The following is a 72,089-nucleotide window of genomic DNA, read 5'->3' as shown; positions in this document are numbered from 1 at the left end:
TCCTCCTCCTGGTGTTTCCATGTTGGCGTTTCTGCTTCACACGACAGTGGCCTTCCCAGGTAACTGCATATCCTGCAGACTCACAGGTCGATTCATGGAATGAATGTGCGCCGAAAATTCCGGCGTAGAGGTGCCAAAACGTGCGAATCACAGTGCAAGTGCGAAAATCGCAGGGAAACCAGCACACATCGATTAATGGAAGTCCGTGCGCGAGAAAAATATTGAATGTGCGCTGAAAAAGTGCGCTGCGCACGCCGGCACACAGGTCATCCAACGGCATGAGCCACGGCCACAGCGAAATCGCACATAGCGCGGCGCACATAACAAAAGTAGGCGGAACACGAGCGTAACACTCGGAATGGGGAACAACGCGTGAAAATATGGGCGTCACGGGGGAAGTACAGGAGGCAAGTGCGCGGAACGCCCACATGCTCGCCTACAACACGTATTCATGGAATCGAATAGGGCAAACCAGCGTACGGGCAAAGACACGCACAGGGTCAAACAAGTCCGCCACAAGAAAGCATGCGGTAGCGTCCCTGCGTCTGAATTAAATGTGCTCCAAAATGTGCACTAACAAAAAGCACCTATACACAGCTATGATGAATGATCCATACTGTGGCCCTCTAGGACAAATGAGGTGCAAAGGGGTACGTGACAAAGACGGACACCCGCTGTGTGAAAAATAGCGTGTGCGTGTATTTCGGTGTGCGCGGGAAGTTCCACACGTGATTGTCCTTGGTACGTGTTTTCCGGGGTGCCCGTGAAGTTTCACACGCGATTTCAGCACGGTACGTGTATTCCGGGGTCCACGTGAACTTCCACATGCGACATCAGCAGGGTACGTGTATTACGGGGTTCGCGTGAACTTCCACACGGGATATCAGCAGGGTATGTGTATTTCGGGGTGCGCGTGAAGTTCCACATGCGATTTCAGCAGGGTATGTGCCCTTCGGCTGCGCGGGAAGTTCCACACGCGAATCCAGCAGCCTACGTGTATTTCAGAGGTGCCGGGGAGTACTACATGTGAATTGGCCGTGTGGGTCCTCCCAGGTGTTCCCTCTACACCCTCCACGGCCCCTGCAGGCAGCCCACACCACAGGGACTACGTTGCACCCCTGCAGATTTCCCGCAGGCAGCCCATCCACCATGGCCATGCCCCCCAGCCAACCCACATGTCACCTTGCACTACTGCCCACCAACGCATGTCTCTCAGCACCCCCACCACCCAGCAGTCCGGGGCACCCTCCACCAGGCCCGCACACATGTCCAACTCATGTCTCCCTGCACCCCCACCCCCCAGCAGTCAGGGGCACCCTCCACCAGGCCCCCACTCATGTCTCCCAGCACCCCCACCCCCCAGCATCCAGGGGCACCCTCCACCAGGCCCCCACTCATGTCTCCCAGCACCCCCACCCCCCAGCATCCAGGGGCACCCTCCACCAGGCCCCCACTCATGTCTCCCAGCACCCCCACCCCCCCAGCATCCAGGGGCACCCTCCACCAGGCCCCCACTCATGTCTCCCAGCACCCCCACCCCTCAGCATCCAGGGGCACCCTCCACCAGGCCCCCACTCATGTCCCCCTGCACCCCCACCCCCCAGCATCCAGGGGCACCTGCCAGCAGGCCCCCACTCATGTCCAACTCATGTCCCCCTGCACCCCCACCCCCCAGCAGTCAGGGGCACCCTCCACCAGGCCCCCACTCATGTCCAACTCAAGTCTCCCTGCACCCCCACCCCCCAGCAGTCAGGGTCACCCTCCACCAGGCCCCCACTCATGTCTCCCAGCACCCCCACCCCCCAGCATCAAGGGGCACCCTCCACCAGGCCCCCACTCATGTCCAACTCATGTCCCCCTGCACCCCCACCCCCAGCATCCAGGGGCACCCTCCACCAGGCCCCCACTCATGTCCCCCTGCACCCCCACACCCAGCATCCAGGGGCACCCTCCACCAGGCCCCCACTCATGTCCCCCTGCACCCCCACCCCCCAGCATCCAGGGGCACCCTCCACCAGGCCCCCACTCATGTCCAACTCATGTATCCCTGCACCCGCACCCCCCAGCAGTCAGGGGCAACCTCCACCAGGCCCCCACTCATGTCCCCCTGCACCCCCACCCCCCAGCATCCAGGGGCACCTGCCAGCAGGCCCCCACTCATGTCCAACTCATGTCCCCCTGCACCCCCACCCCCAGCAGTCAGGGGCACCCTCCACCAGGCCCCCACTCATGTCTCCTGGCACCCCCAGCCCCCAGCAGTGCGATTGGCCTGGGTACATGTATTTCAGGGGTGCACGGGTAGTTTTACACGCGATTACAACAGGGTACGTGTATTACGGGTTCACGTGAACTTCCACACGCGATATCAGCAGGGTACGTATATTCCGGGGTTCGCGTGAACTTCCACACGTGACATCAGCAGGGTACGTGTATTACGGGGTTCACGTGAACTTCCACACGCGATATCAGCAGGGTACATGTATTTCGGGGTGTGCGTGAAGTTCCACACGCTTTTTCAGCAGGGTACGTGCACTTCGGGTGCGTGGGAAGTTCCACACGCGAATCTAGCAGCCTACGTGTATTTCGGGGGTGCCGGGGAGTACTACACGTGAATTGGCCATGTGGGTCCTCCCAGGTGTTCCCTCTACACCCTCCACAGCCCCTGGAGGCAGCCCACACCACAGGGGACTACCCTGCACCCCTGCACATGTCTCGCAGGCAGCCCATCCACCATGGCCATGCCCCCCAGCCAACCCACATGTCACCTTGCACTGCTGCCCACCAACGCATGTCTCCCAGCACCCCCACCCCCAGCATCCAGGGGCACCCTCCACCAGGCCCCCACTCATGTCCAACTCATGTCTCCCTGCACCCCCACCCCCCAGCAGTCAGGGGCACCCTCCACCAGGCCCCCACTCATGTCTCCCAGCACCCCCAACCCCCAGCATCCAGGGGCACCCTCCACCAGGCCCACACTCAGGTCTACCAGCACCCACACTCCCCAGCATCCAGGGGCACCTTTCACCAGGCCCCCACTCATGTCCCCCTGCACCCCCACCCCCCAGCATCCAGGGGCACCTGCCAGCAGGCCCCCACTCATGTCCACCTCATGTCTCCCTGCACCCCCACCCCCCAGCAGTCAGGGTAACCCTCCACCAGGCCCCCACTCATGTCCAACTCATGTCTCCCTGCACCCCCACCCCCCAGCAGTCAGGGTCACCCTCCACCAGGCCCCCACTCATGTCTCCCAGCACCCCCACACCCCAGCATCCAGGGGCACCCTCAACCAGGCCCCCACTCATGTTTCCCAGCACCCCCACCCCCCAGCATCCAGGGGCACCCTCCACCAGGCCCCCACTCATGTCCAACTCATGTCTCCCAGCACCCCCACCCCCCAGCAGTCAGGGGCACCCTCCACCAGGCCCCCACCATGTCTCCCAGGACCCCCACCCCCAGCATCCAGGCAGGGGCACCCTCCTCCAGGCCCCCACTCATGTCTCCCAGCACCACCACCCCCCAGCATCCAGGGGCACCCTCCACCAGGCCCCCACTCATGTCCCCCTTCACTCCCACCCCCCAGCATCCAAGGGCACCTGCCAGCAGGCCCCCACTCATTTCCAACTCATGTCCCCCTGCACCCCCACCGCCCAGCAGTCAGGGGCACCCTACACCAGGCCCCCACTCATGTCCCCCTGCACCCCCACCCCCCAGCAGTCAGGTGCACCCTCCACCAGGCCCCCACTCATGTCTCCCAGCACCCCCACCCCCCAGCAGTGCGATTGGCCTGGGTACTTGTATTTCAGGGGTGCGCGGGTAGTTTTACATGCGATTACAGCAGGGTACGTGTATTACGGGTTTGTGTGAACTTCCACACGCGATATCAGCAGGGTACGTGTATTCCTGGGGTGGGCGGGAAGATTTACATGCGACTGGGCCTGGGAGAGCGTGTTACGTGTATTCTTGGGGTGGGCCGGAAGATTTACACAGTCGCCTACAAGGCGCCAAAAAAGACGGTCCAATCCAGAAACACGTACGCCAGCATGAAGCAGGCTCACGTCGACTCACAGGAAGCAGGCGTACGTCGACCCGCGCAGCATAAAAGTGTGTGCAAACAACAAACAAGCTCAGACGCCAGGATGAATATACCGTTCCTAGCAGCAGTGGCCATGGGATACCGCAGGAGGAGGAGGAGGATAGTCAGGGCCAGAATCTTTACACCCAGAACCAGCCTTTTTGGTATGCCTGATGACCAGGTGTATGGGAGGTACAGGTTTCCACCTCACATAATACTCAACCTGGTCAGTGAGTGGGAGGATGACCTCACATCACCCACCCTGTGCTCCCAAGCACTCAGCCCCCTGGAGAAGGTCCTCAATGTACTGCACTTCTTGGCTACCGGATCATTTGAGCGGACAAGTGCCATAGTGGGGGGGGTGTCACAGGCCACGCAGTCACGGTGCCTACACCAGGTGTTGGCCATCATCAATGCACGCCCATCAGTCCGCAGGCACATATACCTGCCCAGAACACCTGCATAAAGGCAGGCTGTCATCCAGGATTCCTACGGGGTGAAGTGCTAGGTGCCATTGATTGCACCCATGTGGCTCTACGTCCCCCAGGGCATCTGAGCACATCTATTGAAACCGCAAGCACTGGCATTCCATCAATGTCCAGGTAGTATGTGATGCCAAGGGAATCATCACCTCAGTATATGCCAACTATCCAGGGTCCACCCACGACAGCTTCATTTACAGGATGTCAACCCTAAACCGGGACATGCAAGCTGGGCGGCATGGCAATGCATAGCTGCTTGGTGAGTATAAATGCCACAGCATGCATGTCAGATACAGAGTAATGTCACTACCCCACTAATGATACCCATCACCACCTCCCCAGGGGACAGTGCCTACCCTCTGAGCACCCACATGATGACGCCAATTCGGAACCCCATCACGCCTCCCGACGTAAGATACAACACAGCCCATATTGCAACCCGGGGCATAGTGGAGCGCACATTCGGAGTGCTCAGGTCACGCTTTCGCTCCCTTGACCGTTCTGGCGGGCAGCTGTTATACGCTCCCCCAGTAGTGTGCAGGATCACAGTGGCAGCATGTGTCCTGCACAATGTTGCAACACGCCGGGGCCTGGCTGTGGACATGGTGGTGCCCCCACATCCCCAACTACATGCATGCCCGCTGCGCATGGGGAGGGGAAAGGGCACTGGGTGAGGCAGCCCGTACGCAGCTGGTGGCTAATTACTTCACATAGAAATCACACCCCTGTGGAGTGCACACAGCCCTGGCACATACCATCTGATAATCAATGATGACTCAATCCGACAATTATGATGAATGAAGGGACAGTCAACTGTCAGAACCATAGCAGCCTGAGATTGTTCACCTGGAAGTGTCACAATGTGTGCATCCCTACCTACACAAACACCACCAATGCAGTGTCATCAAAAGACACACTTATATGCAGCAAAAATGAATACCCACTTGCAAAATACAACATGAGAACAGTGCCATGTCACCCAACCCCTCCCCGGCACCGCCACACAACACACCATGGCATGTCATGCTATGTGAGAGCAAACAAAGTAATCCCCACAACATGACACAAGTCTCACAAAGTACAGTGTCCCTAATGGAAACTGGCCACACATGAAATGCTCACAGTAATGCAGGACCAACAACAGACATTACCAAATATTTTGCAATAATACAAATCACCTACACAACCTCAAACCTACCATAAACATGACAGTACGGATTTAAAAAATTGATAGTCTCACTATCTGATAATGCCAGCACTTCGACCACTTCCAACTGTACAGTGTTAGCGCCACGCAAAAGTGTAGGTGCACTGCTTACAACATGGACTCCATTTCCAAAGTAGACCGCCTTGTGAAGACATGAGGAATGGACCTGCAAAATAGGAGGATGAGATGGATGCAGAGGCACATATCAATACACCATGCAGTGTACAATACAACAACAATATGCACTAGGAATGTATACACAGTATTGACTACAGACTGCCCACACATCAAATGGGAGTCCAACGTCACTGTGTAAGTCACTGTCACTTGGGCACACCCTTTGCAAGCCCATGGAAACGGGAAGCAGGAGGGGTGTGTGTCACACAAACCCAAGCATTTAAGCCAAATTCAGGACAAGCCTGCATGTGCCCACAATACAGCGTATGCCCACGGGAGCCACACAAGGCAACACACTGTAATAAAAATCAAAAATCAAAAATCAAAATTCAAAATTCAAAATTAAAAAATCAAAAATCAAAAATGGCCATGTAAGGGCCAGGGGGGGTGGGGGAGGCCACCCAGGAGGTCTGAGGACAGGGTGCACACCAAAACCCACCTATGTGGATTCTGAGGGAAAAAAACACCTCCATGGGCTCATGGCCTGTACGGCTACCCTATTGTGAGAGAATTGCTGCTGTCGCTCTCCTCACCCTCTGCAGCTGCATCAGGAGGTGGTGGTACTATGGGAGGCAGCCCATGCAAAGCCCTAGTCTGGTCCTCCATGGCAGCAAGCATGCGGGTGTGGAAGGTCTGGTTCTGGAGGATAATCGTGCGGAGGTCCCCATGCAACAACTCACAGGATGCCGGGACCTCCTCGCGAGTTGCCTGCATCTCAGCTGAGAGCGTACGTGTGAGCCGCTCCAGCTGCTGTTCTGTCCTCGTGTCAGTTGAAGCCTCAAGCTCAACAAGAGTCACCCTGAGCTGACAGAGTTCCACCCTCAGGGCTTTCCTGTGGCCCTGGGACTCAATAGAAATGGCTTCCTGCAAAGTCTCCAGTGCCGCCCGTCTGTCCCTGTTGGACGCCAACATGTCCTCCCTGTGTGACTGGCAAATGGAGTCTGTTGCCTGCTGTAGTTGTTCCATCAGCCTTTCATGGGGGACAATGGAAGTGGCCACCCTATCCATGGCCTGAGCCATCATCTCAGATGATGCTGCCTGTTGGTTTGCCATACCGTATATGGATTGCTCCCATGCGGTATTGCCAGGTGGCGTACGGCCACCGCGTTGGCAGGCACCACACCTGTCTGGGGCAAGGCGAACTGCGCCTTGCTGTGCCGGCACTGCCTGAGGCTGCAGGATTGCATTCCCCCTCTGATCTGGTGGCCCAGGAACAGGATCAGATGTTGCGGAGTGTGACCCTACATCCGTAACGACCAAAGGCGGACCTACCAACACGGACATCCACATTGAGGGTTCTACCCCCGGTGCAGGTGGGTTGGACAGTACAGAATCCCTCCCAGAAACACTTACCTGCGACGGCACATAGGTCTCATCATCCGAATCGACACCTGAATAGAGCTCGGGGGAGGTGCACCCAGAGACACCCCTTGAGAGAATGGTCTGCAGCAAGTGTGGGTTCTCACCCACCACCACACCACGCCCCTCACTGGTGCCCGGTCGGGCCTGAGACCCCTCTTGGGTCTGCACCATCTCCACAACCCCAGCAGTATCAAGTGCGTCATCCCCTTCAAAGACATGAAAGAAAAGAAATGGGAACAGGCATTAGCACCATGGCACACAATTAGGGCTGAGAAGCAACAGAACCAATACTTTATTGACACATGTCCCACATGACTATAACCTTCCCATGCATGCACCGTCACTGCGTATGAAGGGGAGGCAAATGGCACACATTGATGACTCCAAGATGGAAGACCAACACATTTGCTGCATGCTGGCTAGCAGTGCCATCACACATTGGCCTGTGATTGGCATGTCCAATACACATACATGACACATGCCATCACACAGATGGCATGTACCATAGCCATGTCACACATGTAACAATAGGACTGAGAAATGCCTAGTGAAAGTGGTGGAATGCAAACAATCAGCCTGAATGAACACAGAATAATATGCAACAATGTTGTGCCAAGATGACACTTCAAGGGCAACTGGCGTGAGGTTGGGCTAAATGTCTACTGTTGCCAGAAGGGATACTGCAATACCCAAATCCTGGTGCGCAGAATGTATTGGATGAAGCACATGGGTGACCCAAACCACTCAGGCACACACACCCTCACCTGGCATTCAATCAGAAGCCCTCACACACACACCATGCACATGGATGACACACACATGCATGTGCACTCACCGGACAATGCCTCGTAATATGGCAGGTCTCCCACACCTTGGATCTGTCCCTCCATGACGTAGGTCCCAGCAACATACTCATGTGGAGTGGGTTCAATGTCCTCTGCTGGAGACCCACCTCCAGTCACTAGAGTAGCGGCATGACTTGAGGCCAGCTTTTTCTTTGCCCTGCGCTTCAGGTCAATCCAGCGCTTGTAGCAATCATTAGCTGTGCGCCTCACAAATCCAAGGGCACTTATGATGTCCGCGATGGTCTGCCAGTGTGCCAGACGTTGTGCAGGTGTGGTCTTGCATCCTGCAGTAATCAGCATTTCGCTGTCATGTGCGGACACATACTCCACAAGTGCATCAAGTACGGCCTGATTGAAGCTCGGCTTCCTTGGCGGGCCGGACTGTGTAGCCGTGTCTGGGGCATCAGCCTGTACTGGACGAGCACTCTTCCTCTTCCGCTTGGAAGGTGGTGGGGATCCTGAGTGTCCTACGTCGCTCTGGACACTAGGGGCAGGAGCCCCGGTGGACTGTGGACTAGGAGTGTGGGAATGAACACTCACCATGGGACTTGGTGCAGGCATTAGCTTAAGTGTGATGTAGTCAGGGGGAACGTCAGCAGAATGGACTGGGACCGACACTGTCCTGGCTGGGAGACTCAGAGGTGGGGTGCATGGAGCCGCAGCTGCCCCTGCAGCCTCCCCACCCTGCCTACTCGGGGCAGCAGATGACATAGCTGCCCCTGATCCACGTGGCCTGGTGACACCAACGTGCACCGCCACACGTGGCCTAGACCTGCTGACCTGGAAGTCAGCCATGGAGTCACCTGTGCCAGGTCTGGTGCCACAATGGGCTGGTCCAACAAGGGCTGAGCAGGGATGGTGTCAGCCACGTTACCCTCAACCAGGGGGTGGGATGGGTGTCCCTGACTGGTCACCCACACATGGGGGGCTAGGGGCACCCTGCAAGTCCCGGCCACGTCCCTTACCGTATCCACCACGCCCACCTCTTGAGGCTCGGCCACCTTTGCCACCCTTACCACATGCTCGACTCCCAACCATGGCACTGATGTTGTTGTGCGTATGGGAGTTGCAGTAAACTATTGTCCTGGGCAATTGGGGGTCAAAGGGGTAGGGTACTAGATGGAATTCATACCCTAGTGCTCTAGCAAGGCTGTATGTGACCCCTGGGGGAAGATGATGGGTCATGCAACACACATGCACCCCAAAAAAGGGAGATAATGTGCATGCAACCCCTCCTAGACCATGTGCGTGGAAAAATAAACCTGCACTACGCTGTGGCACCCAGTAACACAAAAATAAACGTATGCGTGTCACACGCAGCCTAGAATGACCTCTGAAGGGGTACACAACACACGTGGCAAGCACAGATGTTAAATACGTGCGCGACTCACCGTCTGCCTGGAAAAATAGTGTGAAAAAGACGCGTGTGTGCGCGTTGGCAACACCCCCGCCAAAAGAAGAATTGTACGCTGTCTGAGGAGACAGGACAACAGAAGAAGTGAACACTGTTTGAGGAAACAGGCCCAGGAAAAAGACAAAAAGAGAAAAAGCTGTCAGAGGTAACAGGGAGTACGAACTTGGAACGCCGAGAAGTAAATCGCGTGTGAACCGACAAGAAGTACATATTTCACCCACTCGCTTTCCACGAAAAGCACGTACAAGAAAATGGCGTTCTAAACGTACCTTTTAAACATGGCCACACGTCCAGCGTCACTTCCGCGTGTACGCGCTAAGGCCCTATCCTCCAATTACACGAGCTGACACTCTGACATGCAGTCATTGGGCGTGTAACATGCTCCCGTGTACAGGGAAACACCCGCGCACGCACTTCATAGACGCGCATACTCGCTGAGGCCCTTTCCACCAATTACACGCTATGACACTCTGACGTGCTTATTTTTTCTACGCGCCATGGAAAACGCATGTGCGCGTAACGTCATAGACGCGCCTACAGGCTGGGGGCCTTTGGGCCAATGAATTTGTGTACGTGTGCTGACGCGCTTACGCGCTAAGGCCCTTTCCTCGAATTACATGCAGACGTGCTGGATTTTCACGTGCCAAATCACTCCGTATCAAGCTGGCCACACGTAAGCACACGGAAGACCACGCTCCTGCCCAGAAGGCCGAATTACTGCCCCCCAGAGCCCTGAGCACGCTCCCACCTGCTATCTGCTGCTGCCTGCCTGCCTGCATGCCTGCTGCCACCGTGCCCTGCAATTTGGTGCCTGCAGATCAGCCATCTGCAGGGGTCCAGTTGCTGTGTCCACCCCTGCTGGAACAGAAGACTCCCGACTGGGATACCATCGCTCCACAGCCCAGACCCAGGACCCAGTTGCCCACCCACGCCTGCCTCGGGGGTCGCCATGTCAGGGAAAACACCATCCGAGACCACTGGCGACCCCCAGCCAGATGGGCAGAGGGCCACCAGCTTCAGTCAGAAGGAAGTTGGTGTCCTGGTGGAGCTTGTCTGCTCTCTTCGGATCATCACGCACCGACAAGGAAGGACGGGACAGGATCTGGGACGACTTTGTGGTTGCCATCAACGCGGAGGGGGTGGCAACCCGCAACATCAAGCAAGTCAAGAAGCGCTGGGAAGACTTGAGGTCCAGGACCCTCATAAAGGCCCAGCGCCTCGTGGAGGGGGGCCGGGGCAGCATGAGTACCATCCAGCTGAGGGTCCTGGAACGCGTACGCCCAGCGCTCCATGCACAGATCCTTGAGAGGCAGAACCGTCTGGAGTCGAGCGGTAAGTGGCCAAGCATTGCTGTGTGAGACAGGGCATGTTGCAGTGTGCTGGTTGTCTGATACTTGCCTGTATGTGTGACGTAGGCCATGTACGCGTGTGTGTGTGCAGGGACATCATGGTCATGCATGTGAGACCAGTAATGTGTGAAGCACACGGTTGGTGTATGTGTTTAAATGCAACATGGGGAGCCGTATGCGGAATGGACTCATGAGAGCATGCCAGTCTCTGTTCCTGGACATGGGTGGGGGTGAGGGATGGGTACTGATGCCATGTACATGTATGGTGTCCATGTCTGTGTGTCTGACCTGCGTGTCTGTGACTTGTGAATGCCATGGATGCATGACACATGTCTGTGACAATGTTTAGAATCACTGATGCAGCCTAGTTATCCTTGCATCCACTGTGTCTGGGGTGTACGAGTCCAGATGGATGAAAGTACGGTGAAGTGTGTGCATGTGATAGGCATGACCCATGATGCATGTTCAAAAACAACATTGTATGTTTCAAGAGTCCCTTGGACATGTTTGCTAATGTACATAGCATGCGCCATGCCTGTTACTGCATGTGTTTTGCCTGCACTGACCCATGTGTTGTGGAGGGACATGATGGAAGTGATCTTTGACAGTGCCACTCATCTGCTATTGCTTCCTGTCTAGGGGACCATTGTACAGTACACTGATGCTTGTGTTCTATGTCTCCCTCTACACAGCGCAAAGTGAAGAAGAGGGCGGAGACGGCATTGTGGAGCAAAGCGGCGGGGATGCCCCCACGGCTGCAGCGGTAGGGGTGGATGAGCCCCCACAGGGGCTTGCAACGGCGGAAGACGGGGTGGAGCCATCCAGGTTGGTGGTTTCCACAGAGGAGGAGGAGGCCGCTACTGAGCCGCACATGGGGCCTGGTGGGGGCATCCCTGCTGGTACAAGTGGTGCAGTCCAGGGGCAGCACAGGTCGCTGTGGAGGTGCCTGTGCATGTCACTGTCCCTGACACTGTGACTGCACCACCATGCACCAGCAGGGATACTCCATCCCAGTCCCGTCCGCAGGTAGGGGGGATGTCCCATGTCATCTAACTCCCCTCCACCAGCGGACGAGGGGACCCCTGGCCGTATGGAGAAGGTCCTGATTGGTGTCGTGTTGCGCACGGGTGTCATTCGTGATGAGGTGCGTGCTTCCCAGGGGGAGCACGCACGTGATCACGAAGAGCACCGTGCCAACGTGGCCCAGTTGGGAGCGGCCGTGGTCGGGGGTTTCGTACATGTGTCGGGCACTCTGGCGACCCTCTCCTCCTCTGTGGAGGTTATGCGCCAGTTGTTTTCCATGCCGTCGTCCGGCCCAGATGCCACCAGTGCCCCCTGTGGACCTGCCCCGACCAACGCAGCCAACTCGGTGGGGATCCCATCCCTGCCACAGTCGGGAGTCGGAGGTCCTGCAGGGGTGGACACACCAGCAACTGGACCCCAGCAGATGGAGGATGTGACGGCATCATCGGGCAGGGCACGTGCACGACGGCGTTGGTGGATTCCATCAGCCTGGATGCCGTCATGCTGGCACAGGCAGTTGCGTCGGAGGCAGCGGCAGGCTCGACGTGGGAGGCATCATGGCTCAGGGCCATCAACATCAGGGGGGCAGGCATCGGCCGGAGGGCAGGAGAACCCTGGAATGGGAGTGTCTTCCGTGTGGGAGCAGTTGGGCCAGCAGATAGGTGTGGAACGGCAGCGGGCAGAGGAGGAACGGCTCACAATGGTCAGGGCGGAGAACTCCATGCGGAGGGCGCTGAGGCGGGCTGAGTGCCTCGAGGGTATTCGCAGGGAGTTGGAGCTGGACACTGCATTTTCCCTGCGAGACCTCGGTGCCAGGGAACATGCCCGCCTCCAAGCCATTGAACAGGAGTTCGATGATGCCCTGGCCCATGACAGCAACCAGTGAGCCGTCGGACTAGCCCGCTGCCCTTGTAAATAGTTATGTAGTTAGTGTTAGGTTTCCTTTGCTTTTTTATTTATTTTGGACCTTTTGGACAATGGACCACATTTTTTAATACAGTTTTTTTATTAGGTAGTATTATTAGATAGGTTTCATTTCTTCCGTTGGGATCATGGACCCTGGATTGTTTATCTGTATATAGTTGACTATTGGATTTTAGTTTTTTTGGGGGATTTACCCATGGAGCAATGGTTTTCGGTTTTGTTTTTCCCTTGGATTTACTTTTTTGAACTGTGACTTTGGACACCTTTCCTTTGGATTATGATTTGTGGTTTTTCATTATTTTACGGACATGCTGCTTTTGGTTTTTAATTCCCATTGTCATTTGTTTATTTTTAATTCCATTTATGTTGCTTTTAATACATTGTTTTCATCAAACTTCAATGTGTAGTATCATCTCATTGGTTTCATGCATATCATGATATGGGTTTTGACATTCACTTACACCCATTGTGTGTATGTGAGGGACATGTGTTCATTTACATACTTGCCATTGGTGTTGTATCATGTAATTGGCATTTCTAAGTGGGTGGATGCAATACTTGGGTGGGTGTTTGGCATGTGGAGGCTACCCATAAGGGCCAGGGATCTAGATCGTGATGACGTGTTGGCTGGGGGACATGAGTGGGGGCCTGCTGGCAGGTGCCTCATAATGCTGGGGGGTGGGGGTGCAGGGGGACATGAGTGGGACATGAGTGGGGGCCTGCTGGCAGGTGCCTCATAATGCTGGGGGGTGGGGGTGCAGGGGGACATGAGTGGGACATGAGTGGGGGCCTGCTGGCAGGTGCCCCGCAATGCTGGGGGGTGGGGGTGCAGGGGGACATGAGTGGGACATGAGTGGGGGCCTGCTGGCAGGTGCCCCGCAATGCTGGGGGGTGGGGGTGCAGGGGGACATGAGTGGGACATGAGTGGGGGCCTGCTGGCAGGTGCCCCGCAATGCTGGGGGGTGGGGGCGCAAGGGGACATGAGTTGGTGATCAGTAGTGCAAGGAGACATGTGCCTTTGCTGGGGGGCATGCCCATGTTGGGTGGGCTGCCTGCGGGACATGACCAGGGATGCAGGGTAGTCCCCTGTGGTGTGGGCTGCCTGCAGGGGCTGTGGAGGGTGTACAGGGAACACCTGGGAGGACCCACACTGCCAAACCACATGTAGGACTCCCCGGCACCCCCGAAATACATGTACCCTGCTGAAATCGCGTATGAAACTTCCCACGCACCCCTGAAATACACGTACCCAAACCAATCGCGTGTGAAACTTCACGCGAACCCCAGTAATACATGTACCCTGCTGAAATTGCGTGTGAAACTTCCCGCGCACCCCAGTAATACACGTACCTTGCTGAAATCGCGTGTGAAACTTCCCGCGCAACCCTGAAATACATGTACCCAGGCCAGTCGCGTGTGAAAACACACGCGCACCCCTGAAATACACGTACCCAGGCCAATCGCGTGTAGAACTTCCCACTACCCCTGGAATACACGTACACCACTCCCCCAGGCCCGATCGCGTGTAAAACTTCCCGCGCACCCCTGAAATACACGTACCCAGCCCAATCACGTGTAAAACTTCCCGCGCACCCCTGAAATACACGTACCCAGGCCAATCGCGTGTGAAACTTCACGCAAACCCCAGTTATACACGTACCCGCTCGCACAGGCCCTTTTGCGTGTGTATGTTACCGCGAAACCCGTAATACACGTTCCCCGCTTGGCGTTTGTTGTTTGGCAGTCCGGTAAACTGGTTTTGGGTTGTCGCAGATTGGCGCTGGATTGGGGATTTTGATGCCTTTTCCTTGCGCGAGGGCATTCTTGGGGGCGTAACTGGCGCTGCTGCAGGGTCACTGCGCCACTCTGCGCCACGGCTGGTTTTGGAGGCTAAAATCCATGAATACGCTGTGCGCTGACATGGATTTTATCGCACGCAGCTGTCTATCGCACGGGAACACTGTGCACCAGCCGCCTGCGCCACTTTTGTGCGAATTTCCATAAATTACCCTGTTTATGTTTCTAAGAAGATATTCACTGCCTAGCGTCGTTGGAAGAAGGGGGGCGGGGGGCGTGGCGGCAACCCATAGATACTGGGGGTAGTTCACTGCTGGCGTTGCAGAGCCCTCTAATTCATTTCGTGTATAAACAACTGCAGACAAAGGCTGTGGCGAGCGGAAGGAAGGAAGGGGCCATGACCTGCTCCTTCTAAACCGTCTCCTCACAAGTGGAGAGATCATTTTACAGAACTATTTGATCATTTGAAGGTTGGCGGATTCTTTGTTGGGCTGAATGTGTGTTCATCTTCCTTGATGTTCTTATACCTTTCTTGTTTCCAGTGTATTTGCAGCACATAAACTACCGCGGCACGGTTGTGTTTTATTGCAGTTTGGGGACTAGTGTACAGCATGACTGCTCTTCATTCTGAGATGTATGGCTTGGCTGCGTTTAGGCTGCGCCTGCATTTCTGTTTCCTTTGCTGTATTCATTCTCGTTGCCTTTGATGGAGGCATAGAGACAGCATTGAAATGGTTCGCCTTAGTTTGGGATGTGAACTTGTTTCAGGCTCTGTATTTGCCATGCTGCGAATTCTTGTTTTAAAAGCACATCACATCATTTTATGGCCCGATGCTTTTAGATGTGAGGAATTTTAAGGAGAGATTCTCGGTATGAGGCTTATGGGATTTTAATAGTAAGCGTGTGTTTATCCTTAAATCCGAAGCTGCGTCGTGTATTCTTTTAAAAGATTGTGTACATGAAAATGACAGTACTTGTTGGTTGTCTAAGCAGCAAGGACCAGCATTCTGTGAGAACCAATCAGCACTTCCTAGCGCAGCTGCGATGATTTTAATCATTTGGTATCATAGAGATTGTTATATCTGCAGTCACGCTAAACAAGTAATTCTCGGGAAAGGCTGGTATGGAGGTTATCTTGCAGCAGCCACTTTAATGTCTGCATTGCAAATGGAAACTGCACTGGTCACCTGGCTACCCTCTGACCCCGGGCCCAGGTCCCCTCCCCTGCCAATTGCACACCTGCACTACCTCCATGGCAACCCCCGCACTTGGGGACTCATTTCTGTATCTCTACAGTCCCCTAGCAGCACTTGACACCTGATGTCTGCACTTACCCTTGCACTTGCCACCAGCTTGCCACACTTTTACTTATTGCTTTTATTTATTCTATTTATTTTTACTGTCGATCCCATGTACAGCGCTGACCCCTCCCCTTACCCCCAGCCCTTTTCCCCTTCCCCCTTCTCCTGCACTTGAGCAATCTCAAAGTCACCTGGCCTGGTAAGATTGTTGTCTCTATCTTCCCTCTGTTCCCTCTCCCTTGCCTCATCGCGCATTGAAACATTTGTGTATAGGCGCGTTATGGATGCCATATCATATATCATTTCATATCATATCATTGCTTCTGTTCTCCCAAATTGTGACAGTCCTTATAGATTGAAGGCACTTCTGCTTTCTAGACAGTCCCTAGATTTTTCTATATTAGAACTTCCCCTCAATCTCTAACAGGGGATATAAAGGCCCTCTCTTGGCCATACTCCAGGTGTGTTTTCCAAACTCTTAGGGCAGACACCATGCAGGACCTAGAGGGGGTGGCATGTAAGGACTATGATGAGTTGGGAGGACATGAGTAATGAAGACTGCCATTCGTAGAACTGAATGACAAGTAAGTTAAATCCAGAAATATCCCATATTCAGATCATAGAACCCACGAATGTTAAAGTTGCAAAACATTAGAACCAAAGCCAACAGACCACAAACAAGCGTTAATCTCTGATAATGGTGTGCAGAGAGGCCCAGAAGGCTGCATTGCAGAGGTCCCTAAGGGAAACAGCCTGGGACTCGGCCCATGATGTTGCAATTCCTCTGGAAAGGAACGTCTGCTTCTGAATGCGCTGATATTATGGCTGATTGCACCCATTTGCTAAGGGTGGAGGGTGCTGGCTTTTGCCCCAAAGATCCACCTCGAAAGTGATGAACAGGGATTCGGACCACCTAAAGGTTGCTGCGCAGGCCACTTAATCTGGAGCACTCTGACGAGTTTCAGAGTATGCGGATCTTCCTCTGGAGACTGGGGTGAAAGAAAAAAGGCTGGTAGAGTATTTGTCCTGTTTCATATGGAAGACAAAGTGATCTTAGGACATAGGGCAGATGTAGGTGCTCTATTTAATCAGCAGTACCATTGTTAAGCAAACAAAGGGGATCAATGTGAAAGTCTGCTTTCAACTTCTGCCCCTGAGATGACTCAAAATAAGACAAACTATTAAGAACCTCATTGGGTGCCTTTGCTCTAAACCATAGTCGGATTGGTGGGGTTTGGAGCTCGTGCCGTGCATGGTATGATGGAGGTTATATGGCCAAAGAGGAGAAGGCATGGTGGTGAGTACCCCTACAGCCTTCCCCCCTTCTTACATAAAACCAAGCTTGTGGGAGAAGGGCAACACTCCTGAGCCAGGTCTAATGGGCCTTGGCATAACATTTGTCGTAGATTAACCCTATTATCTTTATCATGTTGCTACCCAGAAAGAGAGCATATGTGTGGCAATGCCTGTGAGCTGCGCCTGGGACACCTCAAGAGGCTGCGCCCTTATAAGGGTACCGCTGGTGCCCGGGCCCAACTGACATTATTAGCAGAGCTTCTCTACACTACATCTAATCATACATTACTAACATATTTCTAAAGGGGTGGAGTGTCTTGAATGGTTGAGGACCATCATTTTCAGCAGGATTGCATCAATGTATATCAGAAATGTATGGACAATTCTCAGCTGGGTGTCTATGCTGTAAATGAGGCATGCCACTATGTCAGAAGAGATGATGTGTTTTTAATGGCAGAGTGCTTGCATGTGTCAGTCTCAGCAGAGAAGCAAAGGACTGAATGGAATCAGCATCTGACAGACTTCCACTCCCTTGCTGAGCAGTGTGATGCATTATGGGGGAAACGTTTGGGTGTTTGTATGGCTGTGGGAAAGATCAAGCCATAGCCTTCTGAATCTCCATCTTTCATGAATGTTGAGGCCCTTATTACTAATAAGTGACTGAAACCTCCCCAGACCCAATAGCATTCATCCTCATTTCACGGATGTTTCCGTCAATTAGATTGGGCAAAAACCTAGACGTTGCAGTCCACTGAGTGCATGTTTTGGGCGAATGTATCCGATACTGTCAGGGCCTCTGTTTTCCCTGAACACTAGTTCTAAAGTAGTGACCTTGAAATTGACCTCTGATGCTTGTTGCTGGGAGTACATCAGGGCGATATGATTGGGCCAGTCCTGTGTAGAAATTGTATCAATTTGAAACGTGTTTCACTGTGCTTTAATAGTTGCCAGAAATCCTTGCTCGCTTTTATGTAAAACATCCATTGCCATCTGTTTGAGTGTAACTTTCACTTCTAAAATTTCAGCCAATTAATTTGTTTACATTTCTTGATAATCGCTATGTTTTGCAAAATTAGATTGGGATATAATAAAAAAAAAAATATTCTTCTTAACTCGGCTTAAAAATCTTTGTAATAAATCCGATTTCCAGTAGTAGTCTGATATTTCTTCTCAAGCTTTTTGCATTCCCTCAAGATAACTACTAGACTAGCTTTCCCCTTCTCCTCGGCCATCCTCTTCAATAAAGAGCAAAATAAAATAGTTGTTTAGTTTTACTGGCAATTGTAGTGTGATTGCTATCACACCAAGTTATTCTTTCACACTTGCTATCCCAGCTTCGATGATGAAAGTGGCTTTATTGAGAAAGTAAGATTCAATCCTAATCTAAGCAGGACATTATCACTACCGTCGCGATGTATAGTTTTAAAAGATCTAATATACGAGAAATCTTAGCCCAGTGTGAAAATGTAATTGATCATAGTAAGTGATACTTCAGTTACACAAGTACAGCATACGTGGCTATCATCTCTCGCTCTACCATTAATCATTCAACAATTGTTCATTTCAAACTGACTATCTAAAAGTGCTAAGAGACTTAGATTATTTGAAGTAATCCAAGGTCTCATTGATTGTTTAAATTATGTTTTTCTGTGTATTTTCCTGATTTAGCATCAGAGTCCCAAATTACAATAATTAGGTCCTTTGGGTGTAGCACGTCTCACGTGGCTATCATCTTGATTTTTCAACTGCCATATGTATGTGGTATGTTCAATACCTGGAAAGGTCATTAACTTGTTTTGTCCTCCCTCTATCTTCCCTACCCTGTCTTTCACGCGTATAAATACTTGTGTACAGGCGCGTTATGAATGACTCATCATATCATACATATAGATTAATCAATAAAAGATGGAAATTAGCAGATAATTGCTTATAGTTAGTGGATATTTATAAGGCCTTATACAAAAAGACAGTGTTTCAAAGCCCCACAAGGCAAAAGGAATGGGAACAAGGGAGCAAATAAACAATGAAAATTACAAAGAAGAAATAGAAGAAAACAGCAGTCCTACTAGGCCTTGTGACATTCAGAACGTGCAAGGGCAGTGTAAAGAAAAAGACAAAAAGAGGAGGGGAGTGAGGGTAAGTGCAATAAGGGTCCCCTAGGGGAGGAAGTGCCACGGGTGCCCGTTGGGGAAGAAACAGTGAAGTGCATGGGCGGTGACGTCCCAGGCGAAGAGGAGGTCTGCTGTCCAACAGGTAAGTGCAGGGCAGAGGCAAACCACACGACAGGCAGATGTGTGCCCAGAGGGCAGTGCAAGGGGTGCAGTGTGGAGGCAAACCACCCGACAGGCAGATGTGGGCCCAGAGGGCAGTGCAAGGGGTGGTGTTGGTGGCAATTGGGCAGAAAGCCAGGACCCTCTTGGTCTCTTCAGGGACCAGGCTACCAATAACAGCAATAGAGGGGATGGTTAGCACAGGAGGGGGAGAGGAAAGTAGGATGAACATGGAAAAGTCATAAGTTGTTTACAGAACTTGAGGTGGTTGGGTACAAGATGGATAGAGAGAGGGAGACTGTTCCATAGGAGGGACCCAGATGAGGAGAGAGATCTGCCCCCAGCCCTCTGCTTGGAGAAACGTTTGATAAGCAGAGTCTCTCTGCCGCCGGCCTATCCGACCAAGTTCTTGACTGGTTCTCTGCCTTTGTTGCAGACTGCTCGCAATCTGTCTCTCTCCCTCCCTTCCGCTCTGCTCCTATCTCAATTCTTTGTGGGGTTCCTCAAGGATCGGCGTTATCTCCCATCCTGTTTAATGTTTATATCAGACTCCTTCTGCTTCTTCTTCAGTCACATGGGTTCCGCTATTATTCCTATGCGGATGACACTCAGATTTTGGTCCGTTCGGACCTGACTCACCCTGAGACAGCCGCTCGACTGAGGAAATGTCTTGAGGAACTAGGGAAGTGGATGACATCTAATTAGTTAAAGGTTAACGTTAACTGAGGTTTTGGTTGTAGGTACCACTTTTCCCCATTAGTTTTGGACTGCCAACTTCTGGTATTCCTCTCATGGCCCCCTTCCCACGCCCGTTTTGTCGGTCAGAAACTTGGGAGTTAAACTCACTGCCTCCCTGGCCATGGAGAAGCAGGTGGCGGCGGTATTTAAGACTGGCCATTTTAAACTCCGGGTCTTGCGGAAGGTTCTCCCTTTTATACCTACAGTCTGTCAAGCCCCGGTGGTTGCCGCCTAGTATTGAGTGTATTGGACTAATGTAACTCACTTTACTTGCGGCAGCCTCTTTACCTGATTAAGTGGTCACAACTTCTCCAAAATGCAGTGGCTAGATCCATCTGCGGCCCTCTGTTTGGAACACACATGTCTGCTCTGTTGAGGCAATTGCATTGGCTCCCCGTTGTGGCTCGGATTATGTTCAAGTACATGTCTATTGTCCATCTGGCTTTTTTTACGATATTGGAGCAGTGTATTTGCAAGCCAAATTTGTGCACTACTCTCCTACCCGCTCTCTCCGCTCCCAGTCAGCCCTCCTGATAGCCGTTCCTCGGTTTAGGCTGGCCTGTTCAGGGGGACGTGCCTTCTCTGTTGTGGCTGCAAAGGCCTGGAACGACCTACCCTTTGTTCTGCGGAGTACCGCTGATCACTTTGTCTTTTGCGGAAACTGAAAACTATATTATTCTAACTGTGCATTTAGATTGAAAGCTCCTTTATGCCTCCGGCGCCATGATGCCTTCTGGTGTATGTGCACTTTAACAAGTACCGATAACTTAACATAACATAACACAACATGTCTTTCCATGTCAAAATGCTGCTGAAGCCCCGTGTTCCAAGATTACAAGATCATGGTACAAGGGTCTTAGCAGGCCTATTACATAGGTTCTAGAAATGTAATGGGTTGCTGCTCCTGCTCCACGTGGGACCAACCTTTCTCAGTTTCCCGGGGTGATCTTTTTTGTGTTACTCTTTGAGCCTCAGCAGAACACATTTACACACACACACACACATAGATGTTAGAGTAGCCAGTCGGGCTACTTCTGTCAGGCTTTCAGTTGTCCATGAGGATAGTCCTTTGATCCCCCCCCTCCCATCCCCCACCAATCTGAGAAGATGGTTACTGTGGTGACCATAGACTGGGTGGAAACGTGTGAAGGAAGTCACTGCAGACACTCCTAGGCTGTAGGGATAAAATAAAAACCTGTTAATCACAAAGGAGCATGTAAAGTGAAGTTGAATCTCAAGAGTTGTTCGCTTACCACATAATTTAAAGGATAAGGAAAGAAGCAGGAAAACTAAATGAACCCAGGTCCTAGCTGAGGCCCGAGTGCAAAGACCAAAATAACCAACACAAAGACATGCAAATGAATGAAAAAGAAAAATAGTCCACCAATAGACCCACACAACAGCAAGAGGGTGGAATCTAAGGGAGCAAGGATAGTCCATTGTAGGATGAACAATTCCAATGCAACAGGCCAAAGGGTAATCCAAGGGCTACAGGAGTTGAATTGTGGTATGAAATCCAGCAGGGCTTCATTTTTCTCAAAGGAAAACTATAGGAGGGTGAAGAAGCAGTGCCAACGGGTTGAGCAGTAGTCACTGTAGAGAGAAGGTGAGAGACAAAACAATACCAAGGAAATGTTTCCACTAAAGGGTGATCAGTAGGAAGTGCAGGAATACAAGGCAGTTAGGAACAGGTATGCCAACTAGCATAAAAGTCATTAGAGGATCAAGCACAAGGACCAGGGCATGAAAAACACAAATGTTACTCAGTTATGGTCCATCAATCAGGCAGAATGGTGTGGATCAGATGGTGGCTACAAAGAAGATTCAGAATCAGCAGGCACAGAAGTCAAAACAGTGGGCTGGGTTACATAACAGCAGGGAAGCGCCAGCTAAATTAGAAGCAGAAGAAATGTGTAACAAAACACAAGCAAAGGAATGGGAAAATATACTGAGTGTTTCTGATCATCCATGTAGTCTATATCAAATTTAGTACCTTCAGAAATGTTTTGTATAATCTAGGTATTAAAATATAGACAATGGGCTCGAATCATGGAATATTTTCCTGGTTCAAAGTGAATTTGCACTGCTGAAAAGTGACTTTGCACAAACCCTCATTCATGGAACTGCGCAAAGTCATTTTGTACTGCAAACATTTTGGGAACAATTCAAAAAATGAAAAATGTTATTACAAAAACTTTGGAACACAGTTTTCGGCCTACTCCCTTTCTTTTTCCCATAGAGACAAGGCAGTACAACTCTGGGTAGTGCCAAGACACTAACTGCTTATCCTCTTTCAAGTACACTGGTAATATTCTCAGGAATTTTGACACCTGTTCATCAAGAGAGGTGAAAACAATGTACTCAGTGCTTTACTCAAACATGATATTGATAACATGTCTGCAGAAAATCAATCCGGTAAATACTAATACCATATGTGTTAATGAGAGTTGTACTGGATGATTATACCTTTGCTGCCACACATGCAGTAATACACATTACTGCATGTAAAACACAACAAAATTGCATTAAAAAAAATCAGTAATGTATCATTGCTTCCAGTAATGCTCATACCAGAAGTAAAAACACCACATATGCTCAAGTAGACTCCTCAGAGGGCAGCCACCATAGCAGTTCAACCCATCAATAATAACAGTCAAGTAAAGGCATCCATTTTTCAGGATAGTCTGTTTGGGTGCCTGTAATTAGCAAGTGTACGTTAAACAACAACAATTTAGAATAACATTTATGGTGAAAACCTCTATGCCCATCGTACACACTCATGTTCCACATTAACAAATACAGTATAAAGAAGTATTTGTACAAGATATTAGGCCCTACCCCACTCTTGCTTCTCCCTGCCCCCATTTAATGACTGCTCCTTAGCCATCCTCAACAAAAAAGCATACATAATTAACTACCTCACCTGATTCCACCCATCTCAGCATAATAACACAGTAGCCCAATGCACTATCATGCCTTTCCCCTACAAACTAATAACTACTACTGCTAATCAACAAAAAGATATCAGTATATATATATCCTCCCTTTACTGTCCATCCCCATTGTTCTAAAGTTTCAATGGCCATATACCCTAACAAGCCTCCGAACACGATCTTATCCTCATGAATAATACGGTTTCCCCCGACATCTCATACACCACATTACCCATTTCTTACATACCGTAACAATTCAACATTCACACCACATCCAGAAAAAAGGGTGTGATATATCAAAACCCAGTATATGCCATAACAAAGAAACCAGGATTTACAAAGACTAGGATGTAGATAAACTGACACAGATGCTCGAAAATCAACCATTTGGTCTACCTGCAACACCAATTATAAAACATTGAACCAGCAACATAACCTTCACCACTAAAGAGGTAGGCATGACTGCCATGTGCTCTGAAAAGAAACAGGCGTGCAACTGGCCATTAACATTGCCAGCTTCTAATATATCTGCTCTTGAAACGATAGATCTTTCAATGATAAACCCAATCACCAATCACCAATCACCAGTCAGAAAAACAGCTTAATAACCAACTACAAAGCACACACACAGTCACAAAAGTTGTCAGGTGTACAGTTATACTGCTTAGTTCACACTAGGATTTCTTATGCACCCTCATTCATATCACATCTTCCAACGTCACTAAGAAGCAACCTTTATTTGCAAATATATTTTCTGGCAGACATAAGCATAGCATACCATGTCATACTGCTTCATCACTCTCCTAAAGACACCGAAGTAAAATATAGAAAACCCTACTTTGCAAACAATACTTATAAACTTGACCAAATGAGACACCTGTACGTACTTCAGTTATCTTACAAATACAATTCAAACTGTATATAAAATATATTAAAACACACTATCACTCACCTTCAGCTGCTCCAAATAATGAACAGATCTTTACCAGAGCCAAACACAGAACATATGCACACTCTGAGTTCTCAAATCATACTGTCAAAAGTTCACAGGAATGTCACTTGCATAGCTTTCACAATTCAATAGCACAAAAAGAGGACTGTAGAAAGCACACAAGTAAAATGACCAGCACATTTCTATTATAAGCTGTATAAATCAGTAGACCCCAACACAATTCTTCAAAGAATACTTTATACAACATATACACACTACACTAAAAAACACTTTTATTTTCTTCCTAGTTTTTCCCAATAACATACCTGCGGCTATAACCCCAGTTACACAACGAAAACCCACCCTTAGTCACAGCAACACAAACATTTTTCTAACACGCTCAACACATATCAGAAAAATATCAAAATCAATTCACATTAGCCTTCAAGTGACAACATCCAAATAGAAACGCATGTACAAATCTGAGATATAACATCCATATTATAATATGATCACTGCACTAAAATACAACCGGCTGTATTCACGGCTATAGCGACGCATTAGTGATAGTTGTGGCTAGACCCGCCAAAAATACATGACATGCCATTTGCCTGGCCGTATCCATGGCTATCCTGTGTTTGGTACTCAAGGCTATCAAACACTGCAACATGCGTTTGGTGCATTCATACCCGCAGCTAAAGTGCAACAGTTATAGCCTCAGGTCCACACACCAAAAATACACAACGTGCCATTTGCCTGATCATAACCGTGGCTGTGGCCTGTCCCGTGGTTGGTACCTGTGGCTGTAATACGCCTGACAGGGCACTACATTTAAATGGCTGTTACTGTAGCTGCGACTATTTTAAAATACGACAACAAACGCATTTGACTTTTCCAATATACTTAAAAAGTGCTCTCAGTGGCTCTTAAAAGAGCCTTTGTATTCTTCTACCAACACATCACCAACATTTTCAGAGAAATATTCTTCCCCTTCCATGATGATTCAAAACATTTTGAAAAACGTATCTGTGCTCTTTCTTTAGATAATTAATGTTCTTTTTCCAAAGAGAAAAACACCTGTGCTCGCAATCAAAAATATTTCTCCACAATCGCAGCATATACCTCTCATTTCAAACACTCTAATACGATATTATAAAAAATCTTGTAAGCCAATGCTTTGAGAACTCATCACCTATGTCCTCAACATCACTATTAACCCTTTTCTCAAAATATTCTTGACAACCTTCTGAACAAACACATCCCTCTCCTTCTAGAATTTGCTACATGTTTCAAATATCAAATAAAACAATAAATATACCCCAAAAACAGCACTGTTTCCTAAGGGTGCACCTCACCCATCTGCAATTCAATTGGCATAGACAAACATCACTAAAAAAATGCTTTCCCTCAAAGACTCTGTACAATTCAATAGCATCTGAGCTAAATGAAATCCAATTGGCAGCCAGCCACCACACAAACAATGAACAACCAATCATAAAGCAAACACAAACATTCCACCTTCTCCCCTCATTAATCTTCCTCCATTCCATATTCTAACTTTGAACTGGGAAGAAGTATTTATCCATAACACTAGAACTTTGGAACAATACATGGAATGGCTGGAGGAAAACTACCCTACAGAAGACACACAAAGCAATGCACCAGATGATGATACACCACAATCTGCATTTTGTAAGTAAATTCTATATATTCATGTAAAATGTGACTAACCCGTACATTTAAATTAACAAATATCAGTCACCAAACACATATAAAGTATCTTTGTATTGTCAAACTATCAAATGTGTGTACAACCAACCCACATATTTTGAAAGTGTATTATATCTTCAATTTAAAAAAAATATATAATATTTTCAAACAGATGAAGAAGTGATTCAAGTGTCTAGAAGATTCACAAAGCAAGCACCAGAACCAGGACCCACCAACCATATTATGAATTCAGTGATAGAATTAAAAGAAAAAATGATAAATATAAAAAAAGACATGCATGCAATGAAAAAGGACATTGAACATTTAAAAGTAATCAAGGAGAGTAAAAATGCATAAAATGTGGCTACAGAACAAGATATACCATGTATTACAACTAAAACTGAAAGAAAACTCATAACCTCATCCGTTCCCAAAGAAACTTGTTTTCAACAAACTGTTTGAATATATATTTACATCTTTCAAATATGTACACCTATATGCATTATTATTGATTAAGAAGTATTTCAAATGTTACACTGTTTGCAAACACTACACTCAATACATATTTAAACAATATTCCAAATTTCATTAAAAATAAAATATATATCTTTAGCCAGAGCTAGCAAAATATCCAATCATGGTGCGCCATTGAAATTGCACCGGGGTCACCCCCGGTTGTTGCTGCTGTTACCCACGTCTCCACCTGGCAATGACTCATTGGACAGGATCCTAGTCACGGCTATACATCTATGTCTAAAAAAGAATATATAATATCCTTCTATCTGAAAAAAAGAAAACAGAATAATTCAATGACACGCACACTTTAATAAATACAATTGAATACACCTATTTTTATGACCAAGTCATCAAACAAATATAGTCTATAAAACAATTTTTTATTTTACTTTTTCATTTTTGCAAGCATTATCTTTTCATGTTTTCATTTTCAGTTGGCGCTTCTTCAAAGTCAGTAAACACTGCAAAAAAAGATGGAGGGAAGGTATTCTTCACTTTTTACAATAATACTCTACGCTGTGGACCTTCTAATGCTCAAACGCAAAGTCTAGCAACATCAATAATGATTAATTGATCATAAAAGAAAATGCATGGCTCCCATTCCTTACATAGACAGAGATCAGCACCACCTATAGCAACTCCATCCACTAATGCAACAACGTCAACAGCTGTATCAAATGCACACACTGCTCTTTTACCAACTTCCCTCATCACTGAAGCTTTGAGCTGTGGTTGTACAAAATCAACCACCACACATTAAAGGTGCTGCCACCAACAGATAAGGCCTCATTACGAGTATGCCGGTAAAACCGTGTTCATTACCGGCATGGCGGAATGAGCGGGTCCATGCACGTATGAACCCGCTAATAGCGGGTCATTACGAGTGCGCGAGCACGCGCGTTCCCCCATGCCGGTAGTGGCAACACCGCCATGCCGGTAAAGGGCCTCCAAGCCCCCTATACCAGCATCGCGGGGCCCGCCCATTGCGCTACCGCCTCACACTAACCCGTAAATACCGGCACGGTAATACCACTATGGTATTACCGTGTTCGCAAAAAACAGACCCGGAAATTACGTCATCGCGCAGGAACGGGAAATGGGCCGGCGGCCATCTTTAAAAACACAATCCATTGCCATCCTCCATTACTACCACTACACCCGTGTTGTTGAGTGCCAAAACAGAACCAGGATGTCAAAGGCCACCGGAAAAAGCAAACAAAGGAAGAGGAAGCAGCGCTTCTCAGATGCAGAATTGACAATGCTAGCGGACACCCTACAACAGCATGTTGACATTATCCGAAGCACGGACCTGAAGCATGCGGCCCAAACGCATAAAAAACAGGTGTGGCAGGAGGTTGCGCAGAGGGTAACAGCAGTGGGGGGTTACCCCAAGGAGTTTCCGGGATTGCAGAAAGCGCTGGGACGACCTCCGCCTCCGTGTGCGGAAGATCCTTGCGGAGAACCGGAGGGCCGCAATGGCGACAGGCGGTGGCACACACTCCCCTGTTAAGCTCACCACATGGGTGGAGATTGCAAGTGGATTCATCAATCCAGAATCCATCGAGGGGATTGGAGAGCAGGAGTACGGGGCAGCTACTACAACAGAGGAAGGTGAGTGAACCATCACATCCACCTATAACAAAACATGATGTGACACAAGTGAGGTGGGAGTCAGAATAGGCAAGGCAATTCCCATACCCAAGGCAACATCAACTCACCAACAGAATATTGATTGCCACCCCCTGCACCACACGCATGCTGCATGAAATCTGTAAACCCATCCATGCCCATGTCCCCCCCACACCTAGACAATCCATTGCCACCAGCCATGCAATCATTGCCAACATGTCCCCTCAGTACACCAAATGCCACACAACAGAAATGAAATCATGCCTGAATGTATCAAGATATAACACTGCCACAAATCACAGCTGCCATTTGGCAATCTCACTGATGACCTGCATCTCTTCTATCCCCCAGGCACCGATGAGGAAGGTGGAACCCAGGACAGGGGGCCAGGCACATCCAGTGCAAGAAAGGGGACCAGGGACACCGCAACCCCCTCCTCCGAAAAATGTCCTCTGACCACTCCCAGTGTGCCACGCAAGGCATCATCTCTGCAGGGGGCACCTGCTGTGACAGTGCCAGCTGTACCGCCGGCCACCACGGACGTCCTGTCCACAGAGGTGGTTGAAGAGGCCGAAGAATTTTTGGGATTGCCCAGCCCAACACCCATTGCCCCCCCCTCCCCTCCTGCAGAGACAGAGAGCCTGGATGACCCATGTCTCCATGACTCCGACCTAGGGCACTCGGACATCGGCATATTTGAGGACGACAGTGCCCAGGACGAGGGCCCCATGCAGGTGCCTGCCACCACCCAGCCCTCCGCCACCCAGCCCTCCACCAACCAGCCCTCCACCGGTACACCTGCGACAGAAACCCCCTTTGAGGTCCGTATGGCAAGGGTAGAGGCCCGTCAAGACAAGATGCTGCAGATAATGCGGCAACAGGTCCTTGCCGATAATGAGGCCATGAAGGCCATAGCCACGGCCATTGCCGCAAATACAGCAGCCATGGAGGCCTCCACGTCTGCATTCAGGCAGTGCATGGGGTCACTGACCGAGGCCCTACTAGCCAACATCAGGCAAGTGCAGCAGCCACACCATGGGTCTGAAAGAGGATTGACAATTGACACCTCGACCACGTCAACACCTTCCACCTCTGTCCAATCAAGCCCCGTGCGCTTAACGCGCAGGAGTGCACGGTGCATGGCCATGGCACCCCCAGACCGGAAAGTCGCCAAAAAGTGACTTTTTGAAAAATGGAAGAAATGTGAGGAGTAGGATTGTTGAAGGCAACACTGTTTGTTGCACACATGGGGACATCTGGGATCTGTGGGGTGGGTGAGGGAGTTTGTTGGGCTGTTCACTGGGGTCTGTGGGGTGGGTGAGGGAGTTTGTTGGGCTGTTCACTGGGGTCTGTGGGGTGGGTGAGGGAGTTTGTTGGGGGATCGTGGGAGGGGGGAGTGGGCACAGTTTTGCACTTTCATATAATACACAAGTTTTTTGGAGAACAATCCATGGCTGGACATTGTCATTTTTGCTGTGCATCCATTTAATGTGTTACGGTGTTCAGTCTCAAAATTACAACATTCCCTTTGTGCATTTTCACATTGGCCCAGTGTCTGACTGACAAAAGTCAATCATGGTCCCTGTGTCTTAAAAGTATTCGTCAATTAGTGCTTGGCGTACAGCATGGCGGTCCCGTGAATCACGTACTGGCAGGGGGGCTCCTTCGCCTCCGTCTCCATCCCCTCCATCCTCACCCGGGCCATGCATGCAATGTCAGGTGGCAGTGGTACATTCCTTCGGACGCACATGTTGTGCAGTATGACACAGGCCATGGTGATCTTTGCCACCTTCTCAGGCCTATATAGGAGTGCCCCACCAGACCTGCTTAGGCAGCGGAACCGCGCCTTCAACAGGCCAAAGGTCTGCTCAATCACGACACGGGTACGAGTGTGCACACGATTGTACTCCTCTTCATGGCTGTTCTGCGGGTTCCGCACAGGGGTAAGTAGCCACGGCCTCAAGGGATATCCTCCATCACCTGCAAGCAGATACAAATAGGTGTGTGTCACTCTGAACTGACACCTTCAGGGAGCACGGTCATGGCAGCAGCTATTAGGTGTGAGCATGCACATGTCCCAGTACGTGTACCAAATAGTCACCAATATGGGATGTATACTGGAAAGAGGTGTGGAACACTGGATGGGGTTGAATAGATGATGCAGGGTGTAATCATGCATGCTGAGGCAGATGTGCTGTGGCAGTGCAACAATGTTTAGCCTCCAATTCATGCTGTGTACTCTTTACTTTGCATGGTCACACTGGCCGCATTGGCACAGTTGCCATCCTATTCAGTCATGCATTGCTTGCCATCACCATGGTGCCCCGGTTGTGCCTCTTACTTGTTGTCATCCATTTGCATTATTTGTGATATGTGGCCCAGTGATGTGTCATTTTCCGTTTGGCTGTGTCAGGTGAGAAGTGTTTAGCTCTACATTCATTCTCCACTCACTGGCTATTGCCACCCAGGTGTAGTTTTATCCCCCCCTTCCCCACCCTGGTAAACTACCCCCCCTTTCCCACCCTGGTAAACTATCCCCCCCCCTTTCCCACCCAGGTGTACTATCCCCCCCCTTCTGCATTCGCACACATGAGTACCCCACAGCATGGCCATGGGCTGTTGTGCAACTCACCGAGCAGCCAGGCACGTGGTCCAGCATGTCGCTCCATGTGACGGGGTAGCGTGGAGTTGCGCAGTACCATAGCATCATGTGTGGATCCAGGAAATCTGGCGCAGCAATGGGTGATGATTTTGCTGGGGTCACATGCCATCTGCACATTGATGGAGTGGTATTGCTTACGATTGCGGTACACCGCCTCTATGGCATGGGGGACTACCAATTCCACATGGGTGCAGTCGATGGCACCAACACAATTGGGCATGCCGGCCAGTGCATGGAAGCCTACTTTGGTTTCGGCTATCTCCTGGCCAGTCCGTGGTAGGGATATGTGGGTGCTTGCGTGCTTCAGGAGGGCATCGAGCACTTGGTTCAGCATGCGTGAGAATAGTGGTTGTGAAATGCCATGCAGCTGGCCCACTGTGTGTTGGTAGGTACCTGTGGCCAGGAAGTGTAGCACAGACACCACCTTCAGTAGTGGGGGGATGGCAGATGGCAGTGCGTATTTGTATGTGGCTGGCAATGTCGTTGTGTATCATGTCCACTATGGTGGTGATGGTGTCACGGTCCAACCGGTACAGGGTCTGGATCTGCTCAGGGGTTAGGTTGAATGGGCGGGGTCTGGTGCGAGGGATTGGTGGCTGCCTACGAGGCGCTGGTGGCTGCGCTGGTGGTAATTGCTGGGCCTGCTGCTGTTGTTGTTGTTGCTGTTGTTCTACCAGTATAGGCATGTCCTCCTGCGCCATGATTGCAAATGCTAGTGGTAGCATTTTGGTGTAGGAAGGGGTGTGGTGTGTAGGTGTGCTCCTTTTGTACTGGGCCACTCTGCATTGCCTACACCTGTGGGGGGGGGTTGTGGCGTGTGGGTGTGCTCCGTTCATACTGGCACAGCCTCCTTTGACTCCACCTGTGGGGATTGTGTGCACCTGTGGCAGCTGCCTTGTATCTTGGTTGCTGTTTGCGGGTGGTCCGCGATGCCTGTTTTTCCGGAATCATGCAGCCCGTTATTACCGTGTTCGCGATGCCGGTATTTGCATGTTTGCGTGGGTTGTGATTGCCCCCTATTACCGGCATGCCGGTATTTACTACCTGCCGCTATTAGCAGCACCGTAAATAACAGTGCCGTTAATACCGGGTTTGTGGGTCAGAATGCTATGGAACGTTAAATGATGCCGGTATTTACATACCGGCATCATTTTTCCCTTACCGGCATAACCCGTAATGAGGCCCATAGAGTCTTAAAATATCTGAACCACTGCATTTAACGAATCATCCAAAAAGCTAGAAAGGTCACAAAGGAGGCTTTTCATGAAAAGACTACCAATGTGCTGCTTCCATCTCCGACAGTACCACTATGTTTTGAACATAGGTTGACCTTTCACAGAAGTTAACTATACAACATCTAGTGCAGATCCACTGGAATGATGATAACAATTCAGCTACAATAAAATAGAAAAATAAGCACATTATAAAAATTAACTTGCACAACATCACCAACTGAATTACCTCACAAAAAACACAAAACACCTATAAGTAATGCATAGCTCAAAATACATTAAAAGTACAAAAGGTACATTCAAAGAAACCTTCAGCCTTAAAAACAAATACAAAAGCTGCATGTCCACTTTTTTTCAAACTTAAAAAGTACAGTAAAAAATACTTGACACTCAAACACAGCAAAATCTTAAAATTATAATTAACACTATCTTATAGCAATGGTCGCTACAACAAGCAAATAAACAACACAGAGCACTGGAAATAGACCTTCAAATCTGTACATGCAGACTAACACTTACTATCACATCAGCCACACTCATGCAATGTGCACAGTCAGAATTCAGGAATAAATAAAAAAGTCAAAACTGCAGAAAATGGTGGCTTTTATAGTTTCCAAAAGAAACACCAAAAAATAGGACTATATTCCAATAAAACTACTAATACGCCAGACACATTCTCAGCACAACCTATCACTAATGCAAAAGTAACAACAATCAATAACGAATAATGAAACTGACACAAACCCACCTAGCATCTTTCATAGCCACGGCTATTCGATGTGGATACGGATCCCGATGTGTACCCGCAGCTCCAGTGACATTTTACTGAAAGCCCCAAATCAAACTGAACTGGCTTTCAAACCTTCAAATCAAATAAGTGAACAACTATGTACATAGAATAATACACACAAATAAAATTCTGTACTGTATCATGCACATGAGCATATGATTATTGCACAGAAAATGTATATTTATAGACGCAACTGTAAATGTACCCACGGCTCGGGCTGCAATGAATGAAACACGGCTTGTTATAGACACGACTATTCTAGCACCTGTCCTACATGTCCGCTCGTAGCTGCAACTATTCGCAAAAACTTTGAATTCAAAATTGCATTTCCACTGCAACAAACTTCAAAAACTTTCCCCAATTTACCTACCAATAACCCCTCCACTTATCATAGTCCTCCACTCCCCCAGTGTCTTACAATACTCCAAAACACTCAATGCACATAAGATGCTACACCACCCAAAATTTAGCGTAGTTGCGGCTACGACACATACACAAACATATGATGTGTCATTTGATCTAATATAGCCGCGGCTACAATGAAGGAGTTGTAGCACCATCCACCAATTGGCAAGTACAACACACACACATGCCATACATACCCTTCTCATACAAAGTACTAGAAATTCAAACTAGCAATAATTTTCCTGGAAACAGAAATACTGCACATATCATGGCTGGTTTGAAAACTGTGTGGCTGATTGGAGACAGGTGACTGTTTTGGTTGCTAGCTTTTTGTGAGAAACTAAATATTAACACAGACCTAGGTTTGACAGATTTTACCATTAAATGGTTCGGATTGTGGGGAATGCATTGGTTTCAGGCTTTTCAAAATTGTTAAGTTTGAGAAGTACAAGGCACCCAAAACATCATACTAATTAATTGTGGAGGCAATGATTTGGGTAATGTATGAGGGGGGTCCCTTACCTTAATGATGAAACAAGATTAACTATTTCCTCACATCATCTTTATCTTTTCCGATCTCACTTAGAGGCAAACATGGAGATGGGCCACCACATTTAATGGTAACATAAAAAAATCCCAGAGAAATGTTAATAAAGCAGTTTCAGCATTCATGGCAGACCACAATCAATTACGGATCGGAAACAACAGCATACAGTTCCACATGTCGAATTTCTATATGCATGACAGAGTATACCTATCCGATGAAGGAAATGCAGTGTTCCTTCATAACATCAAAACAGTACTCCTGATGTGCTAAAGTTCTACACTCAGTGTACTCCAAAACAGTCATCATACACAAATAAATAATAACTAAAAGATGTTTTTATTACACCCGCGTCTAGAGTACATTGACTTTTACCTTAGACATGGCTACAAAAAGTCATTTAAAATGGAGACAGAGTTTTATACTACAGTTCAACTTAAATGATGAATATAGAACAACACTACTCATGTACTCATGTAAAGTAACTGGAAAATAAGAATCATGAAAAGAAATTCATAACAGTAAACTAGATAGGCAGCGTTGCACACCACACACCATAATAACATAAGAGAGAATACACAACCTAACATACATTGCGTGGCACATCTAAAACTAGACTACAATTGCTCCTTTTTATATTGATTTTGTTAAACTATTTTCTTCTATCTTTCTCCAGTCTCAGATGCTAAAATGTCTGAAAACACACATCCAAAATAAAAAAAACATTCTCTAATACCTACCAGGTCACTGATTTTTCACCCTTGATGTCACAGTAGCTAGACAAAGTACTTTAAAACAATATAAAAACACTGACACCCCAAATTATATAGCCACGGACACCGAACTACAAATACCGGTGGCTATCTGTAGTCCCTTGTAGCCCCGGATATACCCACGAACATCAGCAAAACGTCCGGAAAAATGTTCCTGCCCCCACATCCTGCACTTCACCAAGTGGCCCCCTCATCTGTGCCAGCTCCCCCCACTCCCTGGATTGCCTCCTCACATCCCCTCCCCTGCCCTCTCCCTTTCACCCCAGAACACACGCTGCATCTGTGACACAGTTTGCTTTCAGATGTCGGCTACTCGCGGGTATAGCTGAGGCTACAGAAAGCTTCGTTTTGCAAACTCGGTTCCTGGACCCCTTCCAACTCACCAATTTCACTCATCCCCACCTCTTGCCGGATGGCATTTGTATGTTTTATGACCTGCAAATAGCTTTTTACTGCATTTCGTTTTCCCATAACATCGTCTATTGCCTCGAATATCTCTTGCATTGAGAGAAAAACAAGATGGTGGTCGTTTCATTTCTGAAAACCATGATCCTACAATGCTCCATGGGAAATATAACTATAATTTTTGGGGAACGGTGCACCCCATTCTTCTTCAAACTTTAAAATAACCACAGCACGGAATAATCTCCACCCACGCATGGCGTGCAAATCATTGCTTGTGCGCAAGTTGTTTTGGACCTGGTCCAAATCCGTGCAGAGGTTTGGACAGTGCACTTTGGCAAAAATTCACCTTTTTTCTCTATGGGAAAATGAATGGGAAGTAGGCCACACCTTTGGAAAAATACTTTTTGACGCTTAATACATTTTGTATTTTTTAATGAATCTTTATGAAATTTTTATCACTTTCCAAATTTCTGCCAAATCCGTTACTCGTGTCAAAGGTTAATAAGTATGGAATTTTGAGGGGTTCATATGTGTCTCCAACTTACCTTAATTATAGGGCAGCTATCGCTATTGCTGCCCTATAATATTTATATATTCAAGCAAATTGTTGTGCACCCTATTGCCACAATGACGACATCACAGATTACATCACTGATGTCATCACTAATTGCAATACATTGTACATAACTGATCACATCAATAATGGAATTAGACATAATTATATTAGCTCATAAGAACTTTGATGACCTTAATAATAATGTAGGCCGTGGGCTTGACCATGACAAAGGTTGGGGTCACTGGCTAGCAGCAAAGGCCATAGCTAGTGGTTGGTTAGTGTTCAAAAATACCAATATGTATGGTTCAAAGCCATCACTGTTTTGAAATATACAGTGGGCAACGTTGAAAGCTGTAGTCAGTGGCCATGGCTAAAGGCAATAGCCAGTGCCCATTCGTATGTTAGAATACACAGAGGTCAAAGTCAGTGGTTGGTGGCTTTTTAGTGTTTTAAAATATGTTGTGCACATGTGTGAAGACTGTGGCCAATGTCCATGACTGAAGGCCATGATTAGTTTCCATTAATGTACTGAATGATTTTACTAATAATCAAATCTGAAGGTGGTCACTAGTGCACAGATATCTAGTTTCGAATCCACCAGCTAAACTACTTGATCTGTATGTCATCATTGTGGTCATAGGCTGTGCAACAGGGTGTACAAATTTAAGGTGAGTTTAGCAGAATTTCAGGGGTCTTGTTCCACACAACTTAAGTTGTTTCCTTGAATTTCAAGTTTTTTTACAATGTATTGCTCACCTTAACATCCATACAATGAAAGTTTTTTATAAGGGCATGGCTACCGCCAAACTCTGATCCGGGTCCCGCAAAAGGGGACTTACTGGCCCATTCTGACCTTAGAGGGCCTGGTAATTCCTTTTTGCGGGACCCGGACCAGGTACGTCCCCATTCCTATTTGAGCCCCCATAGGGGTCAATGGGAAGGCGCCGTTGTTGCCTTACCGCAACATTCATAATTAGGCCCAATGTATCCTAAAATAAATCTTTACAAGACTACTGTCCACATACATATTTTATAAACAGTTTTATAACCACAGCTATGAAAGACGCATGTGCAGCTAAATGCTTCAACGACTGGGGGGGGCAGGGGAGGTTTACCTGCAGCTTCCAGAGGTGATAACCACGGTTATAAGGAAATACATAAGGATATGTCGTTTCTTTCAAACACACACTGTACTGAAAGGATCAATTAAAGGTATTCGATCCATATACACAGTATGCGTTTTTATTGTCTATTTTTATAACTGAAAAGTTGACCAAGAAAAGGACTCTTTTGAGGGATAACGAAAAAAGAGTTAGGAACTGGGAAGGAGAAAGCACTAGGATTCATACATATAGCAAAAGGTATTAATATTTAGTACATTGATTTGTGTTTTTATTTCTAAAGTATAGGTTAAAAGAAAATTGACAAATATACCTATCATTGGCAATTGGCCATACGTTCCAAAAGAGCCTTGCCCAAAGCGTCTAGGGTGCCACCTCCCACCATCAGGTGCAGGCAGGATGGCTGAGGTTGCGTGTAAATTGGTTGAAATAGTTAGTAATCATGTTGGATGTCTGTGGTGCAGATGATAAATATTGCTGTGCCGATCTTGCTCCATGTGCAATGACCTTATGTTTCACATGAGCATTCCTATATGAATCATTCACTTTGTCCCATTGAACCCAGACCAGATGTTGAATTAACATGGATGTACCTCAGTCTTTTTGCTGTGTTGGTCCTTTACACAGAAATAATGCCAACTGTCAGCTACGTTTATTTGTGCATGTTGCTTCTTCCGTGGCTTTAAAGCTGAATTAACCCAAATCACCAAATCATCACTACTGGTCATAGTTATTTTAAAATGCAGGAATGTGGAGGAAAAATAAACACTGTAAAAATACACAACCCGAAAAGGACTCTGCCACGTAATATCAAAAAACTAAAAAAGAAAATAACAAAAATTGACAAACTGCACAGGATAAAGGTATAGGAAGAAGAAAGGTAAACAAGAATAGATACAACTAGGTAAAAAAAGCTCCTGCTTTGCCGGATAAACAAATGGCCCAATCACACATTGCAGTATATTGACGTGGCTTGGTTCACCTTTTGTTTGACTGGTGGGTGGACCAAAATTTGAACAGTATTTTCAGCTACCTCGGCTCTTGTGTTTAGGGTTGAGGCCCGCGAAGGAACTTGTTTTTCTTTTTGTTTTGGGTCCTCGCCTCTTGATTTAGGAATTTCGAGTCTCGCTGTTGTGAACATCGAGTATGTACGCTCTTCTGTTCCCGCAGGTTTTTGATGTGGAAAAAGTTGCGGGCCATCTTCTGTAATGTCGATAACCTCTTTGGATGCTGGCCTGCTGTCAGCAACGGGAGTAGACCTTTGAGTAGCAGAGGTAGAAGCTATTGGAGGAAGTTGTACCGGCAGATTGAGAGCACACACAGCAACAACCGAAGGGTTTTCTAAGGGGTTTGGCACAGAGACTTTTCTCCCTTTTTCCACGTCCTATTTTAGGTTCTTCAGTTGTCCATCTAGGGCAGTGATGTAGCCTTCTAGAAATGTTAGTTTTGTATACATCATTGCTTGAATCGAGGTGTGATCTTTTAAGTTCTTGTTTATCTCCTCATAAAGTTTGGTGAACGGATTCAAGACTATGGTAACTGCTGACATGATTGATAGGATATCCCGCTTGTTTTGCAACGGTGATTCCGTTTGAGACGCCAGTAGATGCGGGCGACTTTTTGGGGCCGGTGTTGATATTTGACTCTCATTTAGAAGCCTTCTTACTATGGGGGTAGATGATAGCTCTAAGGATCCACGTCTGTTTCGTTCAGATTGTATCAATTTGTGATGAAGATCGTCAGACAGTCCTTCCTGAGAAAGTCGGGTTGGCTGCCTTTTGTCTATAATAATTTGGCGTGTGTCTTGAAATGTGTTTCCGGACAGCTGGACCTTAGTGGGCGCGTCCACCTTTTGATCTCGGGGAGTTGGTGGCAGAGTGATTTGTGACTGGCCCAAATTTGGAGTACCTGGCGATTCCTTGTTAGTCTGCTTATTGGAGCGAGTTAAACTGTGGATGGGACCTTGTGTGTTCGTTTGGTGGTCAGGGACTGTTTTTCCCAGAGGGGCCATGGAATTCTTCTTACTGTTATTTGGAGGTGTAGTTGGAAACTCTGGACCCCTTTCAATCGGTCCTGAGGGCGAGACTCTGGGTTGCGGGGCGGGAGAGATTGCCTTCGGAGATTTTGCCCACGGAAGCCTATTTGGAGAAGATTGAGCCTTTTGCACCTTGGAGGCCTCTTGGGTCTTTGGCAGCTGCTCTGCCGCCGGGGCCCTTTTTCTTGCTTTTTCCAGTGGTTGACACATTTTTACGGCCTCCAGGATCTCCTCATCAATGAGGTCCTCTTGCCCACACAGAGGATCCGGTGCAAAGGCGTGGAAGAAGTCTTTTACTAGGCTTGCAACCGAGGGCTTTATAGACTCAGGTTTCCATGGTTTTTTGGCGTGTTGACCACTGGTTTTGATTTTAGAAGACACTAGGCTTGTAAGTTTTTTTTGTGGGCGTTTTTAATTTTGTAAGTCCTTTTCTTCTTGGAGCGCAGATTTTTCTGTATTCTGGAGAATCCACCGCCTTCCAGCAATGTTTTTTTAGATTTGGGGCACCTACAGAGGAAGCAGAAGGCACCTATGCAAGCGATGCTGGACTGGGATCAAGTGGTTTTTTAGTTGGAATTTCCGAGCCCCTCCAGTCAGCTGGAGACCGTGGGATAATTTCCTCAAGAAGGGAAAGGGCTAAATTCTCTGAGCCCGTGTGCACTTGTGCCTCGATTTGTAACCGGGAGTTTAAGGCGTTGTTGAGAGGGCAAGATTCCTCTCTATGTGAGTTGGCCCCCCCTCCTGCAGGGGGCACTTTTCCAAAAGATCGACATGGGCTGAAGACGAAGTTGAATTTGTCGAGGGGGGGGCGTAGCGCCACTCCCCCCAATCCGCTCCTCGTTCGAGACCTAGGCGGATGACACCGCCCTGACGTCCACAGGCTCTGCCCCCGGGACGACTCGCGGCTGGCGGGCTGCAGTCTGGCCCTTCGCGGGTACCCCCCCCGCTCACGGGCCTCGGTCCTCCCTCCGGAGGCTTCCCAGGCTCGGAGCTGTGAGGGGGGGATTCCGCGGTTGCAGAAGCGAGGGCGGGAGACGCAGCGCCGCAGAGCCAGGCGGCGGTGAGTGAAGATCTTCTTCGCAAGGTTTTTCCAATTCTGCGAGGCTTCCTCGTGCCAGGGGGGTGCGGGAGTTTTTCTTGCAGGTGGATCTTTGTTTTCCACCCGCCGTTGGCGGGAAAGAGCAACTGAAATTAGTGGTTGACTTTGGATCGTAGCAGGTGAAAACAAATTCGGAGCACCACGAGATTGCAATTGAGTTTTTAATGCGATTCGCGGTCGTGCGCTTCTAAGCAGGCGGCCCTCCTCGAGCTCTGTAGATTCTGACACAGAGTCTAGTGCAAAATCCAAAGGTGCTGATGTTTCCAGAATGGACGCCATGGCAGCCATGCACAGACTGCCAGAGACTGCACACTCACAGCCACACTCCGCCATTTATGTATATACAAGTTATATACTATCTCAATTTTACAAGTATATCTATATGCCATGTTAACATTTTAACACTTGTATAAATGAACATCATGTTGAAAAAAGTTACAAAGAATAACAGTTTCAAAGAGAAGGGTTATCTACAGTGTAGTATAGATTAAAACAATGCTGTATGATTACCTCAACTACACTAACCATTTAGGTAACTGCAAACTTGAATTTTCATCAGTAAATTCTAAATAGAATTGCCCACAATGTCAATAGTTTGCGCTCCTATAATGCCATTTCACTTCAATGAAGATATGCTTTGATACTATACCAACATTATTTCATATTAAATTATGACATATTTTCAGATTTATTCATGCAACCTTAACCAGGAAACCAAGAATTATAACCTAACTATATCTTCAATTTTACAAATCAATCTATGAAGAAATGCCAACATTCTAACACATTTTTAGTATAAATCTTTTTAATGTGTAGTGATACCAATATTTCAAATAGGTAGACAATAAAAACCTTTGTGTGTGTAAATGCAGTAACACTTACCAAACCCTACACTAAAAACCTAACAAATGTAATTTCCATGCTTCTTGTTAAATCTGTGTGCATCCTAGCCATGTGCACACATGAGAAGTTAATAAATATGTTTCAAAATGTACACATCATATCTAAATTTTAAAAAATGGGAAATTGTTATTTAAACTTCTATTTGCACAGATAGTTGTGTGCAGTGTGTAATACTTGTTTTATGACATTATGAAATTACACTTCATTTTAAAATATAATTATCTCTACATTGCCATGATAATACTTATGTATTCATTTAATTAATGTGTTCTTTCTTTGTCCACCAAGACACTTAACAATCAAATGACAATGTTGTATAAAGTACTATAAAAAACAAAATAACGTACACAGTGTAATGACATAATACATTGTACAATTTTTCTAAAACCTTCCACACTGCAAATAGAAGATCTTTAAACATTGAACAAACTATCACTTAAAGCGAGCTATTTTCATATTTTAATTGCATTGGAATATGTTTTTAAAACATTGTGTGTGTCCTTATTTTTGCCAGCTACACACATGACAAACAATATATCTAAATCCTTCCCTTAAATTCTTATTATTAGTTAGATGTCATTTATTTTGCAAACATTGTATTTTATTTTTTTGTATCTACATTCTACTGTCTGCTTGTTTCATATGTAAACAGTCATGCCCATCTACACTCCTTAACACTCAAAATAATGTATATGGAACCATTTATGAAACCTAGTACTTATAGGGAACAACTTGTAGATATTAACGTATACACTGTTTTACACAACAAAACATAAGTAGAATGTGTCCTCTTTTAATGTATGCAATCTTTTGAATACTACCTCTTCATGTATTTCATAATGATTTTAAAATACATTCTCGTAACAATCCATCTTCTACTTTACAGAACACTCCTGTTGCCCTATTCTTGCATTTCAAACTTGTATTTTGCATGTTTATATTCACAAAGAATATAAAACATATATTTTAAAACTTTGGTTCAAACAACATTAAGTAAACAGTCTTTAACCTCTTTGGCAATATAGCTTGGTTTGTGACTAGAGAGTCATCACAAACAAGTGAATCTACTTCTGTACGCACCCATATTGTGAAATGTCCAAAGTGAATGGATACCCCCCCTCATGAAAAATAATTGCACACGTCTTAAACGTTTTCTTGCTAATATAAACTTGACTATTTACAAAATTAATTACAGATGTGTTAATGTTCCTACCATCTACACTGTATCTTAGAAACATAATCAATAAATATTTTTTTAAAAACTAGATTTTGCAGTGTTGATGGTAAATTACAACCACAGTCACTGCATTGCATGTCATGGAATGTTTTAATTAGAAGATCAGAAATATGGACATATGTACATTTTTCTGATCAGTGATAGGAACATATAAAAATCTTTCATAAATATCTTGCATATTGTAATCTTTGGTACACTGTGGACAGATATGATTCCACGTGTAACTCATTCCTACATATCTATCTACACTAAATGTTTCCTGCAGTAATAAATGAAGGCATTCATTAAAAATTCTTCACTATCTTCCGGTGTATTTTAATAAAATTGTTGATTTCCACTTCAACAGCTACTACATTTCGGATTGACATTGCCGAATGTATACTGTGTGGTTTTTCATCTACAGATATTTTAAGAAATGGAAGTTCCACACATAGCTGCTTGTCTGCTGTGGAAGCTATTTCTTGCATCTATGGTGACATTTGAAACAGTATACAATAAGCTGCAGTAGAAGAGTATTCAACTCCTGTTTCATTTCTAAATCTGCAATGCTAATACATCATAGTTGAATGACTCTCCAACTCCGGTAGATTTGGGTTTTTTTTAGACTTGAGAGGAATCATTTTATTTCAATGCACTTTCACTGACTCCTTATGTTTCCTGGCTAAGTGCTTTGTAGGTACTGGTATAAGGTTCAGGTGAGGCGCATACAGTACACGTAACTATTATATTCTTTAATGCAATAAATGTCAGCTGCCACTCTTTCTTTAAAAATAAAGATTCAATATTATTCACACCTGACAGAGCTACTTATGACATTATTTTTTTTAAACAGTGTATTGTCAATGTCAATAGGTGCTGCTTCTAAAGTCAACCCTTCTGATTTATGAATAGAAATTGCATATGCAGCGTACAATGGAAATTGTGTTCTTTACACAAAGGTATCCTTAAAAAGCATGAAACGTGCAGAGGCCAGAGAAATCAAATTAGTTTCTTCTACACTACCAAACTTTAGTATGTTCAATATTTGTACTGTGAGCAAAAGTGTGAAATGTAATCACTCTTCCTATCGCTCCATTGACTAGACCAATTCCTACATTTAAGTTCCTCTTTAACGTTACTTGTGCATAGATGCCCAGTTTTAAAACTGCTTCTAGAAATGCTGTTTTAGAAATTGAATTCTCCCATTTTTTTAAAAAAAAATCAGGCTTTTGCTCTCTGATCCAATGCTAATGGCATAACATGACCATCTAAAACATCACACAATTTTATCTCCACAATATTTTGCTTCACTGACAGTATCATTGTAGAGTTAATCTTGTTACACTTTGCAAGTGTGCAAATCAAAGCAACAAAATAAATGTTTCTTTCCTGGAGCATCAACATGACATCAGTCGGACTGCAATCTCCATGAAACATTTTAGAAATCAGCCTTACCTTTAAGACTGCTCTCACATTCTCCTCAAGAACATCCAATACAAATCGTATTGCTCATTTCTGCATACTCTTAGTCTGCACATCGCCTCATATTAATGGTAAGTTTCTTGAATTAAAAACAATTTCAAAGGTTAAAATTAACAATACTTCCGATAGTTTTTTGACTATCCTTAGATTGCAGCATTTTGAAAACTGGTTGACCTTTCAAAGGAGTTAATTGTAAAAAAAAAGTCTCTAAAAACAAATAAAAGTTTGCCTCCAAAAAAAATGTTGCAGTTAGTCGTTAAAACCTCTTGCCTTCACAAGTGAATGAAAGGTAGCATCAAGTTAGACACCATGCTACAATCAAGGTATTTAATTTTCTAAGAACGTTTCCTACTTCTTGTGCTGCACTTTATAATTTTATATACTCTAGTTTGTTGTCATGCTCCACTGGTAGCATCAACAGTTGATGTAACACCTTCTACATTGAATGCTGCTAAACAACTTGGGGCAGTTACAATACATGACAAAGAACAATCAGTTACAATTTGGATCATTGCATGTCCACTAACATAAAACAATACAGGTGTGTATTGAACTCTGTCATACTCTAAACCATGTCAGAACCTATTTCTATTTTAAAATAAACTTATATTTGCTCTATATTATGTTTACTACTTCATCATAATTTGAATCTGCAACTTTAGTTTGTTGCATTGCACTTTCTACTTCTTCCATGTCAAGCTCAACACCAGTTTGAATAATTGGCTCACCAAGCACATTTTTACTTCCTGCTGCAGAATCTTGACTTCCCTCAAGAGTCTCTTTTGCCAATTCAGCTGCCAAAAGTTCTTCTTGGCGTAGTTCTTTCTCCAGTAACTCACATGCTGCTCACATTTTGGATATGTAATTAAGCTTTTTTAGCAAAAAATAATTCTCCAAATCTTGCAAAACTTCCAAGCAAATCACTCTCAGTATGCCATGGGAAGAACAACTGCAAAAGACATAATTACATCATTCCTTTTTCTCTGCAGTTTGGCAAGACATTGCTATGTGGTTGATGAGACTTGAAATCTCCTGTCTCCCTAGACAACTGGTATATCCATGTACTTTAATCTGTTTGCTTCAATATTTCGATATGAGTAGTGTTCGGCTACTTCAAATAAACAAAGATCCTCAATCTCTACAGATCAATTTGGATAATATGTATCAATCAAGTTGGTTTTCAGAATCTCTGTACTGTCAGGTACTGTTTGAGCTAACTGCTGAATTTCACAGAAATACTTCAGTCCCCGATATCCAGTACTAGCTAAGCCAAGACTAAACCAAAGTATATTAATTCTACGTCCATACAGAGGCAACATAGGTAGCCAGATCTGCAGCTTCATAGCTACCACACTGTCTATGTGAAAGCATCTTTAGACCACCGCCTAGATGTGTCTGCCTATGACTTTTATCTGCTGATAAGTATGCCCATTCCTCAGCTGCATTGCTCTTTTCAGCTTTTGTCATCTATGCTGTACCATAACGAGTAACAGCTGTTGGATCATTGCCAATATACTGCATATCAGTATTTGCATTCCAAAGCTGAGCAATGACAGAGTTGTAACCATAAACAAATTGTCATTCCTTACCTCTTTTTAAATAATAGGAATTTCACTATTCACTCGACCAACTGGTGTCACAGCAGGCCTTGGAAGGGAAAATCTTCACTGAGTGTAGTACTTGTCTTTATTTTTTTTTCTTTTCTCTGACAGTACTTACCTCATGAGTGCCTTTGAAATATTTCCACCTTGTTCCGTAGATCAGCATTGACATGCTGAGCAGGAACGGAAAAAGTTAACTATTTGTCTATGAACTCCATCACACAACCATCACTTACTTTATCAAACTGAGGAGCATCTTTAGTCCACAACAGCATATGTACATGTGGAGCCCCACATGCCTGGTATTCTTTTCTCCCAAAACAAATGTTCCACAGTGCCTAGTGGACCATTTTCATTATTACATATAAAGTGTAACATGGCTAAAAATATGTGACGAAAGAACCGCAATACACTTACTAGGTCCATGGAACACAATTCTCCTGGTGTCATGTGTTCTATGCCTTCTTTCTCTGGATTAGTTTCACAAATCCACTCTGCAACATCATCCAAACCATACTCAGTGCAACTTAAAGTCAAAAGGTTGGAGAGCCCAAGTTTCTGATCATGCATCTTACCTCGGAGTGTCTCTTTTATCAATATTCCTTCGTTCCTGTCCTTGTAGCAAGAATATTGGTAAGTTTATCCTCTAAAACTTCATTTTTTTCTTTGACTCTGTTGCAGCATCTCACATGCAGAAAGATTTTGAAATCTAGTTCTGGTCTGAGATTTATGAGCAACAGCATAACATAATGTTGAAAATTCACTTTCATGCCATAGATGAAAAATATATTCAGCATTGGTGCGGAATCGGGAATCTTCAGAATACATTCTTGTACAACAATATTCTGAGGAAGAAATTGGAACCTTCCAATCATCCAGTCTGCCTCCTCTTTCCGGTAAGAAAAATCATTGCGAAACAACAAGCTTCTATCATCTTTTCCCAGACACTGATTGGTACACCTTACGCTATTTCATTTGATACAATTCTAAACACTGGGTGTAGCATCAAAAACTAGACTAGGGTGGCTGAAGTTCAAAAACAGGGAAATGTTCGGTTGGCCACAAAGAATAACAGTATAGTGCATAGTGGTACAGAGAATAAGGAGACACCCGTGAGAATCTACAGAGGTCTGACTTGCGCAAATCATCTCAGAATGTATTACTCACAATCCCCAGCAAAGTCTGAAATTTGGCGAAAAAACACAATTTTCAGACATTTCCCTCTGCCCACCCACCAAAACACATTCAACAACACATGTCCTACCTTCTCGCATTCCCACAGATGTCCCGACAAAAATGGCACCTCACATGTGTGGGTGCACCTACCTGGGAGCAAAGGGAAATGTCTAAACCTCTGATCAACCCAAGTCTTTTGGCAGTGCAGATTTTGTGGGATTTTGCTCTTGTGGACAACCTCAGATTTGGGCCTAGGGTGTTCAAGCCACCAAGCAAAACAGGGAACCCCATGTATTTCCAAAAAGAGGCCACCAGTGGGAATCTACAGAGGTCTGACTTACGTGAATCGCCCCAGAATTTATTACCCACAATCCACATCAAAATCCAAAATTTGGGGGGAAAAAAACACCATTTTCAGACATTTCCCTCTGCTCACCCAGCGAAACACACTGCCAACAACACATGTCCTACCTTCCTGCATTCCCAGAGGTGTCCCGACAAAAACTGTACCTCACATGTGTGGGTGCACATACCTGGGCGGAAAGGGAAAAGGCTAAACCACTGTTCACCCCAAGCGTTTCGCCAGAGCAGATTTTGCTGGATTTCACTGTTGTGGACAGCCTACAGATTAGGGCCTAGTGTGTCGAAGCCACCAAGGAAAACAGGGAACCCCATGCATTTCCGAAAAGAAGCCACCCGTGGGAATCCACAGAGGTCTGACTTGCACAAATCGCCCCAGAATGTATTACCCACAATACCGGGCAAAGTGTGAAATTTGGCAAAAAAACACAATTTTCAGACATTTCCCTCTACCCACCCACCGAAACACGCAGCCAATAACACATGTCCTACCTTCCCGCATTTGAAATATCCAAAAACAAAGTAACTCTACTTTGTTAGGAATGGCGGTTCTCTGTTTGCTCCATTCGGTTGCTGCCAATTCATAAAATGTGCAGAACAATTGAGTCAAAAATAGTAAATAAATTCAAAATAATATGTTTTGTAGCAGGAAATGTTTAATTCACATTTCTGTAATTTTCCTTAAAATGACATTATCTTGCACATCCAAAATCAGTAAATGGGTTTACATCTTGAATTGTCCATAATACGCAAGTGCCAATGCATTTCGGATTAAACCTTCTTCAGGGCGGTATTATGGCAAAATTTGTGTCACATAACTGATATTACATTCATATCTGGTAAATATTCAAACAACATAACATTCCCATTAACTTAATACAAAATCACATATTATATCATGTGTGGATAGCATCCGTGTGCATAGGTGAAAGAAAACAAAATAAATGCATACATTAGTTAGCTAGCAGTGTAATGTACTCTATCTGAAGATATGGAATTAATTTGCATGTCCTACCTGAGTTATGTTAAATTCTTGACTATGTACGTGCCTGTACACAGTTGTATCTACAAACAGAAAGGTTAGATGTCACTCTACTTCTAGTCTCAAAGAAGTCAGCACATGTAGTCTATTGCGCGAGCCGTTCTTACCGTCCAGCTTCTGCTCGCGAGTCATGTGAGCCGAGTGAGCCGCTGTAAAGCGTGCTCGCGTCGGTTCACTTCCTTTTGTTAGTTGCCATGGAGACGTTGCGAGGTGTCGTGGTCCGGCTGGAGCATGTAAGTCTCGCGCCCCACCCCCGGGCGTAAGCCCTGGGGCGGGGATGTCACCATGGGAACTCAAAGGCGACAGACGCCTTTGGTAGAAAATATCTGTATGTGTTCGAGAAAACTCAGCGCTCAGAATGCGGGCGTCTGATGCATCTATAAATTGGCAATACGGTGAATGTAAAAAGAGAGTGTATCTGCATAGCAAGTGAACAGGCGGAGGTAGACAAATTGAACCCCAGGTCGGGGATGTTACCATGGAAACTAGGAGTGAACGGACGCATTGTACAGAAAAGTATCTGCTAATGTACAAGAAATGTATGCGCTGTGAGAGCGTACGTGTTTTGCATCTAGTATTCATCAGTTAGCAATTCGTAAACTTGAGAGAGGGGATGTGTATGCGTTGCAAGAGAGCACCAGGAGGTAAACAGGTTCAACCCCATCCCTATCTGATGGTATAGAGGAGTATAGATGGACCTTCTCCCACTTCTCTAAAAAAATGTATAAGGTCTATAGAGAGTGACTCGTATGTTATGCACTGAGGGAGCTTCAGTAGGGGGTTGCATAGTACCTTAACATGGGACCAGGACTAAAGAAGTGTACGGTGGTAGATGTTGTAAAGTTAATAGTGCATGATATATGCAAAGATACGCAGTAACTTAGTATTGGTCACAAAACTAACAATTGGAATAGAAACCAAAACAGATCTCCCGGTTAAGCATCCAAGAGTACGTGAGCTTTGAATTTTCAATATCAAAAGTGACCAATATCCAAAATAGTGTTGTGACACTTACACCCATCAAATATTACAATATAATAAGCATTATAAAAAGCACATGAAATTAATCTCCTCATTGAGCCCCTTTGGAGACAAGGAACTCAAGTGGTCGATCCAGAGGGATTCTCTTTGGTCCATCCTTTTCTGAAAATTCTCGTGGATATCTCTTTTAATTACCACTTCCAAAATCACAAATCGGATCTGAGCCAGGTTGTGTTTTCTGTCATACCAATGTCTGGCCACAGCTGAGTTGGGGTTATTGTTCCTTATACAAGACCTGTGCGCTCATTCCATCTTGTTTTAGCTACCCTTAAGGTCTGGTCCTCATAGTATAAACCACACGGGCACTTAATAGCATAAATCACGTTGTTAGAGTCACATGTTGCAAAACTCTTGAGTCTAATTGTCTCTCCCGTGTGGGGGTGCTTCACTGATTCGCCTCTCATAACGTATCCGCAGTTGCTATAGTTCAAACAAGGTAATGTCCCAATCCGTTCCGTGATTCTCTTCTTAAGTGTTGGTTTATTTTTAACCAGCCTATCCTTAAGATTCTGACTTCGCTGATAGGCGAATGTAGGAACCTCTTTAAACAAATGTTCCACTCGTTGATCGCATAGTATTGTGTTCCAGTGCTTTTTGACAATACACTTAATACGATTGCTCTGTCGTGAATATTTAGACACAAAGACAAGCGGTGGAGCCTCGTCTTGTTTAGTTTTCACTTTCAATAGGTCTTCTCTGTTCTGGGTAGCTACCCTTGCTTGTGCTGCATTTACTTCTTCCTCTGAGTATCCTCTATCCAGAAACTTTTTGCCCATTTCCCTGATAGCTATGTTATAGTCCTCTGGATCACTTACCTTCCCGCATTCCCACAGGTGTACCTGGGCGCAAAGGGAAAACGCTAAACCACTGTCAAGCAGAGAAGTGCGTGAGAACTGTGTACCTGTTTTCTTGACAGTGGATCTAGTTGGGACCGCCAGGCTGCATCCAGTGAAATGACGAGCATGTGACTCGGGGAACCAGCCTCTCCACCACCCTAATGACACAGGGTGGTGAATGGACCAACTCCCAGCGTCACAGAAAGCACTCTCCTGATTAACATGACGAAGGGACTGTGCAAGCACAGGCAGGAGAGGCCACAGTCTGATGGAAAGTTACTGGATACGGGTGAAGTCCAAAAGAGTCTATTCCAAAGGTACGTGATCCGGTGATGAAGCAAGATAGTCCAGGAACCTCTCAGATGAATACAAGATAAGGCTCCCAGTCCACAGGGAGACAAGTTCAAGCAGCTTCACGTAACTGGTCTGGGATGACTGATCTGCTCGAGGTACAGTAGGTCCAAAGGATGAGGCACCAGGCAGGTCCAGACAGGAAGAGGGAGCCAGATTGGGAGGGGAGACCACCAAGAGTTGGGATCCCTAAGGTAAATCCAAGGACAGAGAACGAGGGCCCCAGGAAAGCTGGAGGAGAGGCTAAGCCCAGAAAGACCCAGGGAGAACCCAGGACAAGGAGCAGGGGTCCCCAGGCAAAAGAAGGGGACTGGGAACTGGACCCCAGAAAGGCTCGTGGAGCAGACAGGAGCCAAGGAGAACCCAAGCAGGTAACAGGAGACTGGGAACCAGGCAGGCTAGGGACCAGCAAGGCAGGGAGACCAAAGAGAAGGCTGGAGCTGAAGCAAGACCAGGCACAGGGAACAGGAACCACAAGAAGCAGGAGCGAGCAACACGACCGTAGCAACCGCGTTGAGACGCGAATAGCTACTGCTCGCGGTTCCTCTTACGGGCCGCAGGCACTCGCGAGGCCTGAAACGCAAGCCGTTTCGTCTCCGAGCGCCGGCGGACCCAGAATGAGGCTTGGAAGGCAAGCCCTTCCCAGCGCGGAGGCCCAATCTACGGCGCATGCGCGGAACCGAGACAGTGGTTTCCCGCGCATGCGCCGCAGCCCTCTAGCACCGGCCCCAGCACCTCTCCCCCCGGCGAACGCCCAAGCGCGAAAGCGCGGGTAGATCCGCCAGGAGGTGGGAGCGGGTGCAACGGACCCCGGTCTCCCCAAAAGTGGCGTGCCACTATGCCCCCTCCCAGAAAGGCCCGGGGCCCCAGGCTTCCAAGGAAATCGATCATAGAACTCGCGAACCAAGCGGGGAGCATGCACATGCCGATGTGGTTCCCAAGTACGATCACAAGCCGGGTACCCCTTCCAATCAACCAAAAAATGAAGCACCCCCCTGCGATAGCGGGCATCGCAAATCTCCTGAACCTCGAATTCTGGGACCCCTTGCACAAGGACAGAGGCTGGGCGAGGACAGGATCAGCCATAGGGATCGACCACATAGGGCTTCAATAGGGAGACATGGAAGACAGGGTGTACATGCCAAGAAGGAGGTAGCTGAAGGCGAAAGGCCACAGAAGACAACCGTTTGGTCATTTTGAACGAACCAAAATACTGGGGAGCTAATTTGACCGGTAAATTGCGAAGTGGCAGGTTCTTGGACGACAACCAAACCCTATCCCCAACCCGAAAGTCTGGTTCCACACTCCTTTTCCTGTCAGCCTGGGCCTTTAGCCGCTCCTGGGCTTCCTTCAGGATCCTGCAAGCCAATTCCTGTTGTCGTTGAATGGTAGAGACCAGGGCATCAGCAGATGGAACTGTACTGGTGGGCACAGGATGAAATGGCACCAACTTGGGATGTTGACCTGCTGAGCAGAAGAACAGACTAACTCCAATAGAAGCGTGGACAGTAGGATGTTGTAGGATACTTCTGCAAGATCTAGGTACGCCTTCCAGTTGGACTGAGTTGCGTTAGCAAAACAACGGAGATACTCCTCCAGAGTCTGATTTGTCCTTTCGGTGAGCCCGTTGGTCTGCGGGTGATAGCCAGAGCTCAAAGCTTTACGAATTCCCAGATGACCACACACCTTGTTCCAGAAAGCAGAGAGAAATTGAGAACCACGATCCGAGATAATCTTTTCAGGAAGACCATGTAGTCGATAGATCTCATGGAAAAAAGCTGAAGCCATCTGCGTAGCTGTAGGGATCCTGTTAAACGGGATGAAATGAGCATATTTAGTGAAGCTATCCACCACGACCATTATACAAGTAAACCCGTTAGAAGGAGGTAGATGAACCACAAAATCCGTAGCGATGGTATGCCATGGGTATGGTGCTAATTCTGTGGGTACTAGCAGTCCCAAAGGTAGTCTTCTAGAAACCTTACATTGGGCACAGACGGGACAACTCTCCATGAATTTCTGGACGTCGGTAGCCCACCTAGGCCACCAAAACTGTCGGGATATCAGCTCACGTGTAGCTCTCACCCCTCGATGACCCCCAATCGGTGAATCATGAAACCCATGCAATATGCCATCTCGAATCCTACCCTTGGGGATGTAAAGCCTCTTCCGGCAAAACAGGAGCCCGTCATGCTCAGATACCGACATTCGCCGAAGAAGGGCCGATCTTTCAGGATCCGTCCGAGTGGCATTAGCAATTGACTGTAGATGAGGAGACAACGTCAACAGGAAATGGTGAGGGGAAATCAGCGGCTGATCCGAACTGGACGTTTCTTCCACTTTTTCCAGTGATCGAGAGAGGGCATCCGCCTTCAAGTTGGAGGCTCCTGGAACATATGTGACATGAAACACAAATGGGGAGAAAAAGAAGGCCCACCTAGCCTGACAGGGCGTTCGACATTGCAGGGAGCGCAGGTACTGCAGGTTACGATGATCGGTACGAACCTCTACCGAAGAACGGGCTCCAAGCAGGTGATGCCTCCATTCCTCAAATGCGGTTTTGATGGCCAACAGCTCCTTCTCGATGACCGCATAATTTCTTTCGCTGGGATTCAACTTGCGTGAGAAGTAGGCCACTGGATGTTCAACAGACGTTACCGGATCTCTTTGCAGGAGAACCGCCCCAACTGCGAAATTCGAAGCGTCTGCTTCCACAATATAAGGTAAGTCATCCTGTGGGCGACGCAAAATCGGGGCGGCCATGAAGGCCGACTTCAAGGTGTCGAATGCCTGAGACACAAGGGAATCCCACTTGAAAATGATCTTACTGCTGGTCAGCCTGGTGAGGGGCGCTGAGATTTGAGAAAACCGTGGAATAAAGCGCCTATAGAAATTAGCGAATCCCAAGAAGCGTTGTAAAGATTTTATGTCATGGGGTTGTTTCCACTCCTGAATAGCTCGAACTTTCTTGGGATCCATCTCTACCCTGTCCTGATTGATCACAAACCCCAAGAATTCTATACTGGACTGGTGAAAGCAGCAATTCTCCTCCTTTGCGAATAAATGATTGAGAGACAGACGGCGAAGGACCTCACGTACATGTCCCACATGTTCTTCGATGGTTCTGGAAAAAACCAGGACATCGTCCAGTTATACCCAGACTGACAAGCCAATAAGATCACCAAAGATGTTGTCCATGAACCGTTGAAAGATAGCTGGGGCGTTCTCTATACTCGAAATGCCCAAAATGTGTCTTAAATGCTGTTTTCCATTCATCTCCACTCTTGATGGGCACAAGGTGATAGGCTCCACGTAAGCCTAGTTTGGTAAAGATCTGGGCTGTGTGTAGAGTTTCCAGGATACTGCGAATCAATGGAAGTGGGTACCGGTCTTTAATAGTTATGTCGTTTAGTTGTCGATAGTCCACACAAGGTCTCAAAGTGCCCTCTTTCTTCTTCACAAAAAACAGGGGAAACCCTGCAGGCGACTTGGACGGAACTATGTATCCTTTCTGTAAACAATCCGACAAGTAGTCTTGAAGCACTTGTCTCTCGTCCCGTGTCAAAGCGTACAGTTTCCCATGAGGAATCACGCAGTCCGGTAACAACTCGATTGAACAATCAAACGAGCGATGTGGTGGTAGAGGTATATCGCCTGGTTCAGAAAACACTTGACCAAAATCAGCATATATCAGTGGAACTTGAGAGGTGGAACACACACTGACCCCTTTGCCAATAGATTCCAAGGGGGTCGAAGAAGCTCGGAGCGGACAAACAGCACTTCTGGGCACAAACTGCGGGGGAGAAGGTCAAAGTGTGCGTTCTCCAATCAATTGCCGGATTATGATGTTGCAGCCAGGGTAACCCCAAAACCACCTTGTAGGTAGGGGACTTGATAACATCCAAAGCAAGGTTTTGAAAATGGTCGGCAATCTGAAGAAGTAGGCCCACTGTACATTGACGGACGGGTCCGGAAGACAAAGGGGTTCCGTCGATGACTTCCACGGGCAGAGCAGTGGGTCTGGGCAGGAGTGGAATCCGGTTTACAGAAGCAAAGGTCTCATCAATGTAATTGCCGGAAGCCCCGCTATCCAACAGGCCAAACACTTCCAGGGTTCTGTCAGGCAACTTGATCTGAATCTTCAAAGTCTGTAACACTGCGGGTTTCATGGGATAAAGTTCTGAGCAAAACGGGGAAAGGTCTGAGGAGGAAATGGGACCTGTCGCTGCCTTCCCAATACGCGACAGGTCCTCTAGTTTCCCACTTTCTTCTTCTGGGGTCGTAAGAGGCACGTACCCAGATAATGCCCGGCAGCTCCACAATAGAGACATAACCGAAACGTTCTTCTCCGTCTTCTCTCTTCCTCAGATAACAGACCGCTCATGGCACCCAATTGCATTGGCTCTGGCCCAGACTCGGTAGAACCAAACGATCCGGCAGGTAAACTGGTCGTTCTAGGAGAACTTCTCTCAAGCCGACGTCTCTCGGCCTTTCGTTCTGCCAGTCTCTGATCAATTCGGAGCACCTGATCGATTAGATGTTGAAGAGACTCTGGTTCAGGAATGTGGAGTAGCTCATCCTTGTACTCCTCTCTCAGCCCATGACGAAACAGAGTTTTTTGTGTGATTTCAGGCCATTGGGAATCGGTTGCCAATAAGCGGAAGCGACTGATGTATGTTATCATGTCGGCACTCCCCTGTTTTAAATCCATCAGTTGATTCTGCGCTGCGGAGGCCAGGTTTGGCGTCTGGAAAACCTCGAGGAATGCTTTTTCAAAGGCTGCAAAGTCATTCAGAATCGGACTGTTACTACAAACGGTGTCGCCCAGGCCAGAGCATTCCCGGTTAAATTCCCCAAGATGTAACCAATCTTGGCTTTATCGTTGTTGAAATGTGTCGACCTGAAAAGAAAATGGATTCGACAGTGGTTACAAAATTCAGCCACTCAACGTGGATCTCCATCGAACTTGATTGGTGTTGTATGTGCCAAGGATCCTCCAACCTGCGAGGTACTCATAGCCCCTTGGGTTATCATTTGGCGTAGAGTCTGATTTTCCTGGCGTAAAGCGGTCATCTCCGCCCTGAGTGCTTGTAATTCGTTCCGCATCTGCGAATCCTCCATCTCTGGGTCTGAAGGCAGGCGTCTCAATCTGTCAAGCAGAGAAGTGCGTGAGAACTGTGTACCTGTTTTCTTGACAGTGGATCTAGTTGGGACCGCCAGGCTGCATCCAGTGAAATGACGAGCATGTGACTCGGGGAACCAGCCTCTCCACCACCCTAATGACACAGGGTGGTGAATGGACCAACTCCCAGCGTCACGGAAAGCACTCTCCTGATTAACGTGACGAATGGACTGTGCAAGCACAGGCAGGAGAGGCCACAGTCTGATGGAAAGTTACTGGATACGGGTGAAGTCCAAAAGAGTCTATTCCAAAGGTACGTGATCCGGTGATGAAGCAAGATAGTCCAGGAACCTCTCAGATGAATACAAGATAAGGCCCCCAGTCCACAGGGAGACAAGTTCAAGCAGCTTCACGTAACTGGTCTGGGATGACTGATCTGCTCGAGGTACAGTAGGTCAAAAGGATGAGGCACCAGGCAGGTCCAGACAGGAAGAGGGAACCAGGTTGGGAGGGAAGACCACCAAGAGTTGGGATCCCTAAGGTAAATCCAAGGACAGAGAACGAGGGCCCCAAGAAAGCTGGAGGAGAGGCTAAGCCCAGAAAGACCCAGGGAGAACCCAGGACAAGGAGCAGGGGTCCCCAGGGAAAAGAAGGGGACTGGGAACTGGACCCCAGAAAGGCTCGTGGAGCAGACAGGAGCCAAGGAGAACCCAAGCAGGTAACAGGAGACTGGGAACCAGGCAGGCTAGGGACCAGCAAGGCAGGGAGACCAAAGAGAAGGCTGGAGCTGAAGCAAGACCAGGCACAGGGAACAGGAACCAAAAGAAGCAGGAGCGAGCAACACGACCGTAGCAACCGCGTTGAGACGCAAATTGCTACTGCTCGCGGTTCCCCTTATGGGCCGCCGGCACTCGCGCAGCCTGAAACGCAAGCCGTTTCATCTCCGAGCGCCGGCGGACCCAGAACGAGGCTTGGAAGGCAAGCCCTTCCCAGCGCAGAGGCCCAATCTACGGCGCATGCGCGGAACCGAGACAGTGGTTTCCCGCGCATGCGCCGCAGCCCTCTAGCACCGGCCCCAGCACCTCTCCCCCTGGCGAACGTCCAAGCGCGAAAGCGTGGGTAGATCCGCCAGGAGGTGGGAGAGGGAGCGGGTGCAACAGACCCCGGTCTCCCCAAAAGTGGCGTGACAACCACTGGTAACCCCCAAAGGGTTTGTGGACCCAACTTACAGATTTGGGCCTAGGGTGTCGAAGCCACCAAGGAAAACAGGGAACCCCATGCATTTCCAAAAAGAAGACATTCGTGGCTATCCACAGAGGTCTGACTTGCATGAATTGTGTCACAATTTATTACCCAAAAGCCCCAGCAAAGTCCGAAATTCGATGACAAATAATCCCACAATTTTCAGACATTTCCCTTGCCCACCCACCAAAACACTCAGTGAACAACACATGTCTTACCTTCCTGCGTTCCCACAGGTGTCACAACAAAAACAGTACCTCAAATGTGTGGGTGCACCTACCTGGGTGAAAAAGAAAAAGTGTCGACCGGCAGTCCCAGGGGAACCCGGCAGGGTCCCCGACCTTTCCCCGGGGGAAATTCTGTAATGCTGTCTAGTCAGAGCTTCAGGATGGTCAGAGGTGATGTGCCTGGCCTTGGGCACCCATGAAGCATGTCGGTCGACCATCCCCAAGCCCAGCCTGAAGCTCAGGCTGGGCTGCTTTACAGCTTCTCCCACTTGGAAGTTCGGGGACCCTTCTGGGGATCCCTGGAACCACTGCTGGGCTTGGGGATTGTCGACCCACATGGGAGATGGGTGTCCAAGTCCAGGGACATCACCCCAACCATCCTGGAGGTCTGGCTGGGATATGTTACAGCTTTTCCCTGTGGGAAAGGACAGGGACCCTGCTGGGGCTCCTTGGAATGGTTGCTATTCTTGGGATGGTTAACCCACATGGGAGACAGCCGCCCAAGTCCGGGGACATAACCCCCCCCCCGACTATCCTGGAGTTCTGGTGGGCTTGCGGTGCTGCTTCTCCATCCAGGAAAAGATGGGGAATCTGCTGGTGCTCCCTGGAACTACAGCTGTAATTGGAGATGGAAGACCCACATGGGAGAAGGATGTCCAAGGCCGGGGACTTCACGTCCAACCATCCTGAAGTTCTGGCTGGGCTGCGTTACAACTTTTCCCTTCGGGGAGATATTGGTAAACTGCCGGGACTCTCTGGCGGGGAAAATCTGTAACAAAGGCCAGCAAGATCTCCAGGACGGTTGGAGGTGATGTCTGCAGCTGTGAGCATCCGTTTCCCATGTGGGTTTACCATCCCCAAGCACAGTGGCAGTACCAGGGAGCCCCATCAATGTCCCCTTCCCTCCCCAGGGGGAAATTCTGTAACGCAGTACAGTCAGCGCTCCAGGGTGGGTGGAGGTGATGTCCCTGGCCTTTGTGGGCTCTCTCACATATGGGGCAACCATCCCCAAGTGCAGCGGCTGTCCGAGGGAGCCCCGGCAGGGTTCCTGACCTTTCCCAGAGGGAGAAGCTGCAACGCAGCTGAGTGCTGCAGGATTTGTCAGGGGTGATATCGCTGGCCTTGGGAGGCTGTCTCCCATGTTGGTCGACCATCCCCAAGAGCAGTGGCAGTTCCGGCAGAGTTCCATACTTCCCCAGAGGGAAAGGCTGTAATGCAGCCCAGCCAAAGCTCCAGGCTTGGCTTGGGGATGGTCGACCCACATCGGAGACTAATGCCCAGGGCCAGCTACATCACCCCCGACCATTTTGGAGGTCTGGCTAGGATGCGTTACAGAATGTACCTCCTGGAAGGGAGGAGGACCCTACCGGGGCTCCCTGGGACTGCCGCTGCATTTGGGGATGGTCAACCCACATGGGAGACGGGTGCCCAAGGACAGGAACGTGATCCCCAAACATCCTGGTTTTCTGGCTGGCCTGCGTTGCAGCTTGGGGGGCCTGTTTCAGGGTTTCTGGTGGTCTCCCTCCCACCACAAATGGATGGGGGCATCTCAAGTAGCCCACCCTGGGGGGCAGATAGCAGCTGAAATCTGTGCCCAGGGAGGGCTACATAAGGTGCCCCCATTCACTTAGTGTGGGGAGGAGAGGGCCACCCCCTTTCATTAAAGAAAAATCCTGGTGGTCTAGTGGCCCACACCCAAATTAGATTTTCTGGGGGCCAATATGTGCAGCCGCATGCTTGGGGGGCCTGCACCAACATTTCTGGTGGCCCTCTCCCACCACCCCAAATGGATGGGGGGCATCTCATGTAGCCCACCCTGGGGGCAGATAGGGGCAGAAGTCTGCTCCCAGGGAGGGCTACATGAGGTGCTTATGCATCCACTTAGGAGGTGGGGGGGAAGAGGGCCACCCCCCTTTCATTATAGAAAAGTCCTGGGGATCTAGTGGTCCCCACCCAAAGCAGATTTTATTTTTCCTTCCACAGGGGGTCAAAACATGTGGCCCTATGCTTTGGGGGCTTGGGAAGAGGGCTGCTTACATAGTAAGCAACCCCCTCTCTTCCCATTTCACAAACAGATCCTTGGTGGTCTAGTGGCATCGCTGGGCGCTGATCGAGTGTTCTGTGCACTATCCCCGCCCAGCAATGCTTAAAAAAAGGTGTTGTTGGAAAGGGGAGAATCTCCAACAACACCTCCCTCGGTCTGAACAGCACAACAGTACTGCAGATGGAGGGAGAGAAAGGTGGACACTCCCCTTTCATTTTCACTACAGCAGCCAAAAATGGCTGCTGCTGTGAAAATGACTCAGTTTCATGTCGGCACACATTACGCGTGCTAATGTGAAACTGGAAAAAAATCCAACCCCCGGGCCGTGAGGAGGAACCTCCTCCTCCTCACATAGACGGGGGTTTGATTTTATTTTTTGTGCGGCAGGGATAACACAAAATGAAGTGCCAAAAAGGACAAGCTATCTCGTCCTTGGCAACAGGAACATAATGCCAAGGACGAGATAACTCGTCCTTGGCACTTAAGGGGTTAAACTGGGTGAGAATAAACAAAGAACATTGTGGTTGCAGGATAGAGGATGGGGAAAGTTAAGTAAACTTGACGAACAAAAGAGAATAGGGTGGTATAAGTAAACTTGGAGAACAAGGGATTAAAAACAATCACACAGGTAGAAACACTGGTACTATCATTTGTTTAGAAGTATTTTTATCCCACCAAAAAAACAACCTCCAAGAAGACCACTGCAGATAGGTGGACATTTTTCAAAATAAATTAACACTTTTTTTTTATTATTATTGATAAATTCCTATGCACTTAGCGCAAAAAGATACTAAGCCATGGACCGTCAAATGTTCCATTTTAAAGCTTTGAAAAATCCAGTTTCATTAGGACGCCCCTGACAGTGAATGAACTCTCAACTTTATCAGCATTGTCAATTCCACCTGTTCCAATTTTACTGCACCCAATGTTTCAGTTATGAGAGTAATATGTTGGCTATGCCACAATGTGCTTCTCCAGGGAGATGCCACACTATCCCATTGAGAAATGGCTATCAAAACATAATGTACATTGCCATCACTAATTCACTACCACAATAGAGGTACAATAAAGTATGACATATCTTACTATAATCTATGAACATACATATATTAACTGGGTGAGAACAGACAAGGGGCAGTACGTTAATATGCTAATTCAACCTCATGTTAATCTACCAGCAATCAGTGTATATGTTAAGAAAATAAAGTGTTCCATAATCCACAATGTCATTTCCCCGAACGAAGCAACAACATATGATACACAGAGAAGTACATCGACTTTTTACCTAATCCTCTTTCCCTTTGACAAATTATTTATTCAGATTTTCCTTATCCACTCCTACATTTTGAATATAGGTTGACCTTCAACTGGAGTTAACGGAACAACTTCTTCAGTAGCCACAGAGCACCTCAAGTACTTGAATCCTATTGGCAGCTGTTCACCAGGAAAACAATAAAGACCCAATCATAAAATAAATGCAAAGAATCCAACCTCTACACATTAAAGGTGCTGCCACCAACAGCCAGAATCTTCAAACACCTGCAGCACTGGACCACTCCATTTCGAGAGATATCAGAAATGCTAGAGAAGTTCAGAAAGGAGGCTTTTCATGAAGTGTATACAGATGTGCTGCTCCAATCTCCAGCAGTACCACTATGTTTTGAATATGGGTTGACCTTCAGCGGAGTTATCTTTACAACATCTGGTACAAGTCCACTGGGATGATGAGAACGATGCAGCTACAAGAAAATAAAATAATAATAAAATCACTAAAATGAACTTGCAAAACTCCATCAATTGTACTCACAGAAAACAGCTAAAAGTACTACATAGTGAAAGCATATTAAAATTACAACAAATGCAATCAAATAAACTTTCAACCTCACTAACATAAATACAAAACGTAAATGTCTACATATAAATGCCATTGATTGAAAAATCTAATTTTGTAGGCACGTTAGTGAAAGTTAAAAAATACATAAAAAAAAATACTTGCCACAGAATCAGAGCAGATGAAACAAATGACTATGAACACCATCCGATAGCAGTGGTTAATAAAATGAACACACACAATACTGCAAATAAACCTTCAAATATGCAAATATGTATTAACACTTACTTTCACATCACCCACACTCTTGCCATGTACTCACTGAGTTCTGGAATCAAAAGTATACAACTTGCTTTCAAAAATGAATACCACAAAAGAAGACTATATACTAATAAAACTACTAAAATGGATGACACATGTTCACTACAACTTATCACTGAGAGCTACACCAATAGAATAGTAATAACAATGAATATCAAACAATCAAACTCACAAAAATCTTTTTTTTCTCACCTAGCATCTTTCATAGCCGCGGCTATTCGATGTGGCTGTATATCTTGCTTTGTAGCCACGGCTACACGTACATTTTTTGCAGACTCAAAAACAAACAAATCCAACTTTCAAAACTTCAAATAAAACCAAGGAACACTTAAGCACATAAAATGGGTTCAGTTGCCCTAACAAAAACCTAGCACATTCAGTGCAAAAATGGTGTTAAAGGGACGTTATACTTACTTTGTACTAACAACAACCTATCCATATTTTGGGTACATGTAAAACTGAAAAACCCCAGAAATTCACCAGTTATTGTAAGCAAAGCAACCATAACTTGTGACACCACTGTGTCCTTCTAAGACTAACACCCATGACATCAAAGATGACATCACACATCTCATTGATGACATCACATCTCTGGCTCCCTCTTTTTTTGTTCACGGATATACCTAGGCCAATTGGTTTTCTTCACTGACAATCAGGTGATGAGGCGCTGGTGGATGGGATGACGAGGTCTTTAAAGATGGAGAACATTTCCTTAGATTAAGAGTTGGCCATGGAAGTCCTTAGGTTAAAAGAGTTAGACTTGACTTTGAATATCACTTCTTTATATTGCAATGATAGCCTTTTGAATTCTTCCTTGTAGAATCACTAGGCTTTGATTGCCAGTTGGCTAGAGCAATGCATTTACTGGTACGAAGGGCTAGTAAGTCTTGCGTGAACCGGAATGAGTGTGCATGGATTTTGTCTCTTTTTTTGCTTCAATCAGGGCTATGGCATCAACGGTTCTGGTGGGGTGTCCGAGAAGATGTCGGCGAGTGAGCTGGGTCACTTGCAAAGGGGGTTTGAGTTCCGGGACATCCAGGATAGGAAGAAGTTTATCCTTTGTTAGTTTTTTGGAGCTTCTAACCTTAGCTGGGGGAGCATAGGAGAGTACTTTACTAATGGGTTCAGTGGGACCAGTCAATTGGTTGCAGTTGTGATCCGTCCATGGGTAGGCAGAGTTAGAGATGATGCTGGATGAGCAGTTGAGGTCTGCCACCCACCAGGGTGCAGCCTTTATCTATTTATTTGATTTATTTATTTGGATTTGTAGAGCGCGCTAGCGGCCCACGGGCATCGAGGTGCTGTAAGAAGGCTAAAGGAGGCTTGCTTGAGGGTCACAATAAAGCCGTCCATGAAATAACTTGTTAATTTTACAGGGTCACATATTTTTAGAATATAGTATGTTACATAACTGTTACGCTCACCTGGTATCCACAGGGACGCCACCCAGCCGGGTTACTCGCTAGTATGCTTCTCAGCTTTGCCCTGATGAGGTCTGCGGGGAAAGTTCTGCCTGACAATACAGGAGGACTGAGTTCTAGACTGACCGACTGAGGTAAGTATCCTCCCTCTACCCCCGTATGATTTCAGTCCCTCTGGCACCCTCTCCTCACCTTGTGGTAGAATTAGGCATGCTCTCTGTCCTGCCTTCTTTGCAGGGGCGTGTTGTCTTTCATAGCCGAGTGCAGTCCAGTTACTTCACTGACGCCGGCCCGTTTTATATTGTTCAGGTAGGTCTTATTGCTGTTGTTTAGTTTTGTTGCTATCCTGCATGCCTTTCTTTGTTTAAATTGTCTCTTTTTTCTCCTTTAGGTATGCAGAGCTTCAGCGCGGCGAACTGGCTTGGTTGAGCCCCGCTGGTAAATGATGGTGCATTAAGAGCGCTATGATGCGGTAAGTAAGCGCTATGCGCAGCGCTGCGAAGTCTTGCCTTTGCTAACCTGTGTTTTCCTCCCTTGTAGGTCACAGTATTCTTCAGCACGAGTGGAATGTCCGGGTGCCAGCCGAGAGGCGACCAGCCAGGTAAGCCTTTTGAGCAGTTCGTAATTTGTAAATGTCTCTACTGCTTTCTTTAATGTTGCCTCCATCTTCCTCTTTCAGGTCGTTCTGTCCGGGAGGCGTGCAGATTCGAGGAAGCTGTTCTCAGTAGCTGCGAGTGTTTAAAGATGAAGACTGCAGGTAAGATGCAGCAGCTAATGATGTTCCTTTTGTCTCCTTGTAGGTTCTGCTTCTCTGAGGTTCGAGGGAATAGCTGGACACGGTGAGCCTCACGCTGCAAACTGCAAAGTAACGCGAATCGTGTTGTCTTGCTCGGGTGTGGTTTAAATAGCCCCAACAAAATAGTCCAGGTAAAGTAGTCCCTAGGCTACCACACCCAAAACACTAGACCGCATAGCTTGGTTCTTAGGAAGCAAGCAATGTGGATGCCTCCACGTTGGCTGACAATACAGTAAAGTAGTTCCCAAGCACATTGTCCCATGAGGGCTTTTGAAGAGGATGACAGGCTCTAGAGTCCCGAGTCCTGATTCCACCTGACCAATGGGTTGGCCAGAGGGGGTTTTGGGCGAGGGTCGTAACATTAACAGAGTACATTAGAGCATAGAATGTTACTTTACAGAGTACATCAGACAAAGAGGTTTGTTTTGATTGCTTTGCGAAACCCTGAGTGAGAGTCAATGAGCCTGAGGTGTGGAGGGAGGGCATTCCACAGGGTGGGTGCGACTGAAGGGAAGCTAGATCACGGGCTTTGCGAGTTCTAGGGATAGATAGCAGGTTAGAGTACTGAGATCTGGATGGTTTGTAGGTAGAGGGTTTGGTGATTCTTTGTGCAAGATAAGGAGGAGAGAGGTCGTGGAGGCACTTGTGAGTCAGAGCTAGGGCTTTGAAAGTGATCCTTTGCTTAACTGGGAGCCAGTGGACCTGTCTCCTGAGTTCTGAAATGTGTTCTTTACGCAAGAGACCCATGGCGCCTCTGAGCGCGTTGTTTTGAACAACTTGGAGTTTGGCAACATTTTTGGCAGAGGTGTCTATGAATAGGGCATTACAGTAGTCGATCCTTGATCCTGAGTTGGGCATGTAACTTTTTGTAGGAACCCAAGATCTTTGAGTTCCTTAGCTATGGCTGAGGCTGCTTTGTCCTTATGGTCACAAAGACCTAGATTGAGGTCTGTGAGTAAGATGGTTTTTGTGGAGCTTTTTAAATTGATACTTTGAACATGGAGAGGTGCCCTTGCAAGTCAGGGGCTGTACCTGGGGGCATGTATGTGTTATGTACAGTTATATTAGGGGAAAATGACAGTTTGGCTGAGAGGAGGTTGGTGTTACCTTCCCAAGACTAGTGGGTGAGACACCTTCAGGTTTCTCACAGTAGGCCTTATTCATTGTTAGCAAATGGGGCGGGGGCACAACCAATCAGGTTCTGCGTATCGCAGGCTGAAACCAGTAATCTCAGAACGTATTGCACGGAACCCGCAGTTTGCCTTCCCCATCGCGGGCCATGATCTTGCTCCTCCCTTATCTTTATGATCATTTTTAAAATATCCCAACCCTTTACCCCATCCCTACTTACCTCATTGTGGTGGTGGCAGTGCTGCCCGTCACTGCCGCAGCAGCTTCCCTTTTCTGGGTGCCATGGTCATAGAAGATGGGCTCCGTACAGTGCCCCAGCCTAATATAACCAGGGTGGCCATTTTGGTTAAGTATTGTCATTCATTCAACGGGTTGCACGTGACATTGCATTTAATGAATGAAAATACATATTTTTTTGGCACCCCAGGTCACCACTTTTGTAACCCAGGGTGCTAATAGCATTAATCTCCTGTTCCAAGGACTGAAACGGGAGCTAACATCCGGATGCCCTCATGATAGTGTGCTTCCAGGTTGTTACCCCCGTTTCAGCCTTTTTTAACTGTGGGTTAACGGTACATTATTATAGCTTTAAAGGGCTTTAGAATCCTGACCTTGCACTTCAAAACTGTGCTCCCAACATACAATTTCTTGCATCAAGATTAAATAGTCTACACAACAAATTGGGTCTCACAGTTGTTCAAATTAAGGATACTGTATGTTTTGGAATTCCGACAGGCCGTGTTTACATGTCATATCTCATGCACCAGTAATAATGGTGTGATGAATCAACTTCCGGGGCACCAGTGGTCCAGGGATGAATGACAATGCATTACTTACCGTAAAAGCATTTCTGATGGTTGTATCTGCTTAGATTCACATGCTGTGCATAGGTCCGACATCCAGTGGTCACTGCGGAGTATTGCATTTTGTTTTTCGTAGTCGAAAAAGGGACGTCGACAAGGCGTGTCTGAAACACTATCCCTATAGTGACGTGCGTTGTACCCACAATCCCTCATGCGTCGAGGTCCCTCTGTTTGTATTTTTCTGCCCTGAGGGAGCCTTCTAGACGTGAGTGAGTACAGAAAAGAGAGAGAGAGATATAAAGGAAGTCTATGTTCCTTCCATCCGAGCGGGGAGGAAGGGTGGGCGCATGTGAATCTAAGCAGATACAACCATCAGAAATGCTTTTACGGTAAGTAATGCATTGTCTTCTGATGTTTGTTAATCTGCTTAGAATCACATGCTGTGCATAGACTAGCGAGCAGTACCCGGAGTTGGCGGTGGGTTATGAGAAGGAACAGTAGAGAAAAGGTGTCGTAATACTGCCTGTCCCACCTGGGAGTCAGATCTAGAGTGTGCATCTAGACAGTAGTGTTTTGTAAAGGTGTGCACAGAACTCCAGGTAGCCGCTTTGCAGATGGACTCAAGGGGAACATTTGCAATGAATGCTATGGATGCCCCCGTGCCTCGAGTAGAGTGTGCTCTTGGCCTAAAGGGCAGTTCTCTCTTAGCAAGAGTATAGCAGAGAGTGATGCATTGAACAATCCATCTAGAAATAGTGGACTTTAAAATCGCATCTCCTTCTCTTCCTGCTGCCACCGAGACAAAGAACTGATTAGTCTTCCTCAGTGGTCTGGTTCTTTCCATGTAGAACATGACCGCTCTGCGTACATCTAGTGTGTGCAGAGTCCTTTCTCCCAAATTGGAAGGATTTTGAAAGAACGTTGGTAGTTCTATAGATTGGTTTACGTGGAATTTAGAAATAAATTTCGGGGCAAACCTAGGGTGAGTGCGTAGAACCACCTTATCTCTGTGAACTGTAACAAAGGGGTCTAGAATAGAAAGAGCCTGAAGTTCACTTACTCTCCCGATGGAGGTGATAGCTATTAAAAAAGCAGTCTTAAGAGTGAGGTGTTTAAGAGATGCTTTGTGCATGGGTTCGAATGGAGAGCCCATGAGTCTGGTAAGTACCACTTTAAGGTCCCATCCGGGAGCTGGGTCAGCTATCGGGGGGTGTATTCTCTTTACTCCCTCCATGAAGGCTTTTATAACAGGGATCCTCCACCACGACACCTTGAGTTGGGAAGTGGTTTATGCAGAAAGTGCCGCTAGGTGGACTTTAAATGGAGTTAAACACTAGACCTGAATCCAGAAGGTGGGTCAGGTATAGGACAACATGTGTGGGAGAGCAGTCAATAGGGTTGATGCTTTTACTCCTGCACCAGATGACAAATCTTTTCCACTTGCTAGAATAGCAGTGGCGAGTGTTAGGTTTTCTGGCTTCCCTGAGGATGTCCATGCATCTTTGCGGGAGCTGTAGATGTCCGAACTCTATGATTTCAGGAGCCAAGCTGCTAAGTTCATGTTCTGGGGGCATGGATGCAGAGTCCTGCCCTTGTCCTGAGACAGCATGTTGTACGGGCAGGGGAGTCTCACTGGGGGAGATAGAGACATCTCCATCAAGTGAGCGAACCATGGTTGACGGGCCCACATTGGGGCCACTAGTATCATGGTTACTTGTTCCTGGTGCATCTTGTGCACCACCCTGTTGAGAAGGGGAGTCGGGGGAAAAGCGTAAACAAATTTCCCTGACCATTGCATCGACAGACCGTTCCCCTTGGATTGGTTCTGGGGGTACCTGGAGGCGTAACTTAGGCATTGTGAGTTTTCCAGGGTTGCGAACAGGTCTATTTCTGGGAATCCCCATTGTGTGAAGACGTCGAAGACGATGTCTTCGTGCAGGCGCCATTCGTACTCTTCGGGCAGGGGGAAATCTCTGCTGAGTCTGTCTGCCAGCAGATTGAGTTCCCCGGGTACATGTAGTGATAGTAGGAACATGTCCTGTTTGAGAGCCCACTTCCATATATTCTGGGCCAGCTTGGACAGGCCTGGAGAGTGGGTGCCCCCCTGCTTGTTGATGTAGTACATGGCTGTGGTGCTGTCTGTAAGGACCATTACTGTTTTGCCTTGTAGGTGTTCCTGGAAGGCTTTTAGCGCCTTGAACACAGCTAGTAGCTCCAGTAGATTTATGTGTTTGGATGCTACGTTCGGAGTCCACACTCCGTGAGCAGTCTGATGGGATAGGTGCGCCCCCCATCCTGTGAGGGATGCGTCTGTGGTTAGAGTGGCTTCCGCCGCGGGTGTGGCAAAAGGGTTTCCCTTTTTCCATGTTTTCCTTTGTCCACCACCGTAGCGAGAGAACCAAGGCTTGCGAGACCACAACTAGATCCTCCCATAGTCCGCTGGCCTGACACCACTGGCTGTTGAGCCACTCTTGCATTGGGCGCATGCGCGCGTGATGTACCAAATAAATACACAACGCCATCATTCCTAGCAAGCGCATTGCTTTGCGTACCGTCACCTCTCGACCGGTTACATATTGAGGGATCTGAAACAGCATGTTTTGGACCCTCTCTTTGGAGGGGAAGACGAGGCTGTCCTTTGTTTGAATTAGAGCCCCTAGGAATTGCTTGATTTGACTGGGGTCTAAACTGGACTTCTTTTCGTTGATGGAGAAGCCCAACTGGAACAAAAGGTCTACCGTCTTTTGGGTATTGGAGAAGCATGTTTTGTAAGAATCCCCTGTTATGAGCCAGTCGTCGAGGTAAGGGTAAACTGGGATGGACAACCTGCACAGGTGGGCCGCTGCCACTGCCAGCACCTTCGTGAATACCCTTGGTGCTGATGCTATGCCGAAGGGTAGCACTTTGAACTGGTAGTGTTTGTCCTCTATCATGAACCTGAGGTATTTTCTGTGCGCTGGCAACATTAAAATATGAAAGTATGCATCTTTCATGTCCAATGTTGTCATGTAATCTCCCTGAGAAAGCAGTGGGATCACTTCCTGTAAGGTTACCATACGAAACTTTTGGGGTTTGATAAACTTGTTCGCTGGGCGCAGATCTAATACAGGGCGCATGGTTAGATCCTTTTTGGGTACAAGGAAGTACACTGAATAAATACCTTCCGTTACCTGAGATAGAGGCACGACCTCTATGGCTCCTTTTTCCAGCAGTTGTTGTACTTCTTGGAGAAGGATGGCAAGATGTTCCGGTGTCATGCGACGTCCCCTCGGGGGTCTGTAGGATGGGGAACTGTTGAATTCGATACGGTATCCGTGGGCTACGGTGGAAAGTACCCAACGGTCTGACGTTATCTCCTCCCATGCAGGAAGAAAGGAGGTTATCCGGCCCCCGACCGGTGTTGCATGGGAGGGGACGCAAATCTTCGCGTCACTTGGAGTTGTTGGGGGCTTGGGAGCCTCTGGAGCCTCTGGGGGTGGATCCCCGACCTCTCCCTTTACCCCGGCGTTGGCCTCTTTGGCTGTACTGCCCACTATTGGTCTGGTAATTGGTGGCAGGGTATTGTTGATGCTGACTTTGTTGTTGTTGTTGGCGTTGGCCACGAAAAAAGCGTTTGTTGCCATAGCCGCGTCTGGTAGTGGGCTTAGAGATTTGGTCAAGAGTCTTGATAGTATCGAACTCTTTTTTAGCCATCTCTAGAGCTTCATCCACCGCTTTCCCGAAGAGGTTAGAGTCTTCCACAGGTTTATTTATTAAAGACGCCTGTGTCTCCGGTTTAAACCCTGAGTTGCGCAGCCATATATGGCGTTTTAGGAGTATTCCCTGCACCAGGGAACGTCCCGCTGTTTCTGCCACGTCCAGAGAGTTTTTTACAATGCTCTGGTTCACCTGGGTTCCTTCGCCAATAGTTGAAAGTAGGCGTGTACTTAAAGGCTCCGGTGCTTCCTCGGCGTCCTTACGCAGTTTGGCCCACTGCGCGTCTGCATAGCTAGCAAGCAAAGAATTGTTGTTCGCAATTCTTGCTGAGAAGGCAGCCGAGGAAGTTACTCTTTTTGCAAGGGCATATAGCCTTTTGCCCTCTTTGTCAGGGGGTGCCTCACTGGTGGAAAGTGGTACCCCTGCCCTCTTTCTAGTATTAGATACTACTAGGGAATCCGGAATGGAATGTCCCCTAATGTAGAGCGGGTCTGAGGGAGAAGGAGTGAAAAGTTTTTCAATTCTCGGATTGACCCCTCTGATCAATGCGGGAGTGGCCAGCGAAGGGATGATTCTTCTCTTCACTGAAGCTAGGAGGGGAATGGTCTGGCTGACCGGGGGTTTCTCTTTAATTACTCTTTCCACAAAGTCTAATTCTGGAGAGAGTTCCCCAGTGTCCAGCTCAAAATGTGCTGCTGCTCTGCGCAACAGTGCATTGAAAGTGGGCTGATCGTCAATTGGAGACGTGTTCCTAACCGGTGAATTGTCAGGAGGATTTAGGTTTAGGACATCAGTGTCGGAATATACTGATGGGGATTGCCAGGGGTGCGAAGGTCCTTCTTCTGTGTTTTCGCCGAAGCCTTCTTCTATAATGTCTGGCCTGTATTCCAGACATTCCTCCTGGTTCTGTCCTTCTTCATCGTCCATGAAATCATCCTCCTCCTCCAAGTATTGTTCCTCCCCAGTGAGGTCGTATACATTATGGATGTCTGAGGCTGTGTCCACCTGGGGATAGACTAGCCTCAGATTTTTGGCCCTGGGGTCCTCCTGAGGCCCTTCTCTAGTCCTCTTGGGAGTTTGAGAGGTCTGGGTATTCATAAACCTTTCCATCCTCTCCATACAAAGGTGGAGTCTTTCCATGGTTTCATGGGGTACCCCAGAGCAGTCTGGCGGGGGAAAAAATAGAGTCATCTAGCTGGAAACGGCTCGACCTCTCCCAAAGCGTCGAGGAAAGTGTCCCGTCGCCCTCCGAAAAGCCTTCAGGTGTGCTGGGTGACCCCCCCCGACTGAAGGGGGTAGTCCCTGCCTTCCTTCGGGCTTTTTCGGCGTGTCCTTCGACTTGTGCGTAGCGCTCGACGTGACTTTCGGCGTACGCTTCTGGGCGTCGGCTACAGCGATCCTCGCCAAGCTCTCGGCGACTTGTTTGTCGGCGACTCGTTTGTCGGCGGAAGCTTGCGTTTGACGCTACGGGTGTCGATCGCTCTACGGCGGTATGCGCCTTTTGTTGATGCGCGCCCGCCGATGGTTTGGGGGCGGCGCCCTTATTTGCCGAAAGCCCAGTCGCTGGTCGCGGCTGCGGTTGCGAGAGGGGCTTCGAACCCGAACGGTCCGAGGAGGCCACCGGTGGAACCTGCGTCTCCTTGGGCGCCGAACCTCTCTTCGTCTTAGACGAAGAAGAGCCGTGGGTTGTGTGCTTAAGTGTGTTTTTTGTGCGTCAATGTCGCCGGGGTGTTCATCCCCATAAGCAGGGCATGAGCCGAGCCCGTCGGGGCCGGGGACAGACGACGAAGCGCGCGAGCGCTCCTTAGAGGGGTTTTCGACTTCCGTAGCGGAGGTCGTGTTATCGCGTTCCTCGTCACTGTCGGTGGTAGCAGCGGCGGGTGAACCTTCGGCCTTCGACATCGCGTAGGCCGCCCACCTCTTAACCCTACAGTCTTTTAGAGTTTTAGGCTTAAAAAGCCGACAAGCCGCGCAGCCCTCCTCCTTGTGATCGAGGGGCAAGCAGCGGTTACACCGTGAATGCTTGTCCTTCCAAGTAAATTTGCCTTTGCAAAGCGGGCAAAATCTAAAGGGAGTCCTCTCCATAGCCGAGGTAATAAATCGTGATAACCACCCCAAGGGAAAGGAAGGGGAAAGGGAAAGGCATTCTCAGAAAAGAACCAGAGATGTCCCACGACCCCACTCTCCCTACTGTATATGGCCTGCGAGGCCAGGCCACGTGTTCGGCAACGCCGAAGGATCTCCTCCGCTCGACCCTCCGTCGAAGATCTTGCTCGGCGGACAACAGCTTCACAACTGCGTCGAGGGAGTATGTGTTTAATATTAATGAGAAAACGACCAAAGGTCGAGGAGATGAAATTTGCAATGTCTCTCGAGGAGCTCCGCGTAAAGGCGACCAGTAGCTGGGCGGAAAAAAACAATCTGAGGGACCTCGACGCGTGAGGGATTGTGGGTACAACGCACGTCACTATAGGGATAGTGTTTCAGACACGCCTTGTCGACGTCCCATTTTCGACTACGAAAAACAAAATGCAATACTCCGCAGTGACCACTGGATTTCGGACCTATGCACAGCATGTGATTCTAAGCAGATTAACAAACATCAGAAATCAGTTTATAAACCATCTATCAGCCCCACAGCTCTAGTACACCAGAAGGGATCTCAACAGATTGGAACACAAGTCAATTATAAACCTCCTTGTCCAATTTTTGGTGACGTGGCCGGAATGGCAGGCTTACCTCTGCAAGGTCTTGGATCGTTGGTTAGTTGCAACACAGTGAAAATACAATTACCCAATGATAAAAGGGACTGTCCTGTCAAGGTTGTATGAAAATATCTACTTTATTATTATTACAATGGACAGTTCTAGCACACTTCAAAATACAACCAACACTGTAAAGGAACACAGAGACTGACCGTTTCACGAAGTAAATGGATGAACTTTGGATACTGACAGGAGGGTAGTCGGTAAAGCAATCAGTCTTAACTATTCAAGGTTATTTGGTTTCAGCACCAAGGGAACAAGGGGTCGTAATTGTCACTAGGGTCTTTCAGAGAAGGACCAAAGGGACAGAACCACAAAGTATCAGGTGCTTGAGATGTTCTTGATGCTCAACAGCACCAAGTCGGTTCCAGGACGCTTTGCAGCTCCTGTGACGGAGTTAAAGACGGGGATGGCTGTGGGTACCTTCAGCCAGGGTCCAAATGATTCCTTCTTCTCACTCCTTTCAAAGTCGTTGGATTATCTGGTAAATGAGGGGCTCATCCCTTTTTTAAAGAAAAATAGGCCCCAGTTATTGGTGCAGGCTAAGCCTACCTTATGTACCAATCTGGGGTCCCCACCAACAATCTTCTGCTATGCGTGAGGTTAGGACCAGAGTGCTTTGCAACAGGAAAGGTAAGAGGTGACAACATGTACTACTAAGTCCCAAACATCTTCCTGTCTGTTGTAGATCAAAGTGTCTCTTTGGTTAACCGACACCACTGTGGCTCTTGATCAAAGCGCAAGTCTCCCTTGAAGTTTGTGACTAGAGCAAACTTCCTATCTCCCTTAAATCACATACTTCTCCCTCTGAAAGGGGTCCGCTCTGCAGGGGTTGCCAACAGTAAATAGTGTACCCATACATGCCCTTCACTGTCCTTCATACAGAGTGGTGGGAGCTAGCTTCAAGGTGACACATTGCATATCAAAGAGGTGTTAGTTTTCCTGCTCATTGTTAAGTTCTGTGACCAGGTCTATTCGCAGGCCTGCTTCAATTAACTAACATCAGTATGTGTTGCCACCACACAGAACTTAAGACAATAGAACAGGGTAGATCCATGGAGCCTTTGATATTTAAATAGGCTGT

Source organism: Ambystoma mexicanum, chromosome 2q (assembly GCF_040938575.1).
Source record: "Ambystoma mexicanum isolate Mex_15411 chromosome 2q, UKY_AmexF1_1, whole genome shotgun sequence".
NCBI lineage: Eukaryota > Metazoa > Chordata > Amphibia > Caudata > Ambystomatidae > Ambystoma > Ambystoma mexicanum.
The sequence above is the reverse complement of the archived record's forward strand: the minus strand, read 5'-3'. Positions refer to the sequence as shown.